The 72,089-nt window shown below is 39.1% G+C and overlaps 1 protein-coding gene across 2 annotated transcripts; it reads left to right on the top strand.

Annotated features, from left to right (window-relative positions):
* The first annotated feature begins 13,118 nt into the window (after positions 1-13,118).
* On the top strand, positions 13,119-69,979 carry RNASEH2B (ribonuclease H2 subunit B). 2 transcript variants are annotated; one of them, XM_012782638.3, is made up of 11 exons: positions 13,119-13,672; positions 29,278-29,349; positions 31,641-31,748; positions 33,100-33,176; positions 35,913-36,027; positions 44,865-44,929; positions 46,560-46,665; positions 49,341-49,422; positions 50,799-50,841; positions 55,380-55,460; positions 58,190-58,594. In XM_012782638.3, the coding sequence occupies exons 1-11, from the start codon at positions 13,609-13,611 to the stop codon at positions 58,301-58,303; spliced, it is 927 nt and encodes a 308-aa protein (XP_012638092.2). In that variant the 5' UTR covers positions 13,119-13,608; the 3' UTR covers positions 58,304-58,594. The 2 variants fall into 2 exon arrangements, with proteins under 2 accessions (XP_012638092.2, XP_075865557.1); XM_076009442.1 differs by lacking the exons at positions 13,119-13,672; positions 55,380-55,460; positions 58,190-58,594 and adding exons at positions 21,634-21,721; positions 69,354-69,979.
* The last annotated feature ends 2,110 nt before the right edge of the window (positions 69,980-72,089 follow it).

Raw genomic sequence — 72,089 nt, 5'->3', positions numbered from 1 at the left:
ACCTTAAAGAACCAAAGTAGTGTTCAGAAAACTACCTCTTTTCCACATATCTCAGAGGAGATTGACCCTACGATTAAAACCTGACTGGTTCAAATCAATGGCAGTCCCCCATGCACTGAGATTAGGCCAGGGATGGCCAAATAACGTGAGACGATATAGGCAAAATAAAAACGAGGATTTATGCTTCATGCTTTAATGTATTCCCATTGCCATTGGCAGCTGTATTGCAGCACAAGGAGAACCAGACTTGGGATGAAACTAATGCTGCTCTCCCTTTGGAATCCAGTTATCCAGATGAATGTTCTTATTGCTACTCAACTAATTTAAGTGGTTTTATGAATAATTTGCACCCCAATGTCTGAATTTTTCCTAGAATTCAATCACCAGTCAGGGGCTGGGACAGAGGGGCTCTAAATAGTAGACAATATACTCAATATTGCTTTCTTTCTCCAGTTCTAGAGAACTGTAATTGACCAAAGTGTGTGAGCTCGACTCTCATAATGGGTTATTTTTTCAAGAGAATTCTGTCATCACACAATGAGACTTTTCCTAGCCACTGCCACGTAGGCCCTGTTATGCCTACAATGTCAGGCTAGGCTCAAGCTGGAACTTCTGCTACACGAATAAATGTAGTTTTATTTAAAATTTGAGCTGAAAAATTTGTCTTTTAGTTTACCTTGGTTAATCCTCCTCTCTTTAGATAAAACCTAGGGTGGGGAAATGAATTGAGGAAGGAAAGCGGTGGCCTGGAGCTAGAGACAGGACAGCCTGAGGCTCTGGCTCTCAGTTCTGTGCTTGGCCTGCTGCCCTGGTAGACTGAGGCTGCAACTCTGACACCCTTTTCTAATGTCACATGAGCATTATGTAAGCGCTATATTGGGGATTTGAAATAAAACTCTTAAGATTTTATAGTTAAGAAGTCTGAGTTTTTTATATTTATCATATTAGCTATTGTTACTGTTGTTGATGTTTTCTGAAAAATAAGTAGCTTATGGTGCTTAGATGCAGTGAAAATATAAAGAAGAACAAACTACTGGAAAAGGGTTCAAAGCTCCAAGTTAAGGTTTAGCATAAGTAGGCTGATTGACAATGAGGTTCTCCAATTATACTTCTTTTCTTACATGTGTTCTAAAATCAAGTAATCAATTAACCAAAAAATCCTGATATTTTGATTAAAAAAAAGAGGCAGAAAAAGCATGCTGACTTTTTATTTTATACTGAATCCATATGGAATACTTAATTATGCAAATTGCTGCCAAAGAAATCTTTGAAACATGATTTTCAATATGCCCCTGACCTACTCAAGAGCACACACTTGCTTCTTTTCCTCTCCATCCTGGAGTCTCGAATTCTCTGGCTAATTTTCAAAGCATTCTGTGACCACGCACCACCATTTATTCAGCCATGGCCCTGCATCACCTCCCGCACTAAGACATCTGCACTGTAGCCAGAAGCCTCCATTTAATGACATGCTCAGATATTCATGAATATTCCTCCCTCAGCCTTTAGCCACAGTCAGGCTCCATCTGAAATGCCCTCTCAACTCTTCTGTGACTGCTCAAGTTCAGTCCATCCCACAGGGCTCGTTCTTCATGGGGGGAGGGGGAGGCCCAGCCTGTACTGAGTTTCCTTCCCTTCAGTGACGCTACCACGACTGTGCTACCGATTGCTGTGGTATGTTTTTCCCCTTATTTCCTGTGTGTGGATCTCTTCAGATTTGGTTGTAAACTTTTTAAGAATTAGCAATGATGTTCTTCCTTCTTATATTCACTCTACAGAGCATCTTGAACAGTGTGGAATTCGAAAGCTCTTCTACACATGCTTATTGATTGGTGGATAGAAATAACTGGAATGTAAGTGAAACAGTTCCTCGCTCTGCAGAGCCCGGGTTGCCGCTGGGCCTGCTGAGGCACCGTCGTTTCTCACGTTAGAACAGTCTCTGGAAGGCTGAGGACCAGGCTCTCTTGTTCTTTTCTCTGGCATTCTTTCTGCCTTGCTGTAGATTCTGAGTAGCTCAGTTAGTATCTTCCTACCTAGAGCTGGCAGACAGACTCTCAAACTTTAAAAGGACATTTATGACATTGATAATCCTTTTAGTTCTACATAGGATAGGACCCAAGCTGTTACAGCAGTTCCTGTTCTCCAAATCCCCATGCAGTCTTGAGTGTCTTGCAGCAATATGAAGTTATTTCTAATATCTAACCTAAATCTTTGGCTGGGACTCAAGTCTGTTCCCTTTATCACAACCCTAAGTGAAAACAGGAACTAGGACTTTCTTTGCTGAAAACCGTATCCACACCATATCACTGTTTTAAACAAGGGTATTTATCAGCTTCTTTTCTTTACAAGTTAAGGACATGGTGTTGTGTTTTATATCTGGTCTCAGTTTTAAAATAAATGGCCGTCTCCAGTACTGATTATAAAGAGGCAAGCCCTTTAAATCTTCAAACATATAAAAGTACAGAGAAATGTTGTCACATTTACTTTAAATATTTTATTTAAAAATTAAAATGTTACAGAGACAGACGTTGCTACCTTTGTACCATTGCCGTTCTCCCTCCCAAAGGGCAATGGCTATGCAGAAGCTAGGTGCATATTCTTGGCAAGTTTTAAAATTATCTATAAGTATCATATACATACATATGTTATGGGATTTATATATATGTATATCATATATAATATGCATCATTTTAAAGTATTTATATTTTTATGTAAATAATACCACTGTATATATACCTGGAATTTACTTACACGTAAGAGTATGTTTTTAAGATTTCTCTAAGTTGGCAATATGGATGTGTTGCTTAATGACAGGGATACATACTGAGAAATGCATCAATAGGAGATTTTGTCATTATGTGACATAGAGTATACTAACACAAACCTGGATGGTGTAGCCTACTACACACCTAGGCTATGTGGTGGTATAGCCTATTGCTCCCAGGCTACACACCTGTACAGCACATAACTGTACTGAATACTGTGGGCAATTGTAATGCAATGGTAAGTGTTTATATCTAAACATAGAAAAAGTACAGTAACAATACTGTATTAGAATCTTCTGGAACCACTATCATATAGGGAGTCCGTTGTTGACTAAAAAACATCATTATTTGGTGCATGACTATATTATTAAACTTGAATTCCTCCAACAGTAAATCTAAGAACTTTCTGCAGCAGAATAAAAGGATATCTAAAATTGTAATCTGGTTGAAAATGAACTTTGAGTTTTGAAAGGGCAAGTTAACAGAAAAAGTACCAGTGCTTTTTATACTCATAACATCATGCTGCTCTCAAACATTTTAAGAAACTCTCAAAACATTTTGAGATACAGTTCTAAAATTTGCACTGTTTTCTAAAAACAAATATATCTAAAGATTGGTCTGGAAATAATGAACCAAAATATCTATTAGCAAATTTACTAATTAGGGTCATGTCTATACTTTTAGAGAAACATTAAACATTTGTTTATTTGAAGTAAAATCTCTTTAGCCAACTACCATAAATATTGGCTGCCTGTCAGAAATGATGTACCCAAATTTCATATGCTTTACATTTCCTAGTGGTGACCCAGCCCACACAATATTTTTATATAATGACAGCTGTCATGAAAGCAGAATATCTTATATATACATTGGATTTTGATTGATGAGCTAATGGTGGTTCCTTGTTTAAAATTACTAGCCCTAATATGGATTTTAGCCAAAGCATGCTCAGAGTTGACAATGTTGTGATTATGTTATCCCTGTGTTAGGATGTAGCCAAAGCAATCACACTGCCTATAGCAATGCTTTTTCAACTGCAGATCATAATAAACCATTGTAAAATCAATGCAATTAATTTTATTAGAGTTGAATAAAGCAAGGAAACCTAATAGATTAGAATAGCACCCAAAACATTAGTGTACATTGAACATAGTGTGTATAGGTATTGATTTGTGAAACTTTGTTTTAATTATGTGTGTGTCTCTGTGTGGCTGCTAAGTCATGCTGTAAAATATATTTCTGACTGTGGATTACAGGGAAAACACTTTAAGAAACACTGTGCTTCTGTCAGGCTTTTCATTGTAACTGAAGTTGTTCTAACTTTTCCCCTGGGCAGTATGATGATCAAAGTTGTTTTCTTATACACTCTTCGGCTTTCTCACCGCTTCTTGGCCAGCCCTTTGTGGGAATCACATTTTATCCCCACCAATGGCATGCAAGGAAGGTCCTCATTTGTGCAACCTTACCTCTCCTACTGCCTTTTCCTCTTGCTCATTCCACCACCTCCTTTGTGTCCTTGAACACGCCATGTCAACTGCAGCTGCAGAGCCTTTGCACTGGCTGTTCCCTCTGCCTGGAACACCCTTCCCGCGGGCATTCACATGCCTAACTTCCTTTCTTCCTTCAAGTCTTTGCACAAATGCGACCTTCTTCTTTTTATTTTATTTTTTTATACCCCCACCCAAATGTTACCTTCTTTTTTTTTGAGACAGAGTCTTACTCTGTCACCCGGGCTAGAATGGCATGGCATCAGCCTAGCTCACAGCAACCTCAAACTCCTGGGCTCAAGCGATCCTCCTGCCTCAGCCTCCCGAGTAGCTAGGAGTACAGGCATGCGCCACCATGCCCGGCTAATTTTTCTATATATTTTTAGTTGTCCAATTAATTTCTTTCTTTCTATTTTTTTTTTTTTTTTTTTTTTTTAGTAGAGATGGGGTCTCACTCTTACTCAGGCTGGTTTCGAACTCCTGACCTTGAGAGATCCACCCGCCTCGGCCTCCCAGAATGCTAGGATTACAGGCGTGAGCCACTGTGCCCGGCTCAAATGTTACCTTCTTTATGAGGCCCATCCTAACCACTTTGTCTAAAATCACAACCATCCTCATACTCATGAACCCCCTTTTCCTGCCATGTTTCTTTCCTCAATAGCACTAGCCACCTTCTGTCTGTCATACTCTAAGATTTATTATATGTATTGCTTTTCTGTCTCCCTTCACTCCAATGTGAACTCCAGGAAGGCAGGTGCTTTTCATGTTTCGTTTACTGATATAACTCCAGCAACCAGAACAGTGTCTCATACAGAAGGTGTCAATAAATACTGTTGAATTAATTAGGATTGACCCAGTCATGAGAGAGAGTTGGGGAGGGGTGCCTAGGCCAAGCAGCAAATACAAATTTACAGGAGGTTCATTTGCATTCTTAGGTTATTTCCTGTCTTTTATCAAAAACTTCTAACTCTTCTTTGAATTGCTAGTCTATTCTACATTTTCTCCTTATAGGGCCCATGTTCATTTAGCTTTACAAGATGTTACAGCAAGAGTTTCTGCTAACTTCTAGGAATCCATCCCAGAGGAGTGAAACTGAAAGTTTAAAAAAATAAGCCTCTGTTAACAATTTATAGTCTCAATACAGCTAATGTAGGCAAAACCATCAAAACACATGCTTCTGCTGAACTTATTTATCCAACATGGAAAATGAAATAGTAAAAAGGTCAGAAAATAAATCTTGGGGTTGGTTCGTTTACAACATAAAACTAAGGAAGAAAAGTAACGGGATCAATGCAATGACCCCTGACTTTTTTCCCTGGAGTCACCCAGGTTAGCAAATAAACTGAATTGTGGAGTTGGCTCTGCTGCTGAGGCAGGAGGGTTATGTACTTGTGATATCTCATTTATTTCCTGCCTAAAAATTTCCGACATATTATAGTTAGAAAGAGAGGTTGTTATTTATACAGAAAGGAGACAACAATGCCTTTATGTATTTACTTCAAAAAAGACAGCTTGGTCCGGACATTGTTACAAAGAGCATATATGAGGTATAATAATTTCTGTTTTTGAAGAGTTAGATTATTATTAACTAAATCATTTCTGGAAAAAAATGGTAGAAAATCCCTTTTGAGTTGTACATGGTTACCATAGCAATGTCATTTGTGTGTTGGCTCACAGAAGACACATCTGACGTTAGAGATAAAAGGAGGCAACTTTAAATAGACTAACATCATATAAATAGCAAGCAAGCAAACAAACAACTCACAAAAGCTCAGCAAGTGGTGTCTAAAGATGTTAATCATTGTCTTAACCTATGTTATTTATTTTTAATACTGTTAGAATTATGTGAAAAACTGAAAGCAATATTATTTTGTTCTTTTATCCCCAAATTTATGCTTTCTTCATCCCAATCTATACTTATGGTCTGAGCAATTTGAACATAAATTCAATTGTAAAGCTCATTTCTAACTCAGTGTTTAATTCTGAAGACAGAAAGATTGCACCATTGTTTGCTCAGACTTCTTACTTTTTAAAAATCTTAATCTACATTTTAAATAAATAGAAATGTATCTGGACAGTTCCCATCCACAAGGAAGGTGATAAAGAGACTGTTTCATTACAGACTTGTAACTGTTTAATTTAGGGACAATTTAATCAATTATAGCCAGAGCTATGTAACAAATGTAGTAGTCTTTAAGTATAAGGCAATCCCTTTTGATTTATTGTTTAAATCCCTTTTTTAATCTCTTTGGTTTCTTCCCAACTCCAGAACACAGGATGTTTGCCTTTGTTATAAATTCTTCACCTCTGGTATGATCTTAATAAGAAATATGGGCTGGGCATGGTAGCTCACACCTATAATCCCAGCACTTTGGAGGACCAAGGCCGGAGGATCACCTGAGGCCGTAAGTTTGATACCATCCTGGACAACATAGTGAGACTCCAACTCTACCAAAAAAAAATTAGCCAGGCATGGTGGCTAATTTAGCCACCATAGTCCCGGCTACTCAGGTCACTGAAATGGGAGGATCACTTGAACCCAGGAATTCAAGGTTACAGTGAGCTATGATTGTCCCACTGAGTTCCAGCCTAGGCAACAGAGCAAGACCCTGTCTACAAACAAACAAACAGAAATATAGGAGACTCGTTTACTCTGCCTAGAGGTTTTAATAAAGATATAAAAAGTGTGCTTCATGTTTATGCTAAAAATAGAGAAATTATAAGCACTTTTAAAGGATAATCCTTTTATTAATTGAATTACATTCTCTCAAAGATTAGAGCTATTTAATGAACTAATAAAGACTAAGTTTTCAAGAATGTTGTGCTTGCATGATCAATATAATTGCAAAAGTCAACATGAAATTGACTATTATTCTGTAGAAGTTGCAACACTTCCTCTTTAAATAATCAATGCTATTTACTTTTGCTTTGGAGCAAAACACTGGGTGGAACTCATGTCACCAGAAGAATGTGTTAATCTTTGGCAATCCATAAACCATATTTAGCAATTGCAGTTCCTGTTTTTCAGGTGATTTGTTAGAATGAGTTAATAAAATCTCGTATTACCATTTGAAGAGTATTTTCCTTACATTGAGAAAGCAGCAGATATGAACTACTTTGATGTTATAAATGCATATGTATCCTCAAGCCTCTTAGGCAAATGTCATCAGAATTTACCAAAAGAGAGTCAGAGTATTGTTGTTTAGGCACATAGAAGGAAGCACACAGTAAAACAAAACTACAAATTAATAGTATTTCCATTATCAAATTAAAAATATTAACTGAGCAATTTTAAAAAGTATGCTAAAGTAGAAAGAAATTATTCCAGGTCAATTTTAGAGTTTAGTCATCAATTTTTATTATTCTTTTTAGCTGTGATCATATTCTTTATACAAGTTTATATACTAATTTTGAAAACAAATATTTAAATTAAAAATAGCCAACATTTTGATATTTCTCAATTTATTAACTTGGGAAATACATAGCTTGGAAAAAAATATCTCAAAAGCACTGCACTGTAAAAAGTATTAACACATATATAAAAGCAAATTAATTGAGAATAACTAGGATGTCACATTATTAAAACTACATGAAGTGTATGATGATTGCTTAGGCTGCCAAGCAACAAAATGTGTAATTATCTGATTATCTGATTCACTTGATTATGGTAGTTTATTTTTACATATAGTTCAGGGACAAAAGTGTACTTTGGAGCTTGAATTGCCTGAATTTTCCAGCTACCTTGATTTTATATAAATATACATGTAATGTTTATAACTATATACACACACATATGGAAATGTGTAAACACAGTGTCAATACCCGTCAGCCAAGGAAGCCAGGAAGTCACCTGTAGTTGAACAAGTTTGGTTTGTTACTTGTTGCAGTGAGAGCGAACACACATCATAAGAATCAGGGGTGTTTCAGTAAGATGAAGGAACTTATAAGATTTGGGCTTTGGTTGGATGATTTGAGGGAGGGTCTCAGGGAGCAGGGATTCACTCTTGATTGGATGCTATTAGAAAGCAGGACGATTTTGGGATTGGGGATCTCAATGACTCTTATTTACAGAGTGGATGGAGACTAGAGAGAGAATAAAGCTGTAATTAATAAAGACATAGCAGTCACCCATTTTGGCTTAGAGATGTTTTTGGTATTTTGTAGGTGGTACGGTGATTTTGTTTTTGTCTGTGCTTGGATAAAATTATGAAGTGCCCTTGCATTGCCTTACTTACCACGTTCCCAGAGTTGCCTTGTCTGAGATTGGCATTCTGCAAGATGGTTCGTGTTTAATGGGAGAAGTATGGGCCAGCTTCAAGATGTCAGGGGATGCTCTTTTCTCTTTCTCAATAGCTTTGGTCATTCTTACCCTATAACTGGCAGATCTTACATGTTTACATGTGTGTATGTGTTACACTGCCAAGTACAATTCAATTTTAAGTTGGGTTTGATAAGAATAGAAAGAGAATATTCTCTGAAGAAAGGACATTCAGTGCTACTCATCAGCCCCCTTTCTAAGCAGTTGACCCTTTTGAGAGAAGGTGACCCTTCTCATCTCATGGTTGAGGACCACGTTGCATTTTCTATTGTCACTAGATGACTATTTGGTAACAGGAACATTTGGTAAAAGATAACAACCTCTTCTCCTAATAAAAATGATTACAAACATGGATTTTCATTTTTCTTTTGTCTTGAAAGAAGCATTCTCACAGGCTTTTAATAACCTGTATGAGAAAAAAAAAAAAAGTTTCCACTACCCTTAGTACAATGTCTCTCTGCTCCAATCACCACTAAGGATTGCTAATAGTTATTTGATACTGAATTATTCTCCCACCCCTTTCCTTTTTATTTTTATTTATTTACTTTTTGAAGACACAGTCTCACTCTTGTTCCCCCAGCTAGAGTGCTGTGGTGTCAGCCTAGCTAGCTCACAGTAACCTCAAACCCCTGGGCTCTAGCAATCCTCCTGCCTCAGCTTCCCAAGTAGCTGGGACTATAGGCATGTGCCACCATGCCCAGCTAAGTTTTTCTATATATTTTTAGTTGGCCAATTAATTTCTTTCTATTTTTAGTAGAGACGGGGTCTCACTCTTGCTCAGACTGGTCTCGAACTCCTGAGCTCAAATGATCTGCCCACCTCGGCCTCCCAGAGTGCTAGGATTACAGGCATGAGCCACTGCGCCCAGCCACCCCGTTCCTTTTTAAAAGAAAATTTTGGGGAGCAGCCTAGAAAATGAACATCTGTTGCTTTTGGCATTTAAAAGAGTTTGTCTGATTCTCTACTCAGAGGTGTTAAGGTTGCTATTCCCTTATTCTTTGAAGAATGACCTGCTTATGCTACTGTTACCAGTACAGGCTAGTATAAACACTAATTCATGGAATATTTTTGATATACTAGATGTAATCAATTTGTTCTTATCTATAAAATTAGGGAATACCACAAGCCACTCAATGTTACCATGACTATCTCTCTATCCACATATTTATTTAAAAAATATTTGCAGAGCACATGCCATGTTCCCATGCTACTTTGTCCTAGGCATCCAGACCCTAGGAAGGGAGGGAAATAAAGTGAAGAGCCCAATCTCTGGAGTTCTACAACCTGGCTTGGAATTCCTACTCAGCCACTTGCTAGCCATGCCATCACAGCAATCACTTGATCTCTCTAAACTGTAAGTTCTTCCTCTGTAAAATGTGAGTGATCACAATAATATTTACCCTCAGGGCTGTTGGAGGGCTGAAAGAGATCCTCCAAGTTAATTTCCTGGTGCAGTGCTCAGTATAATTAGCACTCAGCAAGAGTGTTGTTCATTTTCCAAAGATATAATGGTGAATTACTAGATGCTGTCTTTCCCTCAAGGAGTTGACTGGCTCCGCTACCTGCTGAGATACATAGGAAGACTGGAGGCATCACACTTATTTGGGGGGGAGGTTAGGAAGCAGGAAGAGGAGTTAGGAAGAAGGGATTGCCTATGTGAGACCTGCTGGGTGAGTAAAAGTTGTCCTGGCAGTGGTGGAGGGTGAGGGAGAAGGGAGAAGAATGAGGCTTGTGGCCAGCAGGGCAGCCTTAGCATTGAGAACAGAGTAGCACATGCCCGATGGGACAGAGGGCAGAACCTCATGCAGTTCCCTGTGTCCGTACTGTGGATGGATAGGTAGGGTGGGAGGCGGTGGGAACTGTAGCTGGTGGGCCGAGGACCAGATCTTAACAGTTGTGTGTTCAAAGCTTAGTACCTTGGACTTTACCTTGAAGACAACAGTGGTCAAGAGTCAGTCCCTACACCATTACTGGTTTCTCTTTTAAGAAGGTATTTATATAATCAAAAAGAAAAAAAAAAGGATAAAGGAATTGTTTAGAGAAGGGGCAGAGAGTTAATTGTACTGTCATTAGCAGGACGCAGGACACAGTGTCCATTGCCATGTGAGCCTGGCCCCTCTCTGATTTGATTTCTCCTTCCTCTCATTCCTTATCCATCCCTTTTCTCAGTACTCTCCATTTTAAGGACATCCTTTTTTGTGTGTGCTTGATACATGGCCATAAATATGTATGTATCCTTGTAAAATATAGTGTTGTTTTATGTGTGTTTTTAGTTTACCTACATGGTATTTTGTTTAAAATCATTTCCTACTCTAATTTTTTTCTTTCTATACAAAGTATCTATGTTGGTATAAGTACATCTAGTTCATTGCTTCAAATTGATGCATACATTGTCCATATAGAGTATACAATGTAGCATTGTTTATAATAACAGTTTGAAATAGCCTAAATATTGCACACTAGGGAATGGTTAAGAAACCCTGGTACATCAGCAGTGTGAAATAACACCCCTCCATTAACGACGAAAGCTCTGGACATGATGGCAGACATGTTTATGACAATGTTAAGTGAGAAAAGCAGATAAAAACAACTACAAAAAATACATGTTCACACAGCCAAAGACTGGAAAGGATCAGAGAAAAATAAAAACAGCTAGGTATGGCAGAGCAAAGGAACTGTGGGTAGTAACATTTCTCACATACAATAGACCCTCCTTACCCAAGATTTCACTTTCTGAGGTTTCAGTCGCCCATGATCAACCACGGTCCAAAAATATTAAATGTAAAATTCCAGAAAGAAACAATTCATGAATTTTAGATTGTGCACTGTCCTGAAGAGTATGATGAAATCTCCTGCGGTCTTGCTCCAACCCGCCTGGGACACAAATCATCTTTGGCAGATCTACTCTGTCTATTATACCCGCCCTTGAGTACCTAGTAGCCAGCACTGTTTGCCTTCAAGCACCCTTATTTTATACTTCATAATGTCACAAAGGGCAAGAGTAGTGATGCTGGCATATTGTTATAATGGTTCTATTTTATTGTTAGTTATTGTTGTTAATCTCTTACTGTGCCTAATGTATAAACTAAACCTTATCATAGGTACGTACATATAAGAAAAAACATAGCATATGTAAGGTTAGGTACTATCTGAGGTTTCAGACATCCACTGGGAGTCTTGCAACATATCCCCAGAGGGTAAGGAGGGATCGTGCCGTGCATGGGGTGTTTGGCCTATACACCACAGCATTTCCCACAGTAGTCTTGGGAGATGGGGTGATCAGGGCAGACCAATCTGCTGCTGCCTGCCCCAAAATTGGTATGGGTGCCTCTCAGCCAGAAAGGCCTCCTCTCCACCACGTGTGTCCTGCAGTCAACTTCAGTGTGTTTGTCTCACTCCATGGGAAACAGGTTTGAAGTTAAGTCTTTTCAGAAGGCTGAGATGGATTTTGTGCTGCTGAATGTAACTATATTCAAGAAAAATGGTGAACTAATACCTTTTGTAACAACTTGGATGGAACTGGAGACCATCCTTTTAAGTGAAGTATCACAAGAATGGAAGAACAAAAACCATATGTACTCACTACTAAATTGAAACTTATAGATCAGCACTCATGTGCACATATGGTGGTAAAATTGAATGGAAATCAAGTAGGTGGGGTGGGGGAGTAGAGGATGGGTAAATTCACACCTAACGGGTACAATGGTACTATATGGGTGACGGACATACTTATAACTTTGACTCAAACTGTACAAAATAAATTCATGTAACCAAAACATTTGTACCCCTGTAATATTCTGAAATTAAAAAAAAAAGATTAAACAAGAAAAGCAAAGTGCATAATAGTTATGTACATTACTCTACCATTTGTGCAAAAAATAAGACACATGAACTTGTATTTGCATAGAAAAATCCTGGAACAATAGACAAGAAATGTTAACACTAATTGCCTGGGGGAGGTAGATTGAGGGCCTGGGATAGGAGAGAGACATACTTTTCTTTAAAGTATAACAGGGACCACTTGAAGCTCTGACTCGAGGGGCATGGGGAGGCAAGGGCAATATATGTAACCTTAATATTTGTACCCCCATAATATACTGGGGAAAAAAAGCATAACCGGGACATTTATTTTCTTCTTCTTTTATAAAAAACATACCAAGCATTACATTTTCAATTAAAATGCTAATTTGGGGATTTAAACTTTAAATAGCATTTTAAAGTTTAAACACCAAAATTTCATGACCCTAACTTTTTAAAACATCACTTTTTAAATGCCTTAATGTTTAATTCATTACAAAGAGTTCTCCAAAATAACAAATTCACATTGTGAGCCCCACATCGTGCACCTCCTTTTAGTGATGAGGGCTAAACGCCATTTGAGGACCGCTGACAGGCGTTGCGAGTCACAACGCACACACATTCCGACGTGAATTGCAACGCAGAAAGCAACTGATGACCAAGATACTTTTTAAAAAGAATTAAGAGTTCTTAATTCACGCCTAAGAGTTACGTCAGGATTCGGATGCGACTCGCTGCAGGCGAGTCCCCCAGTCCTCGGAGTGTGGCGGGCATCGCCCGTCCCCCGGACCCACATCCCGCAGACCCGGGCCTCGCTCGCTCTCCCACCGGGAGTCCCACGGCCGCACCACCACCTCGAGGGAGGGTCACCGGGTGCTGCGACCGAGCGCCCGGGCCGCGGCGACCCCGCCCCGCGCGCCGCGTCACTCGGCGCCCTGCGGCGCGCGGCGAGCACCTACCACCGGCCGGCAGCCAGGGGAGAGGCCGCGGCCCTTCCCCCTGCCTGCGGGCTGTGAGCCGGTGCTCCGGGCGCCTCGGCCTGGCGCTAAATTTAAAAACGTAACTCGAGCAGCAGCCTGGTCCCAGGAAGAAAACGAAACTCGTCCCGCGGGCCGCCTCCCGGCTCTGCCGGTCCCTTAGCGCGCCGCGCCACCCGGAACAGACCCTTCTCCCGCCATTTTCGCGCGGCTCGGAGGCTGAGTGAGGCCTGCGGCCCGCGCGTGCCCAGAGAGGCGGCGGCATGGCCGCGGGCGTGGACTGCGGGGACGGGGCTCGCGCCCGGCAGCTCGTGTTCCTGCTTCCAGGTAAACACGCGCGCCCCCGCGAGCACGGCCTCCTGCCCCGCGCGCCGGCCCGAGAGCGCGCAGAGCGGCCCGGGCGCCCGCACCCCGCCGGTTGCCCCTGCGCGCCCCGGGCGCAGACTGGATCCTCTCCCGGACGCTGTGCGCCGCGTCTTGGGCGCGCGTCACGGCCAGCCGCGGTTTTCAAACCCAGAAGCGCAGAACAGAAGCGAGCGTGTTCCCAAACCCTGATCCCCTGTGGCTCGGGCGGGCGGCAGCTGACCTCGTCTACGCGGGGTCACGCGGGGTCCGGGTCTCGGGTGCACTGCGGGGCCTGGGCCTTCTCTGTCTTTGGGGGTAACTTAGCGTCCCCCATTCGGCAGCTCGCTCTGCTTCTGCGAACCTTCTGGGTCGGAACCAGAGATCCAGTAGGCCTGGAGTGGCCTCAGAGAGGCTGCGCTGTCCTCACGCGGCCCCTGCCTGCATGGGCCGGGGATGGCGAGGCAGGAGCAAGGCTGGGTGGTGGCCCCGGTGAGGCCAATGGTGATTAAAAGCGATTGGAGGGGGGTGGATAATGACCACAGGAGGGAGCAAGGCCTTTCAGCCCCCTGTGGATGGTGATGGGCCCTTCAGCCATGCAGGGTCTTGGGATAATAGCGGTACAGCTGGTGCCACACTAAGAGGGACCCATTAAGTGGCAGGAAAAAAAAGGAATTGGGCTAAGGAGTGCAAGCGGCTTGGCCATTTTATAGATGACACGTTTGACGGTATACATTGTAAAGAAGGAAAATCCCCTGTTCACTGTATTTAATTTTGAGATAGAGCTCAGCAAATGCTCAGTATGTTTGCAGTAAATATACTCTGCTACTGATATAGTTTCCCAGGAATCTAGATTTTGATGGTGGATATTGAAAGTGGTTTCATGACAGTCTGTCAATGTTTTTTTGCCTGTATGTTTAACTCCTCCCCTTTAGCAGCAGGTAATTCACTGAACCTTTCGTATGTGTACACACCAGTAACCGTCCCCCAAGTCAAGCAGCATCTCCTCATGCCTGCTCTTAGATATCCTCAGTAACCTTTATGCTGACCTCTGTCCTCAGAGATTACTCTTGCTGTTTGAATAAGAGTGTGTCTGGCTTCTTTCACTCCATGAGGTCTGTGAGATTCATCCATGTTGTATGTAGTAGTGGTTTGATTTGTTGGTTGGTTGATTTTTTTTTTATTACTGCTTGTATTTCATTGTGTGAATATCCGTAATATTTATCTCTTCTACTGTGGATGGACATTTGGATTGTTTCCAGTTTGCAATATTATGAATTATACTTCTAAAGACAATCTTTTATGATGCTTTTTGTAGACATGGTCTCTCATTTCTCGAGGGTATAGAGCCAAGAGTGGAATGCCGGGCCCTAGGTGCTCACTTGTATGTTCAGCCTTACTAGACGCTGCTAAATGGTTTTGCACAGTGGTTGTGTGGCAGTTTCTCGTGCTGTGCATGCTCACTAAAGATATGTGGACGGTAAAACAGCTAACGCCAAATTCAGGGTTTTGGCAAAATCTAGGTAAGGGCTACCTGTATACATGCTTTTCATTAGAAAAATCCTCCTCACTTTTGTCTCTTCATACAATTCTATTTTTGGAGTAGGAACTATAATTATTCTTTCAGAATCAAGTGCATTCTTGTTACTCAAAGATATACAATAGCTGATGATAATTTGAGTTTTATTTAAAAGTGTTCTGTTTAATCAGATTGACATCTTCTTTCTTAAAGTGTGTTTGTATCCTCATTGTATTAATCACAAAACCTTCAAAAAAATTAAATATTGATTGCATCCCTGAAAATTGTAGGTTTAATATACCTACTTGCTGGGTTGTGAGAAGAATTTCAGTCCAGTTCTTGTTTAACACATTTGGGGAGGCAGAGCAACGGTTAAGGAACTGATAGAACTGTGTGGTCAGGCAGGCAAGTTCTGTAACAGTTAACACATTGACTGCCACACTAGAAAAAAAATTTTTTTCCTTGGGGTCACCAGATGTTTTATTATGAAAATAGAATAAAATGTCAAAAACAAAACCATCCTTTCTCATTTAATGAAAAATTTATTATTTTTTATTGTTTTCTGTGCGTTGAGTTTTATGCAACTTGAAAAAAGTTCAAGTGGCTCTCAAGGTAAAGAGACATGTGTTACATATGCCTCATGAGGCCGCAGGCTCAAAACTAGCGTGAGTTAAATGCAACTCACATGGTAGTTAATGTGTTAAAACTCGAGCCACCTTGTTTACAGCTGGCCTTTAGTGCCACCTGCAGGCTCTGAGGGTACAAACACGGTTTGATAGCTAGTGCAGTGCAGTAGTGGTTCTCAAACTTGAGGACATCAGTCACCTGGGGAGCTCCCCAACGAGGTTCCAATTCTGAAGGTCCTGGGCTGGGGCCTGAGAATGTGCATTTCTCATAAGTTCCCAGGTGATGCTGATATTGCTGGTCGGGGTCCCCTTCTGGGCCCACTGAACTACTACAGTGAGGACCACTTCTTGGGAAGTAGATTAGGATCCAGGAATGGCAAGCCCTAGGTGCTCTATGTGGGGGGTCAGGGGAGTGCATATAAGTGCAGGGTATTAGGCCCATTTTCACAGATGTTTTTGTTGTTTTTTCCTGCAGATGGGAATTCAGCCCACTTAGTTATGCATTCAAGAGTAGGAGACCATATACCCTTGGCTGAGCGAGCACCATAGCACCACATTAAGGGACCAACAGTGAAGTTGGACCCTTAATAAGTAAAGCAAAGATTATTAAACTTTTTAAAAAGTATCGGGTGGAGGCAGTCTATACTCAGTTTTAGACAACTTCTGGAATCTGAAGAACTTACTCTGTATACTGAAAAGTGAGCATATTAACCAACAGGCCAATAGAACTTTAAAGTGATTTACTCATGAGATACGTGTAAAACCACCTAACCTTGTGATGATACCTTTTTCTAACATTTAATTCATATTATTTATCTAGTTGCTTACCACAGCACTGTGTTATATCTTGAAGGATATATTTAAGAGTTCGATTTAGGTCTCTTTGCTTCTAGTTTTCAATTTGTTGGGAGAAACCAAAGATCCCAGATAAACCAGAGCTGGAACTTGGAAGGGATACTTGTGAGGTGTTCAGACTCAGAACCTTGATTTTCATAGGCAAGTGGAGACAGAACTGCTTCCCCTTTCAGCAAGGTAAGCATTTCTTTTAGTTTGAGACAGTCTTAAATGTTTCTCTAAAATGGCCTGGAAATACTAGCCTGTTTGCAGTTTTAGTTACTACAGGAGGCCATTAACATCTCTAGTTTTTGGAAGATGGTAAAAGTTTCCATCCCTCTTTGCTGCCCTGAAAGTAAACGTTCGAATCATATTTTTAGTATTTTTCTCTGTTCCAAGTGTTGTACATTTGTCAGTTCTGCTAAGTTGAGATGGATGCAGGTGTGCAAGGTCTGCTGATTCAGAGTGTAGGATAGAAGACTGCGTTTATTGCTGTTGGGGCTGAACCATTAACAGGGTTCATCTCCAAGGAAATGTTAAAACATTGGGAAATCCTAATGCGTGAGGGGAAAAAAAAGAACAAATGATTTCAGGACCTTTCAAAAAAAAAAAAAAAGACAACAAAACTCACTTGGGTCCACTTAAGCTGATTAAAATGTTCCTTAATTAACCCCCTGATTAAAAAGTCCTGAGAGCAATCTGGACTTCAAATTTTCAGTGGTGGATAAATTTGACAATAAAATGATTCCCCTTTAGTTCATGAAAATACATGTTAAAAAGTATTTTAGGAAAGATTGTTATTTATTATTTATTTGCCCACAGAGAACAGAAGTAATGACCAGTTTCTTGGAGGTAGGGGATGGATTGCTTGTTGGGAGGAAGAATCCCAGGCCTGCCCACCTTAGACATTTCAAATAGAATAACACCTTTTTATGTGAGTCATCATGATGATCACAAATAATTACATCAGAGCTGTCTCTTCAAATGGAATGTAAAAATAGATGTGTAAAGATTGTAAGAATTCATGCTTTAGAACTATGTTCTAATTAAAGGATTAAAAAAGATATCAAATTTAAAATGAGAAACTAATTTTCTTATTTAATGATAGGGAAATTTATATTAGTGTTGTATTTTCTGATTATAGTCTCATAGCTTTTTGTAAGTCTGAAAGGAATGCATCTTGTTGAGGGGTGGGAAGTAAAAGTTTAAGCTATATGGCAAAGTAAGAACTACTATAGATGACCCTAAAAAAATAAAACAACACCAAAACTTTTTTCCCTTCTTTACTTACCTTAGGGCACATGGTTGATCTCAAATGAAAAATTTAAGCTGGTTTTTTGCTCTTTATCAAAACTGTATGTATGCATGTATATTTGTGTTTAGAAATATACCTGTGGGCTGACATCTTTACTCTCAGAAGAGCTTATTCAGATGGGAGGAAGCTGCGCTTCACTCGGCAAATGCTATAGGGAACCTGGCCAATTCAAGTTTTGATTCTTGACAACATCTGAATAATCAGGCTCAGCTTTTTGGAAGATCTGTCATATACTGAAGTCTCCTGCAGGCAGTCAGCAATCTAGGAGTCTCGGAGTTTTCCAGCATGGAGCCTGTTTAACATTTTCCACACGAATCCTGAGTCTGGCTTGGTCTTTATGAAACGTGGTTTGTTGGGACCTGACTGACCTCGCTCAGATGGCCGCTGGATCCGCTCCCCTCGCTATCCGAGCACGTTCTGAGGTGGATGGACTTAATCACTTGCCAGTTGGTGTAATCAGGCTGTTTCCGGAGCCTGATCTTGTCCTCCTACTAATTGTTCCAGGAGACCTGGGACATTTATAAGTAAGAACTCACGACTCCCACATATTTATCCTCCAAGGCAGAAAAGAAAGTTCATGAAAAGAAAGTAAGCAGTGTTCATAATTTTTTATTTGAATAGCTGAATAAAGACTACATGGGTTCTCTCCCACATCCTCTGAGCTTTAACTGTGGTGTTAAAAACAAACAGCTCAGGCAATGCTCTCTAAAGCCTAGCTATCATAACACACACTTAAAAGCTAGATTTACACTATTTGCTAGCTCTGTGTCCTTGGGCATATTGCTTCATCATTATAAAGCCTTAATTTCATCATCTCTATAGTGGGGAGAACAGTACCAGTCTTGTGAGGTTATTATCTGTGGTTCAAGTTCCTTGTACCCGAAATTATACCTCAAACTTTTGGCCCTGGGCCTGGGGCAGAATAGATATTCAATAAATATTTACTGAAAGGATAAAAGTCTCACATTCCATTTCTTCCTGTAGCGTCTTTGCTTACTCTGTCCTTTTTTCTCCCTTTCCACTTCTGTCCAAAATCTACCCTTTCTTCAAGGCTTCATTCAACTTCATTTTCCACAAAGCTAAGCCATTTGTTGCAGCCCAACTTCTCTGTCTTTGGACACCCATGACTTTGTGTCTGCCTGGGACTCTGCCTGTTCTTCCCCACTTTTATCTGCCTGGCAAATTCCTACTTATTCTTTAAACACAGCTCAAATGCCACCTCCACCAGTAAGCATTCCCACTGGGCCTCTCCTGTTAGTGCCCAGGTCAGTGGTCACTCTTCGGCCACCTGCACATTTCATCATGATCACTCATTTCATTATCATTTCTGTGTAAATACGGGTTGAACACCTCGTGCATGCCAGTGGCTGGGGAGAGTCCAGGTGTGTTCTCCCTGAGTAACCTGGGCACCTCAGCCTTCAGCTGCAGAACACACCCTCTGAAAAGCGCAGCATGCCACTTAGGACTTCAGAGCTTCCTTTGCGACTTTCTTTTCTAGGGATAACTGGTGGGAAAGGGAATGTGATGGAACCAGATATACATGTTCTGGTGCCTGGTTGATTATCTGCCCCCAAACAGCCAGGCGGGAGGCTGGCTGAGGGCTCTCTGTTCCAACTCCTGCCAGGGTCTAAATCCCAACGATATCTGTTAAGGTTCTCTGGCATCATCTGCTACCTACCTTTACCTGATTGTTTTTAAATTTTTGATTTTAACTCTTCATTTACACGTTTTTCTCCCAGTTTTTTTTTTAAATAACTTTTTTTCTGTTAGAATAATAGCATTTATCCAGTATAGAAACTTTAGTATGCACTAAAATAGTAAAGAATAAAATTATTTTTCCATATCCTCCCTCCCCAAAATAATAATTTTGGAGCTACTTCTTTCTAGTCCTTTTGTGTTGTACATATCACAAAATAAATTCCAGTGTTTTTAATTTTTTTTCTTTTCTATTTTTGCCTATTTCACCATTTACTCTTACTACTTATTTAATGTAACACTAAAACACTCAGGGAGATTGGGGACTCAAGAATTCTGTATGGTACTGTTTACTTCTACACAGAATTTGAGAAAGACAATTAAATTGATTTATGAAAGAGCTGGGAGCTGGAAATTTTTTTCTTTTGATAAAGACAGAAACTTACACAGTGGTATGAACCAAGTTGACAAAGAGAATTTATATTTCACACTTTGAGCATTGAAGAGGTATGAGTTTATTTGTATTATAGCACATATGTCAAATAAGTATTGCTTCATTGGGAGACAGTACATATTTGGAATGGATTATCTTTAAAAGTGGATAAAGATTGAAACTATAAATAGGTGCAAGAGAAGTGAAGATAAATTTACAGAGCTGTAATAGACACGATGGCAAACTAGGATTATTTTTATGTCCTATGTGTAAATCATTGGTATTTTAAAAACATAGTTTTCTAACAGATAACATGGCAATCTCTCAATTTTATAAACATGTTTATAAACATGTTTAATAGTAGCATGTGCCAGAGAAAGGTGTGACACAAGGAAATGATGATTGTCTTTGCTTGGGATGGACAGAAAAAGCTTCATATAAGAGAAAGCAAATGATTTTAGTCCTTGAGTAAAGAGCCACAAACTAGGATGTTTTGAAAGACATTCAAAACAGGTTGAATTTTTGAGGACTCCTGCAAACATGCTTTGGTGTGCTTGTCATAAATAGGATGCCAATGTAAATGGTCCCTGAGTCTGCCTCAGTATGGAAATTAATGTTTTTTAATGTGGGTGATCAGTGCATCTGGGTTGCATGTTACAAAACCAAACTTAAACTTCTTTGGGGGTTCTCCAGCAGGCTCACAGGGGTGGTGAAATGGTGTGAGCGTAAGGACATCTGGAACTAGGGTGCTGTGGCAGCCGGAGGTTCAGGGTCTCTGCCTCTGAGTGTTAACTTCCTCTTTTCAAACTGACTTCCTCCACTTAGGGGAAAACAGGCTGCATGTTCCACCCAAGCCTCAGATTTCCTGACGTCTGCTGGGAGGGACCTCCCCTCTAATCTCGGTTCCAATTTGAAACCTTTCAAAGAAGCCTTCTGACTGGCCCTGCTGTGGTCACATGCAGCCCCACCCATCACTGCCCATTAGCTGTGGCCGGGGAGCTCTGGCCAGAAGCCGTAGCCACAAGCGACCTGGCCTGCTTAAGTCCAACGTTAGGAGTTTCTCAATACTGGTGATTTTTTTGACTGGCTTGTGTATAGATATGGCAGAGGTTTATTTATATGGAAAATTGGGTTCTGGCTGTAAATTATACTCACCTTCACGCACCCAAGATTTATATAATTTTTAGGAAGCCCATTTCTTAGCCCTGTATCTTCTAGTTCTTATCACTTTACAGCGTACTTATTGTTGCTCATTGTTATGCTGTTGTATTTGACCCTCTCAGTGACCTTGGGAAGCAGTTAAGGCAAGATTTGTTATTACCATTTTACATGTCAGGGAACCAAGACTCACAAGTCAAATAATCTGTCAACAGGAAATAGGAATTCAATGACAAAGTCTGTTGGCTCTCTGGAGTCCTTCTATAGGACCCTTGCTTTGTGCTGAAGGCCATTCTGCTGACTGAATGGTGGTATCTCATCATCACCATAAGAGAAGCAAGAGGACCAGGAAGGGCTGGGGTTCCCTCTGTTCTCAGTTTGATGACCAGGGACCGGGTGTATCTCCTCTCCTGGAGCCAGCCCTGGTTGCTATCATATACCCTCAGCCAGTCAGGTCTGTCTTTTCTACCTCTCCAGAATTTTCTGCTTCTCAGATAATTCATGCTCTATCTTTATGTGTTCCTGGTCTTTGTGGCTGTGAACCTGCCTTTTTTTATCAGCTTCTTCTCTAGTACACAGGCCATTCCTAGAAACATGGCTGTGGATGGGGACACCCCTGGAAAAAGAATGCAGATTTTGTCTTCCATGGTTTTAGTGAAAGCCAATTTTTAGCTTTTATTTTTTTTCTCCAAAGCTTCAAAAGAAAATATACTTAGAAGAACCATTACTTGGAAATTACTTTCCTAGTATATGCTCTCTCTTGCTTTCTTGGTTTGCTTTCTGTAGTTTTTGAAGAAACAGAGTTTCAAAGCCAGGAAAATGACCCAGATCTCTTTGACAGCAGTGCTAACATCTTGGGAAGGGTAGGCAAATAGTTATTACTGAAATTAGTGTTGGAAGCTGCAAATAACTTGAAAATTATGCTGATTTGTCTTGCCTGCATTGTATTTGTATTCTAGCAAAAAAGTGTTTCCAAGGAAGTATCTGGCAGTTAGGCAAGAGGGAACCAGGGGGTCTGAATATATTCTAGTGGCTGAAGTCTAAAGAAAATGAACTGGAACCTATCTAGGCCATAGTATTGCATGAGAATGATAATTTTATGTTGTTGTTTTTTTCTCCTATTGGATCTTCTTAAGAAACCTGAATAGGCTTGATATGGTATCTAAAAATAAAGTGAATGGTGCTTTGATGTCTGTCTTTCTCCTCTATGTAATAGTGGATGTGTTTCTCAGAGCTTATCTCCTATGTGCCAAAAATCAGACAGGGTCATGAACAAATGTCCACTGCTTCCAAGTCATAAGAACATTTGGCAGAAAGGTGGCTCATTCTCTCCCATGTCTCATGTCTTTGAACTTTAATAATATAAGGAAACTTGTCTTAACCAAGAGAGGGATGAGAAAGAACTGCCAAGTTTTTAAAAAACTGGTTGATAAATAGCTTCATAACAGATGTACAACCACCTATACTAGATAGTCTGAATGAAAAATAATATACCATTTTGGCTTACACAATATTTCATGACTAACTTTTTAAAATTACAGAATAGTTAAGTCTATGCATTGATACATGCTGTGTAGCCTAATTTTTAACCATTAAAATGCAACAGATAACTGGGGGGAGGGTTATACAGCTTAATATAGAATATTATAATCCTGGCCGGGCGAGGTGGCTCACGCCTGTAATCCTAGCACTCTGGGAGGCCGAGGCGGGCGGATTGCTCGAGGTTGGGAGTTCGAAACCATCCTGAGCGAGACCCCGTCTCTACTAAAAATAGAAAGAAATTAATTGACCAACTAAAAATATATATACAAAAAATTAGCCGGGCATTGTGGCGCATGCCTGTAGTCCCAGCTACTTGGGAGGCTGAGGCAGCAGGATTGCTTGAGCCCAGGAGTTTGAGGTTGCTGTGAGCTACGCTGACGCCACGGCACTCACTCTAGCCAGGGCAACAAAAGTGAGACTCTGTCTCAAAAAAAAAAAAAAAAAAAAAAGAATATTATAATCCTTAATAGGAAGATCAGTTTTCGTTTCTTACCATTTGGTCAAATTTGACTTTATCTGTTTTTATCACTAGATGTTTCTCATAGCCCACAACAAATTTCTCTCTTCCTTTTTTTTATGTATTTTTCGATCCTGCCCTTTTCTCTATTTGGCTTTTCCCAGCTCTCCCTCTTCCCCGTCCTTCTGCCAGCTGGGTTGTGGTGGGAGCAGCTGACTGGTTCTTGAGGATGAGAAGGACAGGACAGGAGGGAGGGGGACAGATAACTTTGAGTTGCTTGTATCATAGGAGAACAGTCAGACCAAGGTAATTATTGTGCTTCTGAGTGGCAGTTTGTGTTTTTTGAGTTAAGAAGTGTGGGACTTAAGAGTAACAGTCTCTTTTTAGTGTAATAGTTAGAAATGTTGGCTCTTGGATAATGCTTGCCTGAGTTTGAATCCTGGCCCTATAGTTGACTAGCACTGTGACCCTTGGGCAAGTTTTCCATCCCCAAAAGTGGAAATTAATATAGTACCTACCATATAGAAGTGTTAGGAGAATTATGTTATATAACCAATGTAAAGCACTTACACAATGCCTTAGCTGTTATTTTTTATTTTACATTCTTTGGGCACAGTTGTCTCTTTGTCACTGGTGTGTTTTCATTTAAGTTCACATGTCAGGAAAGTAGCAATCCTCAGAGGTTCCTTTTTTAATTAGGGTATTTAGATTGGGATGGTAAACAGGTGGAAGATTTGCTGCCGGAGTTAATGACCAGTGGGATATACATAACAATTGGATCTTTTCAAGAATATGTTGAGACCATAAGACAACTGCAGTGGAATCAGTTAGATATAAGGAACCTTGGGTGGCAAGGCAAGATATGGGCAAGGCTAACATATTATTAAACCTGAAATGACCTACAAGAGTGATACCTACTTCTGATTTGTCTGAATTTTTTCTCGTTTTCAAAAATACTCTTTTAGCCAGTGTGGCCTATGTTATCTCTTATATTAAAGAGTCAAAAAAGAGAAAATATATAGCTACTCTTTTAAAAATAGAGGGTAAAGTCTTGTTTTTCAGCATGGTTTTGGAAGATGTCTCACATGAATAAATTTTCTAGATAAGTAAAGTTTGGTCTCAAAACTTGCTTTTACTATTTCTTGTTGATTTTTTTCTAAAATTGAACAATGCAGTTATTTCACATTTATTGAGCAGATCTCATGTGCCAGAAACAATGCTGGTAACTTTGCTATATGTTATCTTGATTTTTACACATAAAATGCATTGTGTTCTGGCTTTTTGAACAAGGTATACTGGTTCTAACTTACTAGCTATTCTTTAGCTGTACTAGATTCAGGTAAAAGAGAGTAGAAGGTAGAAAAAGATGGAGCTTCCAGGCCTGGTGGGCGAGGAGGGGCTATATGGGATGACCCAGGGTTTTCTAAATTTAAATGAAAACTCTTTAACTTTGATAGACCTTTAATTTATAGTCACAATTTTGTGTGCCTAATACCAGATATAGACTAAGGAATTTATTAGAGATATTATAGTAATAGGAGGTCTTTTTTTCATACCAAGCCTTCAAAGTTCAGTGAGGGTAAAGCCACCCCTCCACAAAAGCAATGAAAACACTGGCAAAGATGGTCAAAATTAACTTTTTCAGAACCCCTGAAATTAGCCAAAGACTTCCAAGTGTCTGAGGAGTGTTTATTCAAGAAAATCTGCTGAATCTCATTAGGAACAGCAGGGTTTGTGGCATTGTAACTTGAACTACTCTCATTTCTCTCTACTTGGCTCTGCAGTAGCCTTGAAAACCAGCAGTCTTGCAAACATGGTACTTGTAAAAACCAGCAGCCTTGCAACCGTTGGACAGGGCAGGCCTGGTTGGAAAATCCTCAAAAAGTCTCATTCCCAGAGCACTGTCCCTATTTGACCTATCTCACAGAGCTTTTTGGAGAAGTCTCATTTGTAGGGCATTGTTGTACTTTGATCTGATTAGGAGCTCAGCACTTGCACTGTGGGAAAAGCTCTACCCCCACGGTGTTTGTCAAAAACAATTCACTGGCAATTGTTTAGCATTGCAGCTTCTGAGGGGCAATACCAGTTGGGCAAATAAAACCTGGCCAAAAACTTAAAGCGATGATATGGGGAAAAAGGTGTCCATAAGCGGCTTTGAAAAACTCGGACATGTTCCTAGGGGATTAGAAGGCTATGCAGGGCTATGTGCATGCCCAGGAAAGCCCCCAGAGGGCCTCGGTCTCTCACCTCTGATCAACCATTGTTATCTGGTAATAAGTTGTCAAACATGGAATCTGTATGGTTCCATTTATATAACATTCTCATCATCACAAAATTATAGAGGCAGAGGACAGACAAGTGGTCACCAGGGGTGAGGGGTTGGGCAGAGGGTTCTATCAGCTTTCACTTTGTGTATTTTGAAGCTCTGTATTTGGTGCTTAAACATTTGGGATTGCTCTGGCCTCTTGATTAATTGATCCTTCTATCATTATGAAATGACATTTTTGTCCCTGGTAATATACTTTGTTATTAATATAGCCACTTCATCTTCCTTTTGATTAATGGTAGCATGATAAACACAATCTATCTTCCTTTCTTTTACTTTTAATTGACGTGTGTCTTTATATTTCAAGTGTGTTTCTTATAGGCAGCATTGTTTTATTTTATTTTATTTTTTTGAGACAGAGTCTCACTCTGTTGCCTGGGCTAGAGTGCTGTGGCATCAGCCTAGCTCACAGCAACCTCAGGCTGGTTTCAAACTCCTGAGCTCAAATGATCCACCTGCGTTGGCTTCCCAGAGTGCTAGGATTATAGGCGTGAGCCACTGTGCCTGGCCTGGCAGCATATAGTTTTTAGTCTTGCTTTTTTTAATCAGTCTGACATTTTCTGCTTTTATTTGGGGTATTTAGACCATTTACATTAAATGCGATTATGGATAAGGTTAGATGTGAGTCTGTCATCTTACTGTTTGTTTCCTACTTGTTTCTTCTTTTCTTGGTGCCGCTTTTACTCTCTTTTTGCCTTCTTTTGGATTATTTTTCACAATTCAGTTTTTTCTCCGTTTGTTGTCTTATCAGTCACAGCATTTTTATTGTATAATTTTAGTGACTGACTACCTTAGAGTTTATTGCACAATATCTATAGGATCATATCCACCTTCAAGTGACATTATACTACCACTTCACATATAGTATAAGAAATTTACAATACTATACTTAAATTTCTCTCCTCACAGCATTTCTGCTAATGTTGTTATATATTTTATTTATGTATGTTATAAACCCCACACTAAATTGGTGTTTTTACTTATTTAAACAGTCAATGATCTTTAAAAAGACTTAAATAATAAGAAACACTCTTATTTATTTATCCCTGCAGTTACCACTTCCTATGCTCCTGTTCCTTGGTTTCAATTCATATTTTCATGTGGTATCGTATTCCTTCTACCAGAAGGACTTCCTTTAGCATTTCTCGTAGTGTGGGTCTGTGGCTGATTATATCTCTCAGCTCTTATATGTCTGAAAAAGACAGTTTATAACTTTTATTTTTCAAGGGTAGTTTCTCTGGGATAATAGTATTTATTTTCTTTTAGTGCTTTAAAGATGTTTCTCCATTGTCTTCTGTGTTGCCTTATTTTCATAAGAAATTTGCTGTTATCCTTTTCTTTGTTCCTATGTATATAATGTCTTTTTTCTCTACTTTGAAGATTTTCTTTTTATTACTGATTTTGAACTATTCATTATGATGTGTAGTTTTAGTTCTGTTTCTTTTGCTTTGGGTTCATTGAGCTGCTTGGATGTGTAGGGGTTTATAGTTTTCATCAAATTTGAAAACATTTCAGACATACTTTCTTCAAATATTTTTCTGTTTTCTCTTCTCCCTTTTAGAAACTCCGGTTGTATATATATTAGAATGCTTGAAATTGTCCCATAGTTTACTGATACTCTTTTTTCTTTTTAAGTTTTTTTCCCTCTGTGCATTTTCATGGTAGTTTCGATTATTATGTCTTCAGGTTCATTAATCTTTTTTTCCTGACATGAATTCCATCCCATGTATTTTTCACTCTAGAAATTTAATTTGGATCTTTCAAAAAAATCTTCTAGCCGGGCGCGGTGGCTCACGCCTGTAATCCTAGCACTCTGGGAGGCTGAGGCGGGCGGATTGCTCGAGGTCAGGAGTTCGAAACCAGCCTGAGCAAGAGCGAGACCCCGTCTCTACTATAAATAGAAAGAAATTAATTGGCCAACTAATATGTATATAAAATTAGCCGGGCATGGTGGCGCATGCCTGTAGTCCCAGCTACTCGGGAGGCTGAGGCAGTGGGATTGCTTGAGTCCAGGAGTTTGAGGTTGCTGTGAGCTAGGCTGACGCCACGGCACTCACTCTAGCCTGGGCAACAAAGCGAGACTCTGTCTCAAAAAAAAAAAAAAATCTTCTATGTTTCTACTTAACTTTATGTCCATGAGGAATTCTAATATTTAATTCTAATATTCATGTATATAAGATCAATACTCTTCTTTCAATAATTCATTTCTGTTTTCTCAATACGAGTCATAATGCCTGGTAGTATTTGATTAGATGCCATATATTGTGAATTTTACCTTTTTTTTTTTTTTTTTTTTTTTTTTGAGACAGAGTCTCGCTTTGTTGTCCAGGCTAGAGTGAGTGCCGTGGCGTCAGCCTAGCTCACAGCAACCTCAAACTCCTAGGCTCGAGCGATCCTTCTGCCTCAGCCTCCCGAGTAGCTGGGACTACAGGCATGTGCCACCATGCCCGGCTAATTTTTTATATATATATTAGTTGGCCAATTAATTTCTTTCTATTTATAGTAGAGACGGGTCTCGCTCTTGCTCAGGCTGGTTTCGAACTCCTGACCTGGAGCAATCCGCCCGCCTCGGCCTCCCAGAGAGCTAGGATTACAGGCGTGAGCCACCGCGCCTAGCCCCTAGGGTGTCTTCTTGAGGAAAAATAAATATAGGACCCTGTCTTATTTTCAGGCAAACACGGTATTATTGAACTTCATTCTGGTTGAAAGTAGAAATCTCAAAATTAGGGTTTTTTTTTAAATAATGTCCCTGTTGGTTTGAGAAAAAAGTTGTATTTTAACCATTTATGGATAAGCTGATTTCTAAACATGCTTGCTATATTTAAGCTGATGAAGATCTGAAGTGGAGTGAAGGGAGTGGAGGCCATAGAAAATAAGAGACAGGAAAAGCTTCCCTTTATTTACCAAACCTTTTTGTTTTGTTCTTTTGATCAATTGTTATGCTCCCTAACTACTCAGAGCCCCTTTTTCCTTTTGGAGAGGGACATTTTAAGAGTTCTATGAATATGCCACCTAAAATATATGCAGGATGTTATTAATAAAATTGTCATAGTCTTTATGTTTTAATCTACATGATTAAAACTTTGACAGGCAAATATTGTAGAGCAGACATAATGAGGGAACTCACTAAATATTGAAATTAAGTCGATAGTCATTAAAATATTGAGGTAGCAATGCTAATATAGACAAATTAATGGATCAAAGGGGAATGTACATAAACTTATAAATATGTTTTAAATATTTAGCATGAAGGTGATATTTTAATTTCTGTTCACCTGATTATGTTAAATGCTTTCAGTAGATTAGCTAATTTAATCATTTGAAAAGCAACTATACTATTATTATCATTTTATAAATGACATTTGAGACGGAAGATTAGGACCCTTGCCCAAAGTGACAAAGCTATCAAGCTGTTGAGCCGAGATTATAACCCAGGCCATCTGACTCCAAACCCTGCTTCTCCTCATTTCTCATAGAAATAAATTAAAACTGCCTGAAATGCTACTGCAACTTACAGAGAAATAGGTAATTTGCTCAATATCGCATAGCTTGTAAGTAATAAATTGAATTGAAAATTTTAGAAAGAGAAATCACATGAGTAGAAAGAAGAAAGGAAAATGGGATAAAGTGAGTAAGGTGAGCAACAAAGTATGTTTTAATTTTACAAATCCACTTTTCTTTTCAGAATATTTAAAAGATGCTTCAAAGAAGATGAAACGTGGGCTTATGTTTGTAAAATTGGTTAACCCATGTTCAGGTAAGTTTTCTCTTCTCTGGGGATAACTGAGATGTTTTTAAATATTGTGGCTGATGCTAATGAGTATATATGTTTATTTGCCTTTGTATCTTCATTCTTTCTTTCTTTCTTTTTTTTTTTTTTTTGAGACAGAGTCTCCCACTGAGTTGCCTAGGCTAGAGTGCCGTGGCGTCAGCCTAGCTCACAGCAACCTCAAACTCCTTCTGCCTCAGCCTCCCAAGTAGCTGGGACTACAGGCATGCGCCACCATGCCCGGCTAATTTTTTCTATATATTTTTAGTTGGCCAATTAATTTCTTTCTGTTTTTAGTAGAGATGGAGTCTCGCTCTTGCTCAGGCTGGTTTCGAACTCCTGACCTTGAGTGATTCACCTGCCTTGGCCTATTAGAGTGCTAGGATTACAAATGTGAGCCACTGTGCCAGGCCTTCTTTCTTAATAGCTTTTAAAGTTAAGATGGCATCATTAGCTGACAAAAGCAAGCTGCCGATATTACTAGTCTCGCCATATAATTCATTTGACCGAAACATTTTTTTATTTCTCCTTATAATTTTAATCCACAGAATTGTTCAGTCATCAGAAATGCTGGCAAAACAAAAAAGTAGCATGTTCGAGTTCTTTCTGAAAACAGATTAATTTTCTTTGACTTTATTAGGCCAACTTTTCTTAGAGTAGTTATCCAACATTAGCCTCCATTTATATTCATTTTATGTTATAAAGTAAAATAAACAACTGGAGTGAAAAAAAAAGAAGGATTTTATTTGATATGCCAAGACTTTGACTAGTTTCATTTTTAGCTGTACTTTCCTTATTTTGTTCTGGTCAAAAAGTAGTACATTTTTTCCTTTCAAGGGATGATTTTATTTAAAAGCATTGTATATTAAAGAGATCCATATTTTATTGGAAAACAATTTTAACTTTATATTCAGTGTATTTTCAGTTTTGTCTTCTAACTTTTTAGGTAAAAATATTGTATACTCTAAATATGTAGTGATATTGATGTTATTTATCTCTGTGTAGAATAGTGTTTTCATTAGTTTATAAGGTTTGAGTAGACACCCAATACTTACCAAAATAGAGCTTTCTCCTGGTGACTAGAATACTGAATAGTAAAAGTAAGAGAGATCCAGTGGGTAGTGTCAGAGAGACATATAAATACAAGCAACAAGGGAGGGAAAAGAATTTCTGTCTTCCTCCAGTGTTCTCATCCTCAAAATGAAATCGAATGTAATTGATCAGCAGTATTTGGAATTCTTAGTTACACATAAGACTAAGTTGAGGTGAGAAATATTTCTTCAAGAGTTTTAGATAGCAGTAAAGGTTCGAAAGCATTTGACAAACATACAGGTACAAAGGAAAGACAGTCTTCTTCTAAAATTTGTCTTCTCTAAATGCCTATAAACAACATGTTTTTATTTGCTACATTGGCAATGGAAAAATAAAGGCTGACGTTTGCTGAGTACTTACTGTGTACCAAGTACTGTTTTAGGAAATTTACAGGTATTCTTTTTTAATACTTATAAAAACCCTATGAGATAGGTTCAGTATTGCCCCATTTTACAAATGTGGAAACAGAGGCCCAGAAAGGTTTATGTAACTTCCCCAAGGGCACATGCCCAGCATGTGGTGGAGATGGTCCTTGATGCCAGAGGCGGTGCTATGTTTAGAAAAAAATTTTTCGTGAGTCAAAAGGCTAAAACATGCAGATGTGCACAGTTTTCACTCCTTTCTACCCACCTACCCTGTTTTGGGTTTTTTTGGAGAAAGGGAAGCATTCACCCAGTTGAGTAGGGCATTACTCACTCCCTATGGCCTGAAGCACTTCCTTGCCTTTCTCACTTAGGGTTGGCCTGTGGGGTCTGTGGGCTGGGTGCCTGTCTTAGTCCTTATGTATGGGAGCCACACTGCCCTGGGGACAGGGATTCATGTGCCAGCTCAGACTATCTGGCTGAACCGTCATGTTTTAGTAGTTTAGGAGTGGGTTTTCCCTCCTGATACGATGGAGAATTCAATGAGAGGCTTTGTAGTAGTTAAGATAAACGACTTGCACTTTTTAATTTTTTGGTTTAAGTTCAGTGAGGATTATAGAGCTGGAAAATAAGCATCTGTGTATAATAGCTATGAGCTTTCCTTGGAGTCGGTTTGTAATAGAATATATCTATATATGTTTGTGTTCACATTAGGAACATTCCTCAGAAGTATTGGATAGTCTTTTGATTTGTGTGTGTGTGCGCGCGCACGTGTGTTTGTGTGTGTGAAAACTTAACAAATAAAAACCAGATTTCTCTTAACAGGGGAAGGAGCCATTTACTTGTTCGATATGCATCTACAGCAGCTGTTTGAAATAAAAGTTTTCAAGGAAAAACACCATTCTTGGTTTATAAATCAATCAGTTCAATCAGGTAGGTGACTGGTGCCTGTATTTCCATTAACTAGACATTTACTCCAGCTTTTTTATCCTTCACATATGGGGCCGTGGGTCTGTCCGCCCATTTTGGGGTATGGTCAGTGGTTTACCCTTCCTTGGCATCAGAGCAGCTTTAATCCAAGAGAAAGGAAAGATAATCTGAGCACTAAGTTTCGGTCATCCTCGGTGTGTCTTAGATGGTAGGAAATTTTAAACTAACGACTCTGATTTGTCTCCTAAAACACTGACACATCCTTAGTCTGAAGTTAGATCACCTTTGCAGCAAGGAGTGCACATTATGTTAACCTGGAAACTCTTTGGAGGGTCTTCAAGTTTTTAACATCTTATTTCCTTGAAACTGGATACTGATACAGCTTCTAAAAGATAAGACTAGGCCGGGCGCTGTGGCTCACGCCTGCAATCCTAGCACTCTGGGAGGTTGAGGCAGGTGGATTGCTTGAGGTCAGGAGTTCGAAACCAGCCTGAGTAAGAGCGAGACCCCGTCTCTACTATAAATAGAAAGAAATTAATTGGCCAGCTAATATATATAGAAAAAATTAGCCGGGCATGGTGGCGCATGCCTGTAGTCCCAGCTACTCGGGAGGCTGAGGCAGAAGGATTGAAAAAGATAGACTAGACTAAAACAAAGTTTTTAAAAAAGCTCTGTTATGTAAAATACTATACACACACACACACACACACACACACACTCCATCACCACCAAAGTTCTGTGTCTTTCAGTGTTCCTTTAATTTGGGGGCAGTGCTGACTCCAAGGGGAAATGGATCCCTCGAGCCCCATGTTCTGCCTCATGACCTAGGGCTCGCTGGGGTGGGAGCAGTCGGTGGATGCTTGGGGCATTCTGCATCCCTCTGCCTGCAGACTGAGAAGGAACTGTGTACAGAGAGAGTGATGCTGGCTTCATCCTCACAAGCACAGGAAGTTACATTTCTCTGCAGCTTTATACATAGACTGACTATGCAAGTTTCCTAATGTTTGCCGGGTCTCCAATCTGTCTGTGTTTCCCTTGACTCTTGCTTTTTTTGGGGGTGGGGAGGCTTTGTTAACAATGATTTCCAAAGAAGAAATGGAAAGCTAACGATCACTTTCAGTGTGTTGGCTCTCCTCTCCACGCAGGAACCTGAAGCTCTTTGGAGTAAAATATCATGGAGCACATTCTACCTTTTAAGGGAGTCACATAGACCCTTAGGCCTGTGTAAGAAGAGCTTCTGAGTTTGGGATTTCACACATATGTTTCAACAAATGGTTTTCACATTGAGATTGAGATGAAATAACCACATTGTCTTTCCAAAACACTTAATTCCATTTGTTCCTTTAATCTGCAGGAGGTCTTCTCCACTTTGCCACACCCATGGACCCTCTGTTTCTGCTTCTCCACTACCTCGTGAAGGCCGACAAGGAGGTGGGTTTCCCAGCGTGGGGCATGGGCAGTGCGCAAGCAGAATGGGGTGGTTTTGCTGCTTCTCTCTCTCTCTCTCGTTCTACTGGTCTAAATGGAGATTCTCCGCACTTCAGATTTAACATGGCGATTGTGAAAACGTGTCTTGCATTTGCCAGAATGGGTCAGAGCACTGCCGCACGGCCTGAGAAATAGTACCTTAGTCTCAATCCAGTCTGGCTCTAGCTTGCCTGTAACCTCTGACTTGCCTAAGTCACTGTGCTGTGTGCCTACAGATTGACAAAGCCCAGCGCTGAAAACTTTTATCAAGTGCTCATTAGATTTGAAATCCAAAGCAAATGTTAAAATATGGACCACAGGCCTTAGGAGAGGAAAAATTCATCTTCTGACAGGCTGTGGAATTGGTAAACTAGGGCATGTCTATTAGAAGCTCTTTAATGGGGACATGCTAGTGAGACTTAAGGAATCCCAGGTGGGTAAAATTTGCCTTTGTCATATAAATAAAGACAGAGTTTACTAATAGTGATAGTTTCAGCCAGAAGTTCTGAAACATTTTGTTTTTATGATATATTTACACTTAAAATTATTAAGGGTTCCAAAGAGTTATGTTTTTGTGGGTTCTGCCTCTCAATATTTACTGTTAAAAATTAAAACTAAGAAATTTAAAAGTAATTTTATTTAGTTAAAATTAAAAATAATAAGGCCGTTACATGTTAACATAAATAACACATTTTTAATGATACAAACAACAAAATTTAATGAGACATGTGGCATCATTTTACATTTTACTTTAATGTTTGGTTGGAACACAACTGGATTCTCATATCTGATTCTGTATTCGGTCTATTTGCATATATTTTGGTAGAAGTATATGAAAAATATGTGACCTCATATATATATGTAGTCAGAAAAGAAAGGAATAGTATAATAGCCTCTTCAGGTAATTGTGGATATTCTTCATTGATACTACTTCAAAAGCAACAAGAGGTAGTTTTTAAAGGTTAGTTGTAATATGGAAACTAAAGCTTTGTCAGTACTCTATTACATTAAAATTCATTGGTCTGTCTTTTACTAAAAATGGATCTTTTTGCCCACATACAATTTTGTAACAGCATGTTTTGGTCATTTGGAAAAATTGGTTCACTGAATTATGCAGATCTTTCAAATGTTGACACATCTCATTTTATACACACACACACCCCTTTTGTTAATACCATCACTGATCTCATAAGAAAGCTCTGCAAGTACTGGGAAGCTGTCATAGTGGCATATGCAATTCTAATTTTTGCTTGAAAGCTCAAATTTTGTCATTGGCTACAAATTTGTCAGTCTTTTCCTTGAAATGACAGGGTCACTTCATTCACATTTTCCCAATATGTGAGTCTGAATAGCCATCTTTCATAGTGGGTTTTTCAAGTAAAAATGATATCCATAAAAAGGCAGCTAGTTCTGCTCACATCTCAGACCACCGCATGAGTGTGTCTCGGTTTCAGGATACAGCAGAAGCGCTTTAGTCACACCCGACTTTTATCACAGAACGTCCACACAACTTGCACTCAAGGATCAAGATTTAAGTACAATTGATTGCTTTTATTACTGATGAAAGGATATTCCTAAATGAAACTGGCATTTTTTTTTTTTAACTGCAAGTACATGGCAATCTAAAGACGGTAAGACTTGGGCGATCTGTGCATTATTCTTACTATTTGAAGGAAAAAGAGAACATTTAAATTGAGGCATTTCTTGGCACTTGTTAACCTAACAGAAAGTATGACAAGCTGTTACACGTGCTACCAAACGAATGAGAAAATTTCACCCTTAAAACCCAAGGAAGCTGCATTTGCAGAAAGAAAACTGACAAGATGCAGTTTTTGTCCCTTCAGAAGGAGTTGTCACTGAAACAGAAGTGGAATGAGCTAGAAGTAGGGCATGGGCAAGGCCCTGTACCCAAATTGGGGGCATATCTTAATTAATTAATATCTTAATTTAGACAAACTTCACCTCTCCCTGCTGCTAGTAAAGCCAAGAAAAAGTAGACCTAATTCTGAAGAATAAACAATGTTGTGAATTCTTACAGTCTGCGCCTCTGGCCCGCTGGTAACCAGGCCTTATATACTTGGGCCACTGACCTGATTCGGCCTGTCGCAGCTCCTTGGGCCCGAGCCCTCTAGCTGTCTGTTTTCGAGTTCTGGTCTGTGCTAGGAAGCACTCTCAGGCAGCTCTGCGGGAGTAGGGTCACTTTTGGTATTTCTCTTTGTGTGGTGGCTACAGCTTTCTTCAGCCCTGGAGTGAGGACGGGAGGCAGATGTGTGTCTGGACTCCGTCTGGGCTCCTGTGTGAGGGTCAGGACTCCTGCTCTGTGACCTCAGCTGGTTCTTCTGCATACGGAACAGGTGGTGGCACCAGCCAATCACCGGCAGTGTCTGTCATCTTTGCACGTTTCTATGGCCTCCGGTGCTTTTCTGAGTCTTTGTTCCCTGTTTCATCTGGTGACCGTATGCCCAAGGGAGATGGTATGCCGCTTGGAGCCCCAGTGGTCACAAGAGCTGTCCTAGAGGGAGCTGGGGTCAGTCCTAGAGCCTAGCCTCAGGTAGCATTCCTTCGATGGAACAAGTGGCTCTAAGCTAAGGTTTAAAGGCCCAGCCATGTGGCAATGGACCTTTTTCTCCTCGTTTTCTGTGTGAGTGAGTTAACTAGAATGTTTGCCTTCCGAATAACTAAAGTGTTTTTCCCCCCCAGGGAAAGTTTCAACCCCTAGATCAAGTTGTGGTAGATGACGTCTTTCCGAATTGCGTCTTGTTGCTGAAACTTCCTGAACTTGAGAAGTTACTTCACCATGTGACAGAGGAAAAAGGTACAACCTACAAGCCTTTGAGGTCAGGCTTATGGCTGGTAGGAAGGGTGGGCCTTTGTCTGACAAAGTACCTGCTTACAGGCCCGTTGAATGTACTACTTACACTGTGCTGGTCCTGGGGGAAGCCGTCATTCAGATTCCCTTGCGTTCTTTGCTTGCACTGGATTGTTCAGTCTTTGGAACTGCAGCCAGTGAAATCTGGTGCCTGTCTCCCACAGGGCGCAGATCACAAGGCGTGGCCTCAGTCTCATTCTTCTTTGACTAGTTCTGTGACTTTAGGCAAGTCACTCAACTGCCTTCTGGCTCAGATTCCTCGTTTGTAAGATTATGTAAAACCTGTTCCTCGATTCCAGAAGCATTTATTTGGCACCTACCAAGAAGTGTATGTTGCACACTAGTGCTAAGCTCTGGATACTTATAAATAAGACATCGTCCTTTCCTTCACTTTTCTCTGAGTCTGAAGAGGGCATATGACAGCCTAGGCATTCATAACAGTGGAAGTGGACCCTGGGTTTTCTGGGGATACTCAGCACAGGTTCCGAAAATGGCAGTGTCGGGTGGGGAGTGCGGTGGGTGGATATTGTGGTGTTGTCCTGGGGGAAATGACCTCTCACTGGAGTCCTGGTAATGGTGTGTGTGTGGAGTTTTAAGCAGGGCAGTGCTCTAGTGTGCACAATATATTGGAGGGCTAAGGCCAGGTCCATGGAGGCTGTTGCCATGATCTGGACAGGAGATCACAGTCGCCTGAGTGTATGAGATGGAACCAGAAGGAAGTAGTCACATCTGGTGGTTGGCTGGTGGTCAAGGAGAAGGAGGAGTCAAGGATGACATCTGAGTTCCTGCCTGACTCTCAAGATGTGTAGTGGTGACGTCCTGGAGACAGGGAACATGGGCTAGAGCAGCAGGCTTGGGTGATGAAGAGGTGAGCTTTAGATAGCAGGCATTTGATTTTTGAGAGGAGGAAGCGAGGCAGTGTGTGTGAATGTGTTTTGACAGGTTAGAACCATGACAGGTTAGAACCACTATACAAACTTAGCATCATGTCTCCAAAAATCGTCCAAGCAGTTTCAGGATTAGTATGGAAACAAAGTGTGGGAACCAGAACAACAGGCTGATAAGCTGTGCCTATTTGGGTCACAGATGGGTTAGTCAACTGTGACAGTTCTTCCGGAACCAAGAAAGTGGTGCTTTTAAGAAGTATAAGTTTATGGTGGGAAAGGAGAGAACCTCATCTATCACCTTTCATGTTTGAGGGGTCTACAAATTCATAGCTGGCCACACTTGGCGCTCCAGTGTGGATCTGAGAGATGTGTGGTGCCAAGGTTACATCAAACCAGTCCCAGTAAAGACTTTCCCCGATGCTGAGTTTGGCATGAGACAGCAGTCCTTTTGTGGGTGACAAAGTAGGCCATAAACATTCTTCAAAACTAAAATAATAAAGAATAATTACAAGTCATTTTAATTTTTGTCAATACAAGTTGAAAATGCAGTTAACTCATTATCTAGAATTCTACCATTAGCTGTATAAGAACAGTCATCTTAAAGCAAAACTCAGAAACCCAGATTCAGAAACGATGTCAGTGCCTCAGCATCTGTTTGCTTACTGTCTGCAGCTGGGAGCAAGAGCTGCTCTCTCCCATCTCTTCTCCCTTGCAAACCAAATCCCTAACCATTTATTTCATCATTGTCTGAACTTCTGTCCCAATCTCCTTTACTTGTCAACATTGCCTAACTTTTGGAAGTTCTGCACTTCTATTTTCAAAGCTTCTATATTATCAGCCTTTATATTTGCCAGATTTCTTAAACCCTAGGCCTCAAAACTTTCCTTCTTTATTTTTAGACAATAGTAAGGCAAAACATAAAGTAATTCAGACTAAATTTCACACAGTAAAAGATGCATGTAATCTCTAGAGGCTTGGCAGTTTCTTTATATCAAATTCTTCTCTTAATGAACTACAGCTTGTAAATCTTGAAATAATGGAAAGTTTAAAAACACAACCAAAAAATTTTGTAAATGGGGGAAAAACAGAAATAGTAAGGTCTCGGATGCTTCATCCTCAAAAAGGCCTCTTCATAAAAGAAACACATAAACAGTTCCACATTACAGGCTTTTCCCCTTGACCCAAAACATAAAAATGTGAAATATTGTTCTTTATGTAAGGTTTGTGTACAAGGATAGTGTACTAAGATGGACATATTTTTCCATGAAGATACGCAGGGGATTGCTTAGCAATTGGAAATTTACAACTAGTTATGAGAGCCTGTCAGACTAGACACATGTAGGACATGGGTCTACTTCCAATACAGCGGGAAGTGCATGCTTATCGTTTCACTTATATTATTTAATCTTTGCAGTAATTCCCTTTCATTGTTATTATAACCTGCATTTTTTAACCTGGTATATCCCCTCTTAATAATTTTCCTTTCTGTGGCAAAAAGAAGGAGACAGGAAAGGAGAAAGAGAACTTCTGTAGCTTAAGGAAAACACAGTTCTCCTCCCTGCAGTGGGCTTCCTCCAGATTCCAGCCACTGTGTGACCTGCAGGTCGTCTTTCAGTGCTTGTCGTGGCCACTGGCTGCCGGTTTGAATTTGGATTATAGTCCGTTTGTAAATTAGCGTTTGGTTCCATTCTCTGTATTTACGTCTAGATTTTTAGTAAGAAGCAAAGAAGATTACTAAAGAGTGGTCAGTTAAGGCCGGGCGCGGTGGCTCACGCTTGTAATCCTAGCACTCTGGGAGGCCGAGGCGGGCGGATTGCTCAAGGTCAGGAGTTCAAAACCAGCCTGAGCGAGACCCCGTCTCTACTATAAAAATAGAAAGAAATCAATTGGCCAACTAATATATATATATAAAAAATTAGCCGGGCATGGTGGCTCATGCCTGTAGTCCCAGCAACTTGGGAGGCTGAGGCAGTAGGATTGCTTGAGCCCAGGAGTTTGAGGTTGCTGTGAGCTAGGCTGACGCCACGGCACTCACTCTAGCCTAGGCAAGAAAGCGAGACTCTGTCTCAAAAAAAAAAAAAAAAAAAAAAAAAAGAGTGGTCAGTTAATATCCCTGACGGGGAGCAAAGGTAAAGAAGAAAGCTGATATTTTTTAACTTCCATCCTCTCCACAGGCGCTTGTGCAGATAGAGTCAAACCTGAAATACTCAAAGTCCCCAGCCAGCTATTTTGATACTAAACTCCAGATGTGGTCTTGAACTTCTATGGCATTAAAGATCTAGTTAAGCCTGCTAGGTCTGTAAGAACCTTCCCCTCCTGCCTTCTCCCTGGTGAATAAACCCAGCCACGGTTGTTTGCACCCTGAATGATGATGCTGGCGACCTTAGCCCTGCCTGCTTTATTAGCAAAGGAAATGATGTGTCTCTATTTGTTAGCTCTGGGGCTCAGAGCACGTTTCTTGCCAAAGAAGCTCACATTCAGTGGAGAGATGGCATGGGAAAGGACTAATAAAGGGTCATGAACTTTATCTTGAATGTAACACTGTGTTTCATATTGCAAGCGAAAGCTGTTCTGCACTGAGCTGTCTGAGGTGATTAACAGGAAGAGCCAGGAAAACTTACCTGATTAAAATACCCCAAGTACAGTTGCCAAGTTTCTTTCCCCAAGAGGCAGGGGAAAAAAGAGACCATATGAGCTTCTCAGTTATGGAAAACATTGAGAAACTAGAAGTGAAAATGTGCTCTAGGCAGTTTGTTCAACAATACATCAGGGAAATTCAAGTTTGTGAACTGATTACCCAGTTTCTGAATGTGTTAGTTCATTGCGGACTCACTTTTATTCTATCTTTATTTTGTAAAGCCAGTCTTTCCAGATGTTTGAAACCACTTTTATAGGCACCAGGCACATAAGGAAAAAAACCTTTCCAGCATATGCACGTATTATCTACCTTAATAACTCTTACAAATATTAAATTTAGGACATGAATGAATGTGCTATGGTATTTTTCATAATTGTGGGTAGTCTGTGGCCTTCGTGAATACTTTAAACTTCCTTGGTTTTTGGAATTCATAAATTTCAAAATTAAGAAACAGTTTATATACTGGATCCTTTTATAGCGTTCTTGGATACAGTGATCATTTTATCCAGGGAGTGTTTAATTTATAAATAAATGTATAATTGTAAAACTTCCTTGACTGGTGAATCCTAATATACTTTAAGGAAGAAATAGTACAAAGAAATAACACTTGCTCAAATTCTTTCAGAAAATAGATGAGGAAGGCATGTTTCCTGACTAATTTTATGAAACCAGAATTTTTCCAATATCAAAATCAAAATTATTACAAAAAGAATACCAGACCAATATCCCTTATGATCATAGACTGAAAAATGCTTAACAAAATATGAGAAAATCAAATATGTAAAACTTAAATGGGATTTATTTGTAGGAATGCAAAGATCGTTGAATATTAGAAAATCAATTAGTGTTAATTCACCATACTTACACATCACAAAAGAAAAATTGTATGATTATCTCAATAGATAGAGAAAAGACATTTCACAAAATTTAATCATGATACAAATTCTCAGAAAATTAGTAATAGAAGGAAACTTTCTTAATCTGGTAAAGAGCATCTTTGGCAAACTTACAGCAAATATCATCGTCATTGCAAAGAATGAACACAATTTTCCCCTAAGACTGGAAATAAGACAATCATGTCTGCTTTTACCACTTCTATTCACCATTGTGGTGGAAGTCCTAGCAGAGTCTATCAGACATGAAAAAGAAATAAAAGGCTACAGATTGAAAAGTCAGTAGTACAACTGTCTTTATTCATAGATAATATTGTCATGTATGCAGAAAATCCAAAGGGATCTACAAAAAAAGTTACTAGAACTAATAAGCAAGGTTTCAGGATAAAAGATCAATATACAAACATCAGTTGTATGTTTATATACTAGCAGTGAACAATTGGGGAATGGAATAAAAACATACCATTTATACTATCATCAAAAATCATGAGGTTCAAAGGATAAATGTACCGTAATATGTGCAAGACCAGTATACTGAACATTATAAAGCATTGCTGAGAAAAATTAAAGAAAAATTAAATAAATGGAAAAATACACCATATGCATGAATTGGAAGACACAATATTGTTAAGGTGTGTCTGTTCTCCCCAGATTGTTCTATAGATTCAATGTAATGCTTAATAGGCTTTTTTTTTTTTGGTAGAAATTAATAAAACTGATTCTAAAATTTAGATGACTATGTAAATTACCTATAATAACCAAAACAGTTTTGAAATCAAAGAATAAATTTGGAGAACTTACACACACTGATTTAAAGACTTATAATCAAGGTATTGGTATAAGGATAAATATATAGATAAATGGAATAGAGAGTCCAGAAATGGACCTATACTTATATGGTCAATTGAGTTTTTTCTAAGATGGCAAGATAATTCAATGAGAAAATGGATTGTATTTTCAACAACTGCTGATGAAAGAATTAGATAGCCATATGAAAAATAATGAACACTGACCCCCACCTTACACTCAGAAAAATTAACACAAAGTGAATCACTATCTTAAATTAAAAAACCAAAACTATTGAACTTCTATAAGAAAGTATAGGACAAAATCTTTGTTGCCTTGGGGAATAAGCAAAGATTTCTTAGGACACAAAACCCACTAACCATAAAAAAAAATTATAAATTTCATCAAAATTAATATGTTCTGTTTTTTAAAGGCACCATTGAGGGAACAAAGGAAATTGTGAGTTGTGGGACAATTGGAAATTACCTGCCTGGCTGGTGGAAGTGTAAAATGGTATAACCACAATTCCTGATTCTTATGAGTCAGTCAGCAATTCTGCTCCTAGATATTTACCCAAGACTTAGGAAAATATAGGTCCATGCAAAGACTTGTGCAAGAATGGTCAGAGCAGCCTTATTTTTTTTTTAAAGCATTTTTTTCAAAATGGGCCCAAACTGGAAACAACCTAAATGCCCTTCAGTAGGTGGATGGGTAAACAAATGTGGTATATCCATACTCTAGGATATTACTTTCCAATAGAAAGGAAGGAACTATTGCTAGCTACAACAAAATGGATGGATCTCACAGAAATTATGTTGAGCAAGAGAAGATGAACACACAAAAAATATATACTGTATCATTTCAATTCTATGAAGTTCTAGAATAAAGTAAGAACTTACCTATAATGATAGATCAGTGGCTACCTGAGATGTAGGCAGGGGTGAGAGAATTGGGGCTCAAGGGAACATAAGGGTTCAGTGGACCTTTTTAGGGTGATGGTTACATTATTGCATACATTTCTCCAAACTCCTCAAATTGTACACTTAAAATAGGTGTGTTAATTCTATGAACATTATGCCTAAAGTTGATTTTTTAAAAAAAAACGAAGTAATTATTGATGCAACACTACAATCTAAGCCTTCCAATTTCTGACACAGTATTTTTTTCACCTCCCCCATCCCCCCACAATAATGTTGGTGTTTTTTCTCTCTGCACTTCCCATCTCCCATGGGACTAAGTGATGCAGAGTGGCGGGGAACAAGCGGAAGTGAGCACTGGCTCCAAGGTTCAAGCCTGCTTAACCAGGAGTGGTGTGGGAGGGGGATGAACAGTTTGGTTTTAGACACATGGAGCCTCCGCTCAGGGTTCTGGGCTCCCCGGTTGGTTTGTTTAGTCTTGTCGAGCCAGGAGGAGGTCACTCCGGGAGAAAGGTGCAGTTGGCCTTGGAATAGGGTGAAGCAGAGCTGGGAAAGGAATCAGAGAAGAGTCATCAGAGACAGAGCAAAACTGAAAGGAAGCAGCTTTTACAGATGCCAGGGAGGAGAGATTTTTCCCATAAACAACAGAGTGGCAGGAAGTACCAGGAAGGGCGTAGACCTGATTGATCTTGGCAAGGCAAACATCGGATCCACAGCTTTGAAGTCAGCTGGGGTGGAAATCCTGGTTGCTCCTGCTCCAACCTCAGTGACTTTGGGCAATTTACTTAATGTCACTCACACCCAGTCTTCTAAGATGGGGACAAGTAATGGTCTTCACCTGATTCTAAGATTTATTCTGACTGCTTAGAAAGGAAATGTATTTAATGAACTTAACACAGGCCTGGATAAGCATTAGTGCAATTATTGAGAGATCATCATTTTCATCCTTTTTTTTATTAGCTCATATTAAGTATTTGTGAGGAGCAGGTGTTGTGCTATAGGATCTGTATGGATTATCTCACTTCATGCTAAAATAGCCCAATGAGAAAACCCTCACTTTACATGTGGGAAACAGGTTTCGAGAGTGAAGTGGCTCCCCACGGCGACAGTGTGAGCCGGGCGTGTGTGAGCCCAGGCGTGGTGGCTGCGTCTGTGTTCTCCACCCCTTCTGAGAGAGAATTTTCTAGCGGGGAGAGGAGAGGCCTGCCTAGGGGCTCGGGGAGTGGGAGACAGGAAGGAAAGCTGGCCGACTGTAGATGTCCTTTCAGAAAATATGGGGTAGAGGCAAGAGAGTCGTGACCAGCAGAGTCAAGGTCGGATTTCACAGGAGAAACTTGAGCCTTGAGGTTTTTTTGGAGATTTTTTACCTCAGGCAATGAACAGAACTTCTGACAACCATCTAACAGCATACATTTATTGAGTGATTGCTGTGTGCTCTTAAAATTCCCCTGATCTGTGCATAGGCTGGGACATCATCTCCAGGGAGAGGGAGAGCAGTCTCCTTGGCTTTTGTTTGCCCGGCCTTGGCTCCAGGAGAGCAGACACTCCTATTCTGATAGGAATGCTGTTTGCAACTGTCCCGCCTTTTTGTTACTGGAGGGACGTGTGCTGAAGAGACGGGTGAGAGGTCCATCCTGTCTCATCTTGCCCACGACGCTGACAACCATAGAAGGCTGAAACAGAGAGAAAAGGCACAGGAACTAGGGCCAGGGACCTCCCAGGCCCTCTCCTGTGACAATACATTTAACAGGCTGCAGAAAATTCCCCCTGAATGAGCAGGTTCCATTCCCACCGTGATATGCAAGGGAGAAAGAGGAACCTCATTCTATGTCACTGTCACGTGGTGAGTTCGCATCTGGCCCAAGGGTTTCCAGTGGTCATACAGGGAGCTCTGGCATGGAGGGGGCCGGAGTGGAAGCGCTGCCCCTGCCAACTGCACAGAAAGAAGACACCCATGGGTGAAAAGTGCTGCAGAGGAAGTCATGGTGCAATGGCATGGTACATAAGGCCAGGTGGATTGTGAGGAGAGGAAGTATAGGTTACAAAAGGGGAAACTTTTATCCCCATAAAGGGCCAGGTTGAGCCAACCATAAATCTAGATTCTGAAATATAGCTATGATTATATTGGTAATACATTAAAAGATATATCTTCTCTTTTATGCTCCACTAATCCCACCAGGGCAATACTTGTAGTTAAGATTTTTTTTTTTTCAAAATAAATATATAAAAAAAAAAAAAAAAAAAAGATTTTCTTTTTTTCCTGAATATATGCAGTGAACTTCATTAGGCACCTGCCTTTAGTTTTAGTTTTCTTTCTTGGGATTTACATTTTTATATTAGGAACATTGAGATGAGCTTAAAATTATTCAGAAAAATTAAGATTGCTTAGCATGCTAGTTTGCTGAGTTTCAAAAATTTCCCTTTCTACTGAATTGTTTATATAATTTGAGGGTTTTTTAAATTCTCACTTATTTATAGTTGGTTGACTCTGTTTGGGGAATTTTTTTTTTAATATCTGTAGTATGCTTTCAGGTTTATAAGTTAAGTTTCTTAAGAATAAAAACAATTGTGAAATATTGTTAACTTACATATGATATAACCTTATGAGGTTTTTCTTTTTGTTTAATTCATTGTGCTGAGTCCTTTTTTTCTTTTAATCCAGAAATAAACAACAAGAAATATTATAAGTACAGCAAAGAGAAGACATTAAAGTGGCTGGAAAAAAAGGTATAGTGTTTCTCTAGTGCCTTTGGCAAAAGAAAAAATTCAGTGTTCCTTTTAAAAAATCTTTAGATAAGGCAGTAAGTCTGAATCCAAAGACCATCCTGTATATTTAGCGAAAAGAGGAAAACCCTATAGAGATATCCAAGTATGAGAAAGAGTCTTTGACTTTTTATCATCCCTAATTTGTGTGGGTCTGGAATTACCTCAGTGTTTTCTTGTGACCTGCATTCTCATTTCTCCCTGGTCCTACTACTGAATGGAAGAATTTCTTGCTATCTGTTGGCATAGATTTGAGTCTTCCAAGCCAGATTATACCTGGCCTGGTGCTCACTGGCTGTCGCCGGTCCTGCAGGTGTGTCCAAGGGTGATGTTGCTCATACACAGCAAGGGCCTGAGGAGGTGTTCAGGCTTAGAGGAAGTGTGTCCTTAACACCGAAGAAGGATCATCTTCCAGGCAAAGTGATTCTAAGAATCGTGACCTAGTATAAGGTCTGGGGCGGTGCTTTCCAAATCCATTTAGGTTGCAACTAGCATTCCTCTTGAAATAGAATGGGATAGGATAGGATACAATGTATTAAAAGATAGCACAGAGTAAGGGCAAGTATTAAGTATGGCTCTCTGAAATGTATACTTATATATGTGTTTGAGCATTGAGTTTCTGTATATTTCTTAATGTGGTTTGTGGTTAAAAATAAATAAAACTACTTTGAAAACCACTGGTCTAAGGATAATGTGTACCTTCACATTGATTAAAAAGTCTCACTAAACCAGATCTATTAATGACACAGTTTTTGCAAGATCAGTGGATACCAGTAGTTATAGTACTGTTTCCTAAGGTTCTTGTCTAGCTTATGTGTGAAAACCATGTCTGTCATGTCACAGTAACAGGCACATTGGCAGCCCAGGATGCTGGAAATGAGACCTGTGAGATTAATCAGGCTCCTGAGGTGCAAAATAGTGAAGATATTTTAAAAGTGCCATATTTCACTTTCCATTTGCCATATAGTGGTAGTATTTATTCTATGTAGATGAGGAATGAGTATAAATGCTGAGCAGAATCTTGGCATTTCATTTTTGCTCTTAGCAAATGATAATGACACAAATAGCTAAGTGAAGTTTATACTTGTGTTTTCTAGGAAGTGGGAAATTTATATTGTTTATTCTGTTTAGAAAATTGTTATATATAAACTTTGTGCAAGCTTCTCTTCTGAGGGCCTTATATATATGAACTCATTTGATCCTCACAACAATCCGATGAAGTGGATACTATTTTTTATCCCTGTTTCACAGATAGGGGCACAGAGAGGTTAAGTAACCAGCCCCTGGTTCCAGAGCAAACCTTAGCAGCCTGACTCCAGAGTCAGAGCTGTCAATTAGCACAGTGTGTTGCCTCTCATATTGTGCAGGCCTCAGAGAGTCATGTATTGAGATCATCCGGAAGTACTGCTGCCACTTGGCCTTTCTTCAGATGGGCAGCCATCTCTCATCTTCTGGTATCTGGGGAAGACATTTCTAGATTCTCAAATACTTTTTCCCAGATCTTAAATGGTTTGAGGGCCATCTGGAAAGTCATGGATTTCTAACGTTAAGTTGAAAATAACCTGCAACTCTCCCCCTCTTGGTTACTTTATAGGTTAAACAAACTATGGCAGCATTAAAAACCAATCATGTAAATGTCAGTGCCCGGGTACAGTCAACTGCATTTTTCTCTGGGGATCAAGTTTCCAGTGACAAGGAAGGTAAGTAAATCATTTCATCAGAAATGATTTTTGTATAGAATGAGTTGCTTATGTGTAAATGCCTATTTTATGATGTAAAAATCTTAATGTCACAGAAGCCTCATATTCTTGCCAATGCCTCATAGATCTTGTGGCAAGCATAGCATCTTATTTCAGAAGCAAGGAATATTCCTACCATTGGTTACTTCTGTAATTCAGTGATACCTGAATTATTCATTCTGTATATATTTCTTTTACACTAATGGTAATAATAACCCTAACAACCGTGGCTATCATTTATTGAGGTGTGTTGTACACCAGGCCCTTTACTAAGTTGCCAGCATACAAACATGTTCTCATCCTGACTCTCCTAGTAAATCTCATAATGAGAGTCTTGAGGCTCTGTCATTGTCACTCAACTAGTAAATGGCAAAGTCAAGATACTGATAGAGCTTGTCTCTCAAGCCCCCACTCTTAACCTTTTTGTTATACTGTTCCAGTGGGCTGCTTCTGTTTGCATCTTACTCTCAAGAAGCATATTTCCTAATATAGGGCTCAGTATTTTCATTTCAGATGAAAAGTGATTTACTTGGCATTTTTTAAATTTTATTCTTTTATAACCTAAGAAAAGGACCATTCTCCCCCCGCCCCCCTACCATGCAGTGTCCTCTTATTTTTATATGTATAGTTGAATAAAAACAGCTACATAACACAGTTAATATTCTCAAATGGTGGGACAGAAATTGTTCTGACCTTAACCTCCAATTCAGTATTCCCTTGTGCTGGGTGTATAACTCTGAAACATCTGGCTTTAGTCATTAAACAAATAAAGAGTAGGAATAGCAGCCTGTTTGTGATTAATGGTAACTTAGGCAGTCTTTGATTTGCAGAAATCTACCTTACAACACCTTGCACATATAGATAGTTGGCTACTGCCATTCTGGGTGTGCCAGATGTCAGTGTTTAATTGGCTTTAACAAAAAAAAGGAGAGGAGGGATCCAGTTGGATGGATGGATGGGTGGATAAGACCATAGATTTTTTAAGTAGGAAAAAAGATGTTAGAGGTTAGACAGATCCTCTCATTTTAAAAATGGAAAACTGTGGTCTCAGAAAGGTAGATGACTTATCCAAATTAATAAGCAAGGTCTTCTGTTCTGAGTCCAGTGTTTTTACCAGTGCTCTACATACAAGAGTCTGAGGGGCTTTGCTATATTGCCATTTAGGGTCCCAGCCATAAAGTAAGCTTTACACACTACACGAATTTCCTTTTTTAGGTCTTTAACTTGGTATGGTACTAGAAGAAGCAAATGAACTATAGGTTGGCTTTCTTAAAATAGTTCTCTTTGTCTAGTCATGACTCATTGGATAATTACTATCCCAGAACCATGAGCACATTTTAAGAAGAGTCAAATGGTAACTTTGAGTTCTGCATTGACAGTGAAAATCTCACTGAAGACTTGTTGAGATCAGGTGGTCACCAGACAGCAGTCATTTTCTCAGTAATACAGAGGCAGATCATTACCTTCGCTTGAAAGCAGAAGAGAAAGGAAAAAAAGGAAGAGAATGAATATACCAGCAGCAAACCCAGGGTCTGCTTTTGGTGTTTTATGTCCCCATGTGGTTATCCTATCTTATGATTAAGTTTGATTATCCCCTTATATTTTATAATACATAAAATACTGAATTCAGGAACAGAATTTTAAAACAGATTTTACTGTCTTGTGTAACTGTATTTTTAATTGATGCCAGAGCTGCATTTTAGTACTGAGAATCCACATGCTTTAAAATTATTGATTCCGCTGAGTTCATTGTTTTCTTTTTCTTTTTTTTTTTAAGTCATTTTATTATTTGAGAATAATATTCATGGCTGGGTGTGGTGGCTCACGCCTGTAATCCTAGCACTCTGGGAGGCCAAGGTGGGCGGATCACTCAAGGTCAGGAGTTCAAAACCAGCCTGAGCAAGAGTGAGACCCTGTCGCTACTAAAAATAGAAAGAAATTAATTGGCCAACTGAAAATATATAGAAAAAAATTAGCCGGGCATGGTGGCATATGCCTGTAGTCCTAGCTACTCGGGAGGCTGAGACAGAAGGATTGCTTGAGCCCAGGAGTTTGAGGTTGCTGTGAGCTAGGCTGATGCCACGGCACTCTATCTGGGCAACAGACTCCGTCTCAAAAAAAAAAAAAAAAAAAAAGAATATTCAGGGTTCTTATATAGCAAATACCTAGTAGTAGAGACATATCATGGTATTTTATTTCTCTTAAATTAGAGCACTTGTTATTGTTCAATAATTAGATTTATTCTCTATTGAAACAGAGTTAGAAAACATTAGCCTTAAGAAAAATGAATGTTGTATATTGTTACAGATGATTTTTTTAACTTTATAAGTATTTAAGTGCTTCAACTAAAAAAGCGACCCTGAGTTTTTGTTTTTACTATCATTTAGTGGATATCTACTGTGTTACACCTGCATTATCATATTTCTGATACTATCCCATAGCATATCTTATTCATCATATCATCCCACTATTCTGACAGATACTAGTATCCCCACTTTACAAATGAAAAAACAAAACTAGAGCTTAAGTTAAGTTCCCTAAAGCCAGAATTTGAACTCAGGTCAATTTGACTAATAAACCACCATAATCATTACTAATTTTTTTTTTACTTTCACTCTTCTTTCTAATTCTTTCAGAGGATTATATTCGTTATGCCCATGGTCTGATATCTGATTACATCCCTAAAGAATTAAGTGATGACTTATCTAAATACTTAAAGTAAGTATTGGTCATCTTCAGTCATAATTAAGTACCTTTGTGCTACTTGGTTTCCCCAGCAATGGGTTTTTTTTTACGGCTTATATCACTTACCCTGATAAGAGATTATTATGGTGTTATGTCATGTACTCTTTGGTATGGATGTGATTTTTAATGGATGATTGGAATGAATTGATTTGGTGGATACTGACAACAGGAACTAGTGAATGTTAGGGTTGGAATTATATTAGCTTGTTCTGATTTTAGAGGATAAACTGTGTTAAAATTGTATTCCCAATTAGACTCAACTAATTCGCTTCTTTGTGATCATTTTAAGAGAAAGAAAGGAGGTATGGAAAGGGTAGATGGCATGTAGAATATTTTTGAAAACTACATTGAAATGTTTTGTACCATTTTCACCATCATCATTAGATGTTCACTAAAGTATCTTTATTATGCCCAGTTCTTGGACTGCAAAGTAATATGAAACATAATCTATGCAGAAGAAGGGTTTTAAGTGACTTAATTTATAGTCCTTCCTTTATAATGATTTTATATGAAGACTTTAGGTTGAAAAAATGTTTATTTTCTATATTTTAGCAAAATTATTACTTAATTTTGTTGTTAAGATTTTATATGTGTGATGATTCAGTAGCTTTTCCTGATCCTTAGAAATTCTTTTTATCCTCTGACCCTTGAAGATAAAATGACTTTCTAATAGATATAGTTCCTGTTTTTAGCTAATTCCATAGGTGCTATAGAACAGTTAGTGGAAACTGGTTTACTTTCTATAGTAAAGTGTGTTGTTGCAAGCCTGCTTCAGATGGATAATCAGATCCTTCTGCGTAATATTTCCTGGGATTTCTTAGCTGCCAGTCTTTTTAGACACCTTATGTCTTTGTACTCCATTATTTGCTTAGATTCTTTTCTTCCCACTGAAATATTTAGTTTTGGTTAAAGATTTTGGTAGAAAGATATGCTAATTAAGTTTCTTTTTAATGGAAGAAAAGGTAAAGTTTATATGGCTTTTTGTCAATAGTTAAAATAATTTCCACTTTTAAATACATGTTAGCATCATCATTTGTGAAGAAAAAATGCTCCAACACCTCACACAAATTTATAGAGGCGAAAGAAGAGCACCTAAGTTTCAACAAATGGGTTCTAATTTTTTTTTTTTAGTTCAGACAATGCCAATACAAGGAATTAAGTAGAAAAATGAAGCCTCATTAAGTTAGAGAACTTTCCTTCTTTACACTGAGGTGATTGAACAGCAAGATATATGGAGATAAAGCTGTAAGTTGAAAAGTTGGATTTACTAAATCTTAAGTTGGCCCAGTCTTTCTGTTTGTTTGTCTATGAAAAACCATGACTATGATTCTTATTTTTAACTTCCTTAGGCTTCCAGAGCTTCCAGCTTCATTGCCAAATCCTCCATCAAAGGTAAGAAGCTGTGACTAAGATATCTTTAGGGGACTTGGAAAAATATTGCACTTTTACCATATGATTTTAGTTTGTTCTAGTATATTTTAAAGCATACTAAATCCATCTTGCATGGAATGATGTTATCTGGAATAAAGATTGTACCAGACTCTGTCAGTATTTTTTCATTTCTGTAGATTTTACCTGAATGATAAATAAAGTGCTACAAAAACCCAAGAAGAATTGGTTTTAGCAAGATACCCTTGTAAAAATATAAATATATAATTAAAATTCCTGAGTTAGCTGATTAATTAACTTTTTATTCTTTTTTTTTTTTTGAGACAGAGTCTCACTTTCTCATTGTTGCCCAGGCTAGAGTGAGTGCTGTGGCATCAGCCTACCTCACAGCAACCTCAAACTCCTGGGCTCAAGCAATCCCACTGCCTCAGCCTCCCGAGTAGCTTGGACTACAGGCATGCGCCACCTTGCCCGGCTTATTTTTTCTATATGTATTAGTTGGCCAATTAATTTCTCTCTATTTATAGTAGAGACGGGGTCTCGCTCTTGCTCAGGCTGGTTTTGAACTCCTGACCTTGAGTGATCCGCCCACCTGGGCCTCCCAGAGTGCTAGGATTACAGGCATGAGCTACCGCGCCTGGCCTGATTAACTTTATTAATCACCAAGAATATATATAGTTAAAACTCATTTTGCCAAATCTAATTGTCACTGGCACAAAGGTGCACAGAGCATGGTTTTTGTAACACAAAGAATCCTTTGAGCAAAGATGACCACATTTTTTTTTTACCCTGAATTTGAAATGAGCATCAAAATTGTGTGTAATCTTTATCTGCGAATGGAAAAACTTTTCCTCTTCCAGACATTCTCAAACTGCCACCCACAGCTCCTCTGCAGCTTGTGTTTATCTCCCAGATCAGGAGGATAGAGAAGCCAGTCATAAACCACACCTGATTGCAAATTGTAGTGTCTCTCGGTCCAGGCCAGATCTCAGACCAGTCAGCACTGCTCCAAGATGGGGAAATAAACACATGTACCAGCTTGTGAGTGAGGTCATTCTGCAGCTAGCAAAGTAATGGATACCTTGAGAATGTAAAAGAGACACATAGCGGATGTTAAACAACTTTCCTTTTCCCCTGCATTCATACCTAGGCCTTCAAGGTGGCCAGGATGCTCAGATTTTTTTTTTTTTTTTTTTTTTTTTGTATCATGCCCTGTTTGGAGGTGGTAGTGCTTCCAAAAACATTCATTACTTTGATTTTTAGAAAAGGACTGGAAATCAAAAGGGTATCAGTGTTCCTTTGGGGCTGTGTTCAGCAGGTTAGCAAAGGAAGTGCATCTTTTACTGTCTGGGAGAGCAGCACTGGGCAGAGGTCAGTTGCTCTAAGAGCTAAGATAGACCATTGCAGGCCAGCCCCATGCTTATTTCAGCCCTGTAGTTAGTTTCTGACAGTAGCTCTAGGGGACCTAGAGAAACATAATCATCTTGCTCTAAGTAAGAGGGTAGGTGCTCTGAAAGTGTTTGCTTCTTATTTCTCTCCCTTCAAAAATTAAGCATGTCTTTCTCTCAAATATTTAATATCTATATTCCTTAGTAATGTAGAGATCATTCATAAATTGGTCTAAACCTACTCTTAAAGGCCTTTGATACCTTCTGGAATAATGTATTTCATAAGTTTATTCTTCTATGTTCCTGTTTTCTCTTTTCTTTTAATTTCCAAAATTTAAGTTGTTTGTGATTTCATCATTTATGGTTTAGATCAGGGGTCAGCAAACCTTTTCTTCCAAGGCCAGATAGTAAATATTTTAGGCTCCGTGAAGCAGATGGTCTCTGTCACAACTACTCAACTCTGCTCTTGCAGTGTGAAAACAGCCGCAGACAATACATAAACGAATTAGCGTGGCTGCGTTCCAGCGAAACTTCATTTATAAAAACAGGCGGCCAGCTGGATTTGGCCTCTGGGCTATCGTTTGCCAAGCCCTGATTTTGATCTTGGCATCTCGTTTCTCCTAAACCTCAGCCTCGTCTCCTGGATAATTTCAGTTGCTTTCTGAGGTCTTCTTCCTCTCTGTGTCTTCCTGGGGTTCTGGTGTTCACATCACAAACTGTACAGGCTGGTGTACCATTTTGTAAACAAGCCTAGGATGTGACTTCTGCAAGCTTTCCTGTTTGTGTCCAGGATTTTATTGATTTTTATAGTAATATAGTCAGTTGTTTTCAGGAAATACATTCCAGTAGCTATTAGGTATCGTTGTATCTGTGTTATAATTGATAGCATGGAGCCTTTTGTCCTTAATATGTTTTGTATTATTTTCCATGATGATCATATGTCTGCCTTTGTTGAAGCTCAGCTTCCAACCCTTAAATCTTTTGCATTTGTCACTGTCAGCAAGCAGAGCTGAATGCAACCAGTGGGTTTGGAGATGTTCCCGGGTCCCTTCTTGCACATCATTTGTAAGAACGATAAGACGTGGCCTAACATTAATCCCTGTGGTACTCTGCTGTTTGTTCTTCTCTTTCCAGAACTGCATCCATCTAGTCATAACCTTTGTTACTGTCTTTCTGAGCCATTTTTCTATTTCTGCTGAAACAATCCCATAAATCTATAGTGATCTGGTCTTTTAAATAACAAAGATTTCAGTAAATGTTACAGTCTTCTTTTTTCCAATGTATTCAACAGTGTGCTGGGGATAACATAAAAATCAGTTACATGCAGAGGCTACCACAATCATTTTCTTTTTTTATAGGCACTTATAACAGGTATCTTATTTGGTTGTGAGCTATTAAAACACCTGAACAAGTCAGCCCAACTATTCAACGTTTTGTTTTCATACGGAAGTACCTTTCATCTTAAGCTTGTTCCATGAACACTTTTTATTTGAATTATCAGTGCAAAGTGAATTTTGCCAGGCATGGTAGTACACGCCTATAGTCTCAGCTACTTGGGAGGCTAAAACAGTAGGATCACTTGACCCTCGGAGTTTGAGACTACAGAGAGTTATGATCCCAACTATGAATAGCCTCTGCACTCTAGCCTGGGCAACATAGTGAGACCCCATCTCTTTAAAAAAAAAGTGAATAGTGTCCAAGAGTTTATAATGACATCTATATTAAGACCATTTTTGCTGTGGAGAAGGAACACAAACATCCTCTTAACTTCAAGTTTTTTGTGTTTTGAAAATATTATGGCCTTCAGCATTATTAACTGTGAGTTCTACTCCCCTGGCTGAAAATGCCTTTCTAGTAAAAAATATGCATCACCTAAACACTCTTTGCTGTCTTAATTTAAATAGAAATGTGTATTTTTTAAGAAAGTTGTGTGTATGCATTCACTTTGTGCCGGTAGGTGGCTCATATGTGGTAGAATAGTCTTTTTCTTTTGATGATCCATTCACTAGTGGCTGCTGTGTGGCCATGAGAAGGCTTTCCCACATTACATGGTATGTTCCCAGGGTGCCCCTCTGGTTTTTACAGAGAATAATTTCAAGACATGTTGTTTTATCCCCTTGGGATATGTGGGCTGTGGCATCTTTTAACACCACCTCTACCTGTTCTTTGTTTAGCAAAAGCAAGGGCATGAAAAATGAAGCTGGGGACAAGTTTGTATTTCCTAGGGTAGACCCATGTTGGGTCTTGTCAACCTGGTGTCTTCACAAAAAGCTTGAAGATCTATGAAAATCCAAGTTGTGATCGCCATCCAGTCAATTCTTGATGTTCAACAGCAAGACTTGTCTGTCCTGCTGTTGAGCCTATTACATAGTAAGAATGGCACGATTTCTTCTGTGTTGTGAACATTAAGGCCACAGTCTAGCCCTTGACAAGATTCTCACATTCATTGGTGCAAATGCTCACGAGAAAGATGAAAATATTAAGTAAAGGTTTGACTTAGTTGCATTGAGCCCAATGGAAAGAACACTATAAAAATTGAGATGTTGGCCCAAGTCCTCCACTAGGTGACCTTCAGCTATTCATTTAACCTCTCTTGTTGGCTGCTTGCTGTGCAAGGTGGTTCTTGTGTATATAAAATGAGATAGTTGAATCGCAAGGAGGGAAGGACATAAAACTAACAGAGATGGTAATAATGGAATAATGTTGTCCCTTTATTCATAAGTAGACATTAAACCAGCCCAGGAGGTGAATGAAATAAGGGTTCTGGGTGGATACATGTCCCCCTTAGAGGGAATTTTCCTGTTTGACTTCTGTGCCTTGCCTTCATCTGTAGTCAGCAGTCACCTAGACGCCCACCGTACCTGGCACAAAGTGTGTGGTTAGTATTGCCAGACTGACTAAGGGGCTGGGTCATGTACTTACCCAGTCATGTCCCACCGTCAGCAAGGCTGCTTCTCAGAAGTGGTGTGTGACTTAATTCCCTAAATAATTTGCAAAATGCGAAGGAGCTTGTACAAAGTTAGCCCTTTGCTGTGTCTGCTGTTCCATTTGACCTTTGTGTGGGTCCAAATTACACATGTTGGGATTCTTTTAATGGATTGATGCTAGTGTCAAGATGACATTTGACACCACTTCACTGCTCTAACGTTGCAGAAAATAAAGTTATCAGATGAACCTGTAGAAGCAAAAGAAGATTACACTAAGTTTAACACTAAAGATTTGAAGACTGAAAAGGTACGTGTGTGCAGGTGTGGTGGCGTGTGAGACACACCCTGTGGGTGACACTGCATGAGGACGTGCAGGGACACTTGCAGGCTTGATTGTGATCACAACTTTGACCAGGGAGAATTGTTAACTTGCATTTCTGTGACTTAATAATTAATTCACAATTGTGCATGACAATGAGAATGTTGAGCAATTAAGACTTTTTACAAATCAAAGAAAAGCAATATACTACTTATCAGGAGTGTGCCTGAACTTTGCTGTGTATTCATGGACTGATAGGGTAGAAGGGAAGGTACCTCTATAGGTTATTTTTTTTATTTATTTTTTTTTTTTTGAGACTGAGTCTCGCTTGTTGCCCAGGCTAGAGTGAGTGCCGTGGCGTCAGCCTCGCTCACAGCAACCTCAAACTCCTGGGCTCAAGCGATCCTACTGCCTCAGCCTCCCGAGTAGCTGGGACTACAGGCACGCGCCACCATGCCCGGCTAATTTTATATATATATATATTAGTTGGCCAATTAATTTCTTTCTATTTTTATAGTAGAGACAGGGTCTCACTCAGGCTGGTTTTGAACTCCTGACCTTGAGCAATCCGCCCGCCTCGGCCTCCCAGAGTGCTAGGATTACAAGCGTGAGCCACCACGCCCGGCCTATAGGTTATTTTTTATCAACCCTATCGCCCAGAGCTTCCCGGAAATTCTGATGATGATAAAAATTATTGATAATTCCACCATTCAGCATTTACCTGGGCAGATGTTATTTTGGTAACATTTCTGATGAGTTTTATCTTATGCATGCATTATAAATACATATGTAACCTTTTAAATTGGCATTATAATACTTATATAGTTGTTGTTTCTGCCCTTTCCATTGAGTATTACATGGTGAAAATTATCAAACCAAATATTCTTTGAAAATTGTTCATAGTTTCATGATATTCAATCATGTGTGTTACTTTATTTTATTATAGAGAATATAATTCATTTTCTTATTCCTCTGTCTTTGGACATAGAGGTTACTTCTGACTTTTTTCTATTTTTTGTTTTAATGAAGTGATAGACATTCTTATTTACAGTCCACATTTGCATCTGATTATTTCATTAGACATAATCTAGAACTAAGAGTAAGAGCTTAGAGAACATGAACTCTTTCATAATAATTAAAGTATAGTAGCTAAAATGCTTTCCAAAAATACTGTGGAAATTTGCACTCTCAGACATTATGAAATGAGTATTTATCTTGCATTCTTGCTAGCTTCAATATTATTTTTATTCTTGGACATTTTTGCCTGTCAAATTAGGCTACATATTTTTACCTAGAAAGGTTATTTTTCCAAATGCTTATTGCCCATTCATTCTTTCTCAAATTGTTGGTTCATATCCCTTGCCTCTTTTTATGTTCAGATAGTAGTATTTTTCTGTTTGTTTGAAAGAGTTCATTCTAAATTAACACTTTTCATGATATATAGGGTACAAATGTTTTCAGCTTTTCCATTTGATTTTTTAATAGTGTTAGATTGTTCTGAGGATTAAGTATAGAAATTATTTTCCTGTATGATTTTCCCATTGTTTTTATGCTTTAAAAAGGCCTTGCCTATCCTAAGTTAATTTCTGCTTAGATTTTAACCATACTTAGACTTTAATTTTTTAATAAATTTCATTCTTTAATCATATGCAATTTATTTGGGCATAAGTGAGGGAATAATCCAATTTAAGATCTGCCTAAATACCTAGTTATGTGCTGTATGTAAACAGGGACATTTTGAGTTTCTCTAAGAGAAATCTTTCCGTCTCACCCTTCTATGGAAATGGTACTTCCCAGTGTATCCACTTGAGTGTAGCACCAGTAAGAGAAGAGGGTTGGACCAGGATGTCTGAAATGCATAGGATAACTTGTGTGAAAGAGACTGTCACTTTCCACCATACAGTCAAAAATAAGCCTACTAAATTATAAGGGACAGAATGTGAGAAGCAAGATTGTAGGAATCACATACCATACCCCTACGAGACGCTTTGGAAATGACTTTGCCTTAGTTCCCAGGGAGACAGGTGATTTTTTTTCTTCACGGAATTCTCATTACATATGCTTCTTCTGAATATTTTGCAATGCATCAAAATAAAATCAGCTGCTGTTTACCTTCTTTAAGTGCTTTTTTTAGGACATGGGGGAAAAAATAACAGTGACCAGAAAGAGACAGAGATGTACAGGCCAGAGTTATTTGGAGTTAGCTTTTTGGAAAATATTTCTTTGTTGGAGAAAAATGAGGCAGTTATTCTGCTGATCTGGGAGGCTTTGCAATACAGGTCACCTTTTGAATATGATAGGGTTGTCCTTGGTTTCCCATAGAGCGAATGAATAAAATCAGATGGTAAATTGGTGTGAATTATTCATCATGTGGCAATACAAGGCTGTAATTCCTCCCTCTGACAATTGCGGCCTGTGTCAGCTCCATTGTTTGTGTTATTGCACTTAATGCACCCTCCAGAATTACTCCCCTGAAAGTAAACCACTGGTTGTAACATTCCACTCCTTAGAAGACGGCAGTTTTGTCTTCTGCCTCTTTTAACATATTCTGTCTCTTAGGTCTGAATTCTGAATAGAAATCAGAACTTTTTTCACTCCCTTATGAAGCATATTACCTCCCTTAATGAACCTTGAGACATGCAGTCTTATTTGATTTGCATGTATGATGTATAAATGCCATGTCTGTAACAATTTTTCTCTCTTATTTTCATTAACAGAAAAATAGCAAAATGACTGCAGCTCAGAAGGCTTTGGCTAAAGTTGACAAGAGAGGAATGAAAAGTATTGATACCTTTTTTGGTGCAAAAAATAAAAAAATTGGAAAGATTTGAAACTTTGAAAATGAAATCCAACAAAAATACTTGCTTTGTACTTGTTTCATTTTCATCCTTCCTGACCACATTTTAGGGAAGGAAAAAAAGGGGGGGTAGTTTTCAGATTCTCTTAAACATTTCTTTGTGTTTGGTCTTTGTGTTCTTAAACAAAATATGGGAAAGTAATTTTGTAATTTCATGGCCTTTGAAGTCTCATTTGACATCATGAAAAGTATTTAAGTGAATAGAATTAACATAGAGCATCATGATATCCTCAATAAACTGACCTGTGACAATATTGGCGTGTATGCCTGTTATTTTATACAGCTTTACAAACAGTAGCAGTAACAATATGGTTTTCGATATACTGAGGGAAACTGGATAACAAAACTGTCCGGCAAATTATTAATTTTTAAAAGGTTTTATTTTTTGGTAAGTCTTTTGATTAATGATGTTTTTCTGTTTTTAGGAATCCACATTCTATGTAGAAAATAAGAGAAAAGAATAACATAAAAATTGTAATCTCCCATTTCTTCATTACCCAGAGATAATATGGTACATTTTCTTAAAATAACATTTTTAAAGAGTGATTATGATAGTAATCTTATAAGCTTTTTTAAAGAACATCATTTTGTGAGCATTTTCTCTGGCTAATAAGTATTCTTCATAAATATGATTTTTTTAGTGACAACCGTGTAATTTTCGATTATTCAGATATTTGGTATTTCATGACCCTGTTTGGACATGGAATAGTTTGGTTATTTGACCTCTCCAAATCTCACGTTGAAATCTGAGTGCCAGTGTTGGGGACGGGGCCTGGTGGGAGGTGTCTGGGTCGTGGGGGCAGATCCCTCATGAATGGCTTGGTGCCCTGCAAGTAGGAATGAGTGAGATCTCACTTTATTATAATAGTCCACTCACACTAGAGCTGGTTGTTTAATGGAGTCTGCCACCTCCTCCTTCTCTTGTTCCCTCTCTCACTGTGTGACACACCTGCTCCCCCTTCACCTTCCACCTTGATTGGAAGCTCCCAGAAGCCCTCACCACAAGCAGATGCTGGTGCCATGCTGCTTGTACAGTCTGCAGAAACATGAGCCAGATAATCTTTTTTTTTCTTTATAAATTATCCAGCCTCAGGTATTTCCTTTATAGTAATACAAAATGGACTAATATAGGACATTTAGATTATTTACAAATGTTCACTGTTTGAAGAATTGAATTAAAAGTAAATATTTGTCCATATCTTTTATCATTTACTTAGAATGAATTTTTAGGTGTGGGCTTACTGGTTCAAAAATGAGATTTTCAAATATATGTTCGTGGTAATATATTTCACAGAAAGGTTATAGAATCTAGCAGTCTAACAAATAGGCGTGAGTTCTTACTCAGTGCCACCTTGTTAGCATTGAATGTTATCTTTGCAAATAAGTGGAAAAAAGGCATCTTATTGTGGTTTCGATTCACATTTTCCTGATTAGTAATGATGCTGAACATTTTTTTACATTTACTGATCAATCGTCATCTTATAGAGACTTATCTATTTATATACTTTGTTAATTATTGAGATGTCAGTATTTTTATTATTGACTAAAAGTATTCTATAACTTGAGGACATTAATTTTTTCTAACATATTCACTGTAAATTTCTTTTCTTTGTTTATACTTTGCCTTTAATTTTGTTTATAATTTTTTGACATGCAGATGTTTTTAGTTTTTATGTAGACATATATACATAAACTTTTCCTTTACATAGTTGTTATACTTAGAAAGATATTTCTCTTTCCAGGAAATTTAACCAGTTGCTTTTACTTTCTTTTAATTTTTTTAATAGTTAAATTTTCTATTTATATTTACTTAAATCCTCTAGAGAATTTATGTTTAAATATATTGGGAGATAAAGCTATAATTTGGTTATTTCTCACCAGTTTGTTTTTCCATCTGTAGAATTATTTTGTCAGGTTCAAAGAGTAAGTTCCAAAGGGATGTTTATTGAGATTTTGCTAGACTCATAAATTATTTTTTGAAAAACAAGCATCTTTACAGACTTCAGTGTTCTTATTCTTCATCTACAATAGGTTCTCTATCAGAGGTCCTCAAACTACTGCCTGCCGGGCCACATGCGGCCCGCCGAGGACATTTATCCAGCCTGCCAAGTGTTTTTGCCACCGCTGCCTGTCCTGCTTAGCAGCCGACTGGTCCCAGGCCCACAGTGCGCATGTGCGGAATGTGCACCGCATTCTCCAATGGCCCTCCAACAGTCTGAGGGACAGTGAACTGGCCCCGTGTTTAAAACGTTTGAGGATCCCTGTTCTAGATCCTTTGTAGGAGTATGTCTAGGTATTTTTGTTGCTATTAATGAAAATTTTTTTTCAGTTAGGTCTAATAAGAGGTCATTTTATGATAAAGTTTTACATTTTTATATGATTGTCTTTTAAATAACCAATTTAAATTCTCAATCTAAAAATTTTCTATTTTATTTATCTTAATTTTCCATACATTATAAGGTATGTGATTTACTTCTAAATACTATGTGCAATTTTAATAATTATACCTTTTATATCCTTTTTTCTTTTTTTTAATTTCATTTTTTTGACTTAAGACCCAGTGAGTCTCTTTTATATCTTTTATATCATATTACACAGGGCTAGAATATCCAGAACAGTGTTAAATAATAATAATAGTCATTGTCTAATTTGTGATTTTATTGATGGGCTTTATTATTAATTCAGATACTAGCTGTTGTTAATATGATAAAAGAATAGCCATCTTTGATATTTTCTTTTGTATACTTAGTTTCCTTAACATTTAAATTGGTACTTGGTGTTGGGTGTTATCAAATATTTTTTGGCATTGATCGAGGTGACTATAGTGTTTTTACCACCAATAAACTGTACTTGAGTGTGTGTAATAAACCCTCCCTGGCAGTAGATAAAGGGTAGGTAGCACAGTGGATGCTCCCTATCTGGCTTAGGCTTTATCAAATCTAGTTGTCAATTAGGCTTTCTAGGCTCATGTTTAGAATTTTTGCCACCATATTCAAAAGCAATGTTTTTTGTTAGGTTTTAGTGTTAGAATTATACTAGCTTTCCATCTTTTCTAGTGTTCTAGAGGGATTTATTTTGCATTAGTAATATTCTATTTCTGGACATTTTTAAAGAATATCAGAGGTAAGACTGTCTAGCACTGGAGCCTTTTTGTTGTTACAGTTTTCTTTAATCTGGAAGAATTTCTTATCTGTTCTTTGTCTTATCATTTTGAACAGTACAAGTGAGTTATTTGGTGCATAAACTGTGGGTTTGTCTACCATTTGCTCTTGATTAAATTCAAGCTATACACTTTGGGCACCCACAGAAGGAATGCTGTGTCTTTCTCAGTGCCCTGTATCTGGAGTCACGGTTTGTCCCGATATCAGTGATGTTAACTTTGATCACTTGATGAAGGTGGTGTCCACAAGTTTATCCGTTGAAAATTACCATTGATTATCTTTGTAATTAATAAGTAATTTGTGAGTAAATACTCTTGGACTTTTTAAGTATCCTATTCCATATCAAATGTTTACCCACTAGTTTTAGGATCTACTCATGATTTTTCTAACTCTATTATTTTTTCTATGTTTATCAGTTGGCATTCTCCTGTAAGAAAGAGTTTTTCTCTTCTCTACTTGTTCATTTATGAATTTATATCAGTATGGATTTATAGATTTATATTTTATCATTATATTATATTATCATTATTAATTTTGATGCTCCTATTATCCCAGAAGAGCCAGTAGGAGACCCTTCAAGCTGACTTCTGTATCTTTTGGATATATTTCCATTATTCTTTAATACATCCTTACTTCTGGGACAGGGTGTTTCAGGCTCTTGTACTTTTTCTGCCCAAGCCCTGAATCAGCCTTTTTTCCCAAAGAGCCCTGGTTCCTTTCAGTGTAGAATGGTATTTAGAAACCAAGATCTAGTTAGTAGATGTGCTAATTGTTATTGGTATGTCACTGCTTAGCAGTCAAAGCTAGGAAATGTGTGTGTGTGTGTGTGTGTGTGTGTGATAATATGCAAACATATACACACTATATACATATCAACATTTCTGAATCTATCTATATATGTATCAATATCTATGTGTGTGATTTTTTTGTAGATTATCAGGTTGAGGAAGTTTTATTTCTAGTTCACTGAGAGTTTTTATCATAAATAGATACTGAATATTATCAAATAATGTTTTTATCTATTGAGATGATCATGTAGTTTTCCTTTAATAGAGGATTATCTTTTAATATTTGAATTATAATGATTAATTTTTGAATGTCAAACTAACTTTGCATAATCCCTAACTTTGGGATAATCCCTACTTGGTCATAATGCATTTTCTTTTCATATGAGGTTTTATTTCCTAATATTTTATTAAGGATTGTTATATCTATTCATGAGGGATCTTGGTCTGTAGTTTTTTTATAATGATTTTGATGTCAGAGTAAAACTGTCCTTATTATTGAGTTGGAAAATATTCTTTTATCACCTATTTTCTGAAAGACTTTGTGTGAGGTTGGCATTGTTTCTTCCTTATATGTTGAACAGAATTCACCAGTGCAGCTTGAAGCTGTTGGGGCCTAGAATTTTCTTTCTGGGAAAATTGCTAATTACTAATTAGATTTCTATAATAAAGAGCTATTTTAATTTCCTTCTTTACTTGTGCCAATTTTGGTAATTTATATCTTTCAAGAAATGTGTCTGTTTCATCTAGGTTGTCAAATTTATTGGCATAAGTTGTTCATCATGTTACTATCCTTCTAGTATCTGTGGATCTGTAGTGATATTCCCTCTTTCATACCTGATATTGGTCATCTGTGTCTTATTTTTGTTTTCTTGATTAGTCCAACTAAAAGTTTATCAATTTCTTTGATCCTTTCAAAGAACCATTGTCTTTGGACTTCCATAATTTCTGATGAGACATCTATAGTACTTCTTATATTTCTTCTACTTTATATAATGTGTCCCTTCTCCTCCCTGTCTTCTTTTAAGATTTTTTTCTTTATTATTAATATTTAGCAAGTTGATTATGATGTATTGATTTGGTTTTCTTTTTGTTTATCTTGTTTGGCAGCCTTTTAAGCTTCTTGAAGCTTTGAGTTTATAATTTTCATCAAATTTGGAAAATTTCTGGCCAATATTTCTTTAAATACTTTTCTGTTTTTTTCCCTTCTTCTCCCCACCCCTTTCAGCTTTTGAGATTACAATTACATGTATACTAGACCACTGGATACTGTCCTCCAGGTCCTGTTGCTCAGTTTCTGTTCTTTTTTTCTGTTCATTTGTAGATAATTTCTCTCATATTTCCAAGTTTTGGATGAGAGGAAAGCCTACTTAAACTCTTGCATTATCACCCCTACTGGAGGTCAGCTCCTTAACAACAGAAACTTTGCACTATTCAAGTTTGTATCTTGCACAGTGCTTGGCACATTATGTAATTGGCAAATGTTGAGTACATGATACCAGGCACGTTGAATAATCTAACCAGGATCTTCACTAGTTGAGACTTGACTTTTTTCCAAGGGACAAAGTCAAGATCTTTATCGACCATGGTCTTTCAAATTGTCTAAGCTGTTTTCTGGCCTTCTTTTTGGTTCTTGAACATGCCAAGTTATTCCCACACTTCCACCTTTGTATACCTGGTTTGTCTCTAGACCCCTTCCTTAGGATCTTTACATGACTGATTCCATCTCGTCATTATCATTTATCTCAAGAATCACTTTTTCCAGAAACCCAATCCCTGACCTTCCTCACCTACCTCCACCCAGCTCCTAAGCAGTCATGCTCCATCCCATTTTCCTGCCTTACTCTCTGCATAGGACCTTGCCTGACTGATTCACAATTACACTCATGCCCTGCACAAAGACTTTTTGGTCAACAACAGACTGCATATGTGATGTGGTCCCATAAAATTACAATGGAGCTGAATGCTAGTTGTTGAATGCTAGTTTCCTGTTGCCTAGTGATGTCTAGCCATTGCAATGTCCTAGCACAATGCATTTTCTATGTTTATGATATGTTTAGATACACAAATACCATAGTCTTAAAGTTGCCTGCAGTATTCAGTACAGTAACATACAGTACACATTTGAAGCCTAGGAGCAAAAAGCTACACTATGTAGCCTAGGTTTGTAGTTAGCTATCTCATCCAGGTTTGTGTAAGTATACTCTATGATGTTTACACAACTACGAAATTGCCTAAGGACACATTTCTCATAATGTGTCTGTCCTTATGCAACACATAACTATAGATGTATACACAGCATTTCACTTGGGGCAGCACACAGTAGGCCTTCAACAAGTATTTGTTACACAAGAGAATTAACCAACCAATCAATTAATCTATATTGGACACCCTGGACAAACATTCTGTAATACAACATTGGAGTTCTCAATAGCCTATGGCTAAACCTTGACTTTCAAGATTCCTTCTGAAAATGGATTTTCTGTGATACACTAGTATTTGAAGTTGAAGGACATATTCATAAACTTGTATGGGCCTTAAACTTGTGTGTTAATGATGCTGGTAGTAAATGAAATGGATATAGTCTTTGATCTCTGGATAAAGGGCTGTGAATTTTCTTCTGTCGGTGGATTGAACTGCACTTGCTGCAGTCATTTTATCTACATGTGTTGCAAGATCCAAAGCTAAATTCATTATTTACATCTGTGTGACTGTGCTAATATTAATAAATTTACTTTTACGTGGCATTTAGAAATTATTTATATCAAACTTCCAACCTAAATTATTATTTTTATGTCCTTTTTTAAAAAAAAATTCAGAATATTATAGAGGTGTAAATGTTTTGATTACATGGATTGCTTTTGTCCTGATTGAGTCAAAGCTATAAGTGTGCCCATCACCCAGATAGTGTACATTGTATCCACTAGGTGTGATTTCATCCCCTCTCCCACCTGCATGATTTCTGTTAAGTTTTACTTCAGTCTGTGCACATGAGTGCTCATTGGTTAGTTCCAATTTAATAGCGAGTACATGTGGTGTTTGTTTTTCCATTCTTGCTATACTTCACTTAGGAGGATGGTCTCCAGTTCCATTCAGATTGTTGTAAAAGATATTAATCAATTTTTTAATGGCTGAGCAGTACCCCATGGTATACATATACCACATTTTATTAATCCACTCATGAATTGATGGGCACTTGGGTTGATTCTACATTTTTTTGATTCTGAATTGTGCTACAATAAATATTCTAGTGCAAGTCTTTTTGAAAAAATGGCTTTTTTTGCTTTGGGTAAATATCCAATAGTGGGATTGCTGAATCAGTTATTGAAGTTCGAGAAGATATGTGGTCTTTATAAACTCCTCATCTTCCCAGGAGCTCACATTATGACTTAGCCACAAATTAAGTGGGAATTTAGGAAATTAGCAGTTTTATTTTCTTGTATATTTGACTTTACATTTGGTGCCAAAGTGAAATCCTAATTTCACTTGCAATGTATAATATTAACTAAGAATTAAATAATAATTAAAAAAGTAAAAACAAAAGGCGTTACACTTGCCAAGTGCTGTTTTGGGGAATGATATTAGAAACAAATCAATATGAGCTCATATACACTGTCCATAGACCCACATAAACACACATGTATACACATAAGTACACACAAACACACACCCACATATATGTACAGATGCACACTTACAAATACATATCCTATCCTTTCAAATTCTTTAAGAAATTTCAAACTAGAACCTTTTTAGACTTTATTATACTAAACATTAGGATCCTGTAGCCTACTCAGATCCTTTGGCCCTTTGCTTCTCTTACTGACATCATTTTTCTTTTTGATTAATGTGCTGATTTGGGGGAAGCTTCAAAACATTTCTGTAAACTACAAAACCACTTGGGTACACACATAAGAGCCTCTATCTTTTTTATCAAACCATCCATATTTCTGAAACTGATCCCAAATTACCAACATTCTCTGCTTTTTTCTGTCTAATTTATCTTCAGTTCAAATTTTCCTCTCCCTCTTAGCCCTCAGGCCCTGTTATTTTTCAAGGCATTTCTCTGGTTCCACACTCCCAAGGAGATTCTCCTCCATGTGGTTTAAGGTGGACGTCAAATAGAATTGTCTTCAGGTGGGTCAGGTCTGTTTCATGGTGTACTGCAGTTCATTCTGCAGGGTCCTATTTCTCTTACTTGGGGCCTTACCAAAACACAAAGGCAAACTGTAGGTGAAAAACTAAAGCGTACCCAGTCACTTAATAAATATACAGTACTGTTTATATTATCTGCAAACGTGTGACAACCACAGTAGACATATCTTAATCTTTAAAAATGTAAATGCAGTGGAAAAGGGACTCCAGATGCTCAACCATGTTTCAGTACTAAACAGACCAATGAATAGAAAGTGGCTGGATTGTTCCTGGTTGTCCTCCCAGTCCTGCCTTCACCCCGTGAGCCGTGGACAAATCACAGGCACTGCTGGCCCACAGCCACCTCTCCATGTGAAGTGGGACTAGATTATCCAGTGTTTTATGTCTTTTCCTGCAGTTGCTGGTGCTTGAGCAGCCTTGCCTCCTTCACCGCTGGGAGGAAAGTGCTTTTGGAGTCAGCACGCAGGGAGTGTTTACCACCCATCAGGCCCTGCTCTAAACTCTTTAGATGGATTATCTCATGTATTGCACTGGGAAAAAATACACCAAAGTGCTCGTACTGGCCATTGTGTTATCGTGGTGTGTTTATGTGTATTTCTTTTCTTCATTTTCCAAAGATGACCTCACTTTGCAATGGAAAGAAATACAAAGAGTGCAATTATTGGAAAGTAATAACAAAGACTGGCAAAGTGCTTTGCAATTTTTTAAGCATCTCTCATATGAATTTATGTATTAAGCCTTCCATAAAGCACATGGCACAAGGGGGTATTTTTTCTCCCATTTTACAGTTGAAAAAGGTAATGTCAGATCATCTCCCCAAGTTCACACAGCTAATAAATAACTGAGCCAGAACTTGAACTCAGGACCTCTGAGTCCCAGACTCTCTGCTACACCAAATCCCCTTTCCCCAGAGGCCCCCGACTTCAATTCTGTTGCATCCCAGAACATCACCTCTTCACCAGACTTGAAAGACAGTTTCTTAACATAGCTGAGGAATTGACTTTCTCTGTTCTTAAAGCTGATCTGACATGACTAGCTGCTTTTTATCATGTATTTCCTCCCAAACATCCTGTTCTCCAGGACAAATTCAAAGTTTGGTGATCTTGGGAGTTAGCTGCATCATGCAGTCAAATCTCTTCCCAAAGAGCTCCAGGTCGAGGGAGGCAGGTGGAAGGGTGTTTCACAAGTGTTCCTGGAAGATGTCCACAGGCCTTGACCTCATCTGAATAATGGGAAGAAATGATGAGAATTCTACACTTTTGTATACACTGAGGTTTACATACTGCTCAGAGCCATCAGACTGACCAAAAGGTTTCCTACCTATGTTGAATAGTACTTTACAGTTTTCACAGCAGTCACCTGTCAGTATTTAAATTAACCGCTACGACAGCCCTCTGAGGTAGACCAGAAGAGGGTGGTCTCCCTGTTGCACAGATTGTCAAGTGATATTGCAGAGACTGTGGGTGGCAGAGCCTGGATGCCCGCCCGCCCGCCCGCCCTCCTCAAGCCCAGGTCTCTCCTTTTTGCTCACCCCAGGTTCTTGTTCATACCATTGTCCGTGTAGCTGATGGCCATTTATCCTTAAGTAATCTGTTTTAATTGCAAATTTTATTTTCAGATAGGAAAAGCTCAGATTTATTCTGCTTTGTTCTTGCTTTCCTCATAATGAACTTTGTAGGTCAGTTTATCCTCAGCACTGGCAAACCAGAATTTAAGTAAAGCTTCTACTTAGCTTGTGAATTTGCGTGTCAAATCTTTAATTCAGCTGTCAGCTTTTTAACATTTACTGTACTTTTGTTAATAAATGTTATTTTGTTGGTCTCTCACCAATCAAGCCTATCTGAGATGGGGAAAAGCACCAATGAGATTTACAGAGGAATCAGAGCTTCCCAGACGTTAAGAGAATTGTTACCTTACACTTGCATTTTAATCAGAATATGTGTAAAATTTGTCATGTTGTTAGTTCTTGCAAAAAAAAAAAAAAGCCAAGGAATAAACTTAGATCATTTATTCCTTTAAGAATATGTACTGAGAACCTGTTATGTGCTAAAGATGTTCTGGGCACTGGAAATGAAGCTGTCAACATGGCGGACAAAAATACCTGCCTTCGAGAAGTTTCCATACTAGGGCGGGCAGTCGGGTGGCGTGTTAGTGCCCCAGGGACTTCTGGAAAAGCTGACAAGGAAGAGGGCGGAGTTCTGGGACACTAGGTGGTCAGGGAAGGCCTCACCTCCTTTTCCACATTGTGGCATAGAAATATGATTTCCATCCACATTTTTTTGGTAACTTATAGCTCCAGAATAAATTACTTTTAACTTTGTACTCAATAAAAAACCAACTTATAGTAATTAAACTTGTTCAGTTTCATTCTTCAGAGGAATATTAGGTGCTGCTACTTCTAGGAGCAAGTCCATGCTTATCTACTTTTTTATACGTTGGTGTCTAAATAAGGCTTCCTACTTTTCATAAAAGGATCTGTCTTTAAAAAAAAAGAGGAATACAAAAGAAGGGAGAAAGAAGAGAAAATGGTTTAAGAATTATTCATCTCAGAACGTTATTTTCATGCATTTCTTGTATTTTCATTTTTTCCCCTAAAAAGACAGCATCTGTTCCGTAAGGATGGGCAATCCCAACATTATATTGTATTTCACTTTATATTTAAACATTGAAAGAAAAACGCGCTTCTTGGCCCACTCTCCAGGAGCCCAACGTGAACCTAGCGTGAGCCCCCGGGCTGGCGGGGCGGGAAGCCCTTCCCTTCTCCATCTGCGCGCGTCTCCTGGAAGGGAAAGCGCGCAGCTGCCAACTCAGGACCAAAGCACCAGCTTTGCTTTTCTGTTCTAGAAGCTGCAGATGGTGCCGGGATTTCAGGGGACTGTTTCTCCTCACTGGGACACAACACATGTTTTCCTTTCCTCCCTAGATGGCAGCACAAAGACGGAAAAGGGGCAAGTGACTGATGGCGGCTCCTCGCATGGCCTGGCAGCTTCCCCTGCAACTTCGGATGCGCGCAAAGGGCTCGGACTTTTTCCTCCGCGCTTTCCAGAAAAGCACCGAGTGCCAAAAGGTGTATTTTAAAGCGCGAACCCTGACTGCTCTATTGCTTTGATCAATACCACCCGTCAGTGTGGGCAGCGGCATTTCTCCCTGGAGCCCTCGGCGAGGCGGTTCTGTGGCGGAGCTGGCGCCTCTGCCCAAAGTCGGGGGAGCTCCGGCCTCTGCCCCCATAAACGCGGGCGTCTTCCCAGTACGGTGCTTCGGATTCCAAACGTGCAGAGGACAAGGCTCACTGGGAAATTCGGGTGGTTTATTAAGCCTGACCATGCTTGGGTCAGCCGGCATGTTTTAGGTGTGACCGTTGGTGACTTAAGCACTTGATTCTGCCCTGAAAGCTTTGGCAAACCGAGTTTCAACCCGTACTTTAAATACTTACAAAAACCTGACCTTTCTTTACTCCATATTAATTTGGCAGCTTCTAATTCATAATAATACCCAAACATGTGTGCATTTTATGATCTCCTGGAGTTATAAACATGGCTTCATTTTAAATAGGTTTGTCAAGTGTGTCTATTATTATTATTATTTATAGTGAGGCCATAGGATATGAGGGAAAGTTGGAGGTGGATGCCAAAATGTAATTTAGTGGGGAATTCTGATGCATAGTAAATATGTTTTAGCAGGCAGTGGGAGGTTTCGTGCAAAAATGTCCCAGGGTTTGAGCTGGCTCATCCACCAGACATGCAAAAGGAACAGGGTGGGTGGGTGCTGCTCTGTTGATCTTCCTGTGTTCAAACAGGACCACAAACCTCTTCTTCAGGAAATAGTTTTGTTTCCAGATCCCTGACTCCAGGTAAGTAGAACGTAGTTGGGGGGAGTAGCCTATAATTTTTCCACATCTCCTTTCACATGTAGAACTTTTTGTTAACCTCAAAGAATTTTTAACATGCCTGCACTTCTGTAGTTGATAGGTGAGTGAATCTTCCTCTCTAACAACCCAACTCAGGCCAGGTGTGGTGGCTCACACCTGTAATCCTAGCACTCTGGGAGGCTGAGGCGGGAGGATCACTTGAGGTTAGGAGTTCAAGACCAGCTTGAGCAAGAGCGAGACCCCATCTCTACTAAAAATAGAAAAAAATAGCTGGATATGGTGGTGAGGGCCTGTAGTCCCAGCTACTAGGGAAGCTGAGGCAGGAGGATTGCTTCAGCCTAAGAGTTTGAAGTTGCTGTGAGCTAGGCTGACACCACGGCACTCACCCAGGGCAACTGAGCATGATTCTGTCTCAAAAAAACGCCCACAAAACAAAAAACCCAGCCATAGGAAGCCAGTTGTGGACTTCTGGATATATCCCAGACTTCCAGGAGGGGGCGCACTACAGAGATGACCTGTTTGAAATCCGCGCCATTGTGGTAAGAATCAAGAGCCTGACTCCTAGTTCAACACACAGTTGTGGAGTTCAAAACTATCCGGCTTGTCCCATCCTCTCCTTGCACAATCCCGAGCACCATCCTTGGAGGTCAGCGTGTGGTTTGGCCACAGCGATTGCCAGCACTGGAGTGTCACTGTCGAGTAGGTTCTGTGTCCCTGAGCAAGAAGGTTATCCTCCCAGGACAGCGTCTCAGGGCAGGAGCACCTGCTCCTGTGGTGGCTGTCAGGACGCAGGGGGAGCACTACCCTCTCTCTGCCTCCTCCAGAGAGACTTGGGGCTGGGAGATCTCTGTGGGGACCACCATGTGCTAAAAGTGGGAGGTCCCCCAAGTTTGTGAAAGGCACAGTTCTGTTTCTTCTACTCCCCCTCACATCAGCCATGTCCTTGCCCTCTCCCGCCCTCTCCCCCTGCCCACTCTACACACACACACACAGAGCTAAGCCACTGGATGCTGGTGATGTTGTCCAGGATGTCACTAAAAACCCTGCTGTCTTCCCTGTGCCCCAAGTTCATGTTCCATTGGCCTCTGGACTTAGAAGAACTACTAACGCTTCAAATTCAACACACCTAAAATTACAAAAATTCATTTGATTATTTTTTCTTTACATAAGTAATTTGTGATACATTCCCACGAAAAGACAGTAAAAGCAATCCCACCTCTCACAGCACCAGCGCTGTCCATCATCCTCCTAGGCGACTGCATCCCTGGCCCTGAACCAGGTCGCTTTCCAACTTACCCAATTTCCAACATCCAATTTCTTATCTGTTTTCTAGCCAGCAACCCTATAGGCGCTGTTCATGCAATCCACTTTATTATTCTATCTAGGAATCCGATCCTATTGAGTCTTCGTTCAGAAGAACTTCATGGGAAAATTAAAATGAAAATAGATCAACAAATAGAAAATGCCAGGATTCAGATAAAAACACTTTCTTCTTGACACTCACTGCCACCAAGTGTAAGGCTGGTTCCCAACTGGATCATCAGCTCTCTTGAGGGCAGAGAGCCTATGGCCATGTCTTTAATGGAGACAGACCTGCAGCACTGGCAGGTTGCCTGTGTCCCCCACCCTGTGTGTGAGTCACTGATAAGGATGAGGTGAGGTTCTCCTTCCCCATTCAGCTGTTAAGGACGTCTAGGAAACAATCCTGCTCAGAGCTAGAGAGGAGGTGGGAACTGGGCCCTGCTGGTAAGAATATAAAGACATGCAACTTCTAGAGGCCGACTTGGAAGT

This window comes from Microcebus murinus, chromosome 13 (assembly GCF_040939455.1).
Source record: "Microcebus murinus isolate Inina chromosome 13, M.murinus_Inina_mat1.0, whole genome shotgun sequence".
In the NCBI taxonomy this organism is placed as follows: domain Eukaryota; kingdom Metazoa; phylum Chordata; class Mammalia; order Primates; family Cheirogaleidae; genus Microcebus; species Microcebus murinus.
Note: the sequence above shows the minus strand (reverse complement) of the source record. Positions and strands in the feature narration are given on the sequence as shown.

Bases quoted from the DNA above. Each gene is read 5' to 3' on its own strand.
- RNASEH2B (XM_012782638.3), top strand. From the start codon at position 13,609: ATGGCCGCGGGCGTGGACTGCGGGGACGGGGCTCGCGCCCGGCAGCTC. The intron at 31,749-33,099 runs GTAGGTGACTGG...TTTAATCTGCAG, and splicing joins AAATCAATCAGTTCAATCAG to GAGGTCTTCTCCACTTTGCC. The intron at 44,930-46,559 runs GTATAGTGTTTC...GTTACTTTATAG, and splicing joins TAAAGTGGCTGGAAAAAAAG to GTTAAACAAACTATGGCAGC.